The following is a 72,089-nucleotide window of genomic DNA, read 5'->3' as shown; positions in this document are numbered from 1 at the left end:
ATGCATAGAAACCGCGATTTCGAGGCGTGTATCGTATTAGACGAGAGATCACTGACGCACTCTCTCAGCCCGATCTACATCCTCCATCTCTCCAGCATCATCATTTCCTCTGGATTCTTCATTAAACCCCCCCCCCCCCTCCTTCTCTCTTAAATTGATGCATATGAACAACCGCAAAGAGGATGTAAGGGGCATAGGAACCTCTCCTTAAATATTGAAGGAAAAGGAAATTTTTAAAAAAAAAACTCAAGTTTTTTTGCTCCCCTCCCCTCTCTCCCTGCCCCGAGGAAGGAGAGAGGGAGTGGGAGTGGTGGATTGGCAGGGAAGGCATGCACCCAACCCCCATCGCCTGGACTTCAGGCGTTCACCACCTCCCTGCATCCTTTCGAATGAGGTCTTTCCCCCCCTGTGACGGAGTGCAACATCAGCTCTGTGGCGGCCGCTCTGCCACCCAGTCCCCCCCCACGTGACATCCCTTCCCCCCGTCAGCTTCGCGCAGGCCATCTAGGGCCTTTGGTCCTAGTCAAACGCCCCACCTCCCTTTTGACTACAGACGCGGGACCCCCCCTGGGCCCTCCAGATAAACGGTCTCCCGCCGCTGTTCCCCCCCCCCCCCCCCCAGTTGCTTTTTGCCGTGGGGAGAAAAGGAAGAAGGAGAGGATAAGAAGGAGAGGGTGAGGGAAGAGAAAGAAGGAGGCAGAGAGAGAGAAGAGAAGGGAAGAGGGAGAGAGAAGGTGGAGTGAAAAGAAAGAGGGATTGGGAGAGAGAAGGGAGGAGAGAGAGAGAGAGAGAGAGAGAAGGAGAAGGAGAGGATAAGAAGAAGAGGGTGGGAGAAGAGGAAGAAGGTGAGAGAGAGAGAGAGAGAGAGAGAGAGAGAGAGAGAGAGAGAAGAGGAGGAAGAGAGAAAGAGAAGAAGGTGAGAAGGAGTGGAAGAAGAGTGAGAAAATAAGGAGGAGGTGGAAGAGCAAGAAGGAGGGAGAGGAAGAAGAGAAGGAGAAGGAGTGAAGGAGTAGAAGTGAAGGAGAAGAAGTAAAGAGAGAGAAGAAGGAGGAGAGGGTAAGAAGTAGAGGAAGGAGAGGATAAGAGGTAGAAGGAGGAGAGAAGTAGGAGGGAAGAAAAAAAAGGAGGGAGAGAAGAGGAAAGAAGAAGTGGGTAGAGAAGGAGAAGGAGGTAGAAGAGCAAGAAGGAGGAGAGGAGAAGAAGAAGGGAAAGGAGAGAGGAATAGGAGAAAGAAGGAGAGGTAGAGGAACAAGAAGAAGAGGTAGAGGAAGAGAGGTGAGAAGTGGTAGAGGAAGGAAAAGAGGAAGGAGCAGAATGAGCCACCCGAACCACTCTCTCGACAACGAACCCCATTCAGTGGGTTTTTCCCCAACCAAACATATCTACCCAAAACCCGCCAAGGACCGGGACTGCCCAATCTCCGCAAGGCGAATGGCTCCCAAGAAGAAAGTCGTGGGAAGCATAGGTGCCCAAGCCACTAGTAATGCTAAAGGGACGAGCAAAACGACCAACGCAGCACACACGAATCAAGCCCAAGTTCCAAGCATTAAAAAAGTTAATTTAGGACTTAGTTCTCATGGAAGGATTAATGTCGTGCATAAGGTTTTGTTTTTACTAAAAATTAAGTTGCATGCAATGGTAGGGTTGAACTCGCATAAGTTTTTACTCACCTAAAATGATAAGGTTATCACCTTACCTCACATGAAATGATAACTTCTACACACATAAAATGATAGGGTTATCGCCTTATTTCACATAAAATGATAGTTTTTTAACAGTTCAGTGCATGAATAGTCATTTAGAATTCACGTTGCGCAATTATGGTTAAAAGAAACACATGAAATGTTAATTTTTGTTCATAAGATACATTTGCTTCGTTAGGAACAAAACCCTAGGACTTTCATAGATGCAAGTCACATGTGATCCGGTGCATTAGAAGTAAGTACTCATTGCCAGGAATAAAGGGAGATAAAAATTGTTTAGGGGACAACTATACTAAATGCACAACGTGCATGGAGGTTGGGAAATCCTGCATAAAACCGCCCTAAGAGAATTGGAAGAATGTCATGCATCTAAACCGCATCTTGAAAGTTTAATCCGAGCAGACTCGGGAAGACCTAGATCACAAACCCTATGTCATTCCCTGCGAGCTCCAAGTGGAGCCATCTAGACCCTCCTCGTGATGGGCTGCTAAGACGTGTCCCGCAATCGGACAAACGAGCACGTTACAGTTGGTATCAAAGCGAACCAACGGAATCTAATATTTACAAAGGAACTTAATGGAGGAAAGTAAAGGGATTAAGGGGTTAGCCAGGGGAAGGTGAGGGGAATAGAGCAACGTTTGTTGTTGAGAACATTTCCTTACTTACTTATGGATGCTGGGCCACAGAGTCACGAAGCATGGAACAAATTCTTGGTGTTCCACGTTATGTTTATGACTACAATGCATGCTTCGGATTATCGACGGAGGCTAGGCATGATGAATATTCTAGACCGCATCTACAATCCTTCACCCCTGTACGTGGAACGGAGATGGACGGGAGAATCAGGAATATATTACATAGCAGCCCACCGACTTGCGTACCTTCACACCAACTTAAAGAGAATCAAGTGGATGGAGGATTTAAAGATTGTGAAGCTGTTCATCTTTGTTGAAGCTCACGCAAACACAACCCTGCATATTGGCAGTCGGCAAGTCAAGCAGAACAAGTATGTGTATGAAGAAGTGACTCGGGTGATCCCTACCAACAGAATAAAAGTGCTAGGGTGCTATGAGAAGAACGGGTATCAAAGGAAGGGATACCCCAAGCTTCCTATGACTTATCGATTCCTGAAAATCCATGAGCCCTCTCCATATTATTACTCAGACCCTGTAGCCGAATGTAACACAATTCTATTTTCCCTAAATTGATGTGCCAATCAGCTTGTTCTACTTTCCCAAAATAAATATACTCAAAAGGGCTATGCCCTCATGAATGAATAAGATTTTTATTACTGTCTATCATGGCTGTAAATGTTGGCAAAGGAGTTAAGTGATTAGGTCACTTGGCTAAAAGTTGTACTGGTCATATTAATGTAATGTGAGAAACGTTTGGTAAGTTTTTAACATGAAAAATCTTTTTGCCCAGGCACAACCCCAAGTGCAGGTTCCAAGTCCAACCCCTGTACTAAGTACAGCTGTGATTCAAGAGAAGAAGTTCCTTCTCAAACAAATCAAGCCATCGAAATTCGATGGTAAGGGAAGGACAGTTCAAACTGATATCGAGATCTGGATCTCGTCCATGAAGTACTATTTTGAGGCAACAGGAACTGCATTTGCTAACCAAGCTATGCTCACCAAACTTAAGCTTATAGGCAAAGCAAGACTTTGGTGGAAACTGAGGTGCAGAGACCAAGGGATCTCGAAAGGGACAGTCACTTGGAAGAAGCTTAAGGAAGCTGTGCGAGGGAGGTACCTGCCCCCTGCCTACCGCACACAAAAGATGAACGAATTCTATGAATTGAAGCAGCTTGGACTTGATGCATATAATTCAAAGTTCGTCTCTCTCTTAAAGTACACACCACAGATGGATATGACACAGCAGGTGTCAAAGTTTTGTGCTGGGTTAGATCCACCCATAAACACCCGCTTGGAATCAATGTGCCCAACGAACCTACAAGATGCACTCATTCGAGCTGCACCAATAATACAGGAGGTGCAGACCAAGCCAAGGAACAATAGGATTTGGCCTTACAGAGATCAGAAAAAGGGAATGTATAGGGCCCAGTCTAAGAGAGCGCAAAGTCAAAATCAGGGACAAAGGAAGAAAGCTAGGATCAACGCTGTCAACAACTTTGTTCCTACACAAGATAATGGCCGCAATCTCCGTTGCTTCCATTGCAACGAGCCTGGACACTTCAAGAGGCAATGTCCCAAGCTTAGAAGAGGACAAGGCCAACGGCCATTCCAAGGAGCCACCCATGGCCAAGGAGCCACCGACATGGCCAAAGGGAGAACCTCCAGTGTTGCCAATAAGAAGCTGGGCGATGAAGAAGATCCATCCATGGATGCTGACATTGAGAGGGCAACGGTTCATGCCGCTCTTCACAAGAAGGGTCCGAATCGCCAATTCTCGGTGATCCAAACTCCATCGGATTATGAAGGTAAAAGCTTCAAAACCTTAATCAATTGTGGCAGTACACATTCCTTCATTTCACTGATTTGAGCAAAAAGACTAAGAATAGCCACAATAGTCGCACCTACTTTACTTGTGGAATTGGCAAATGGTCGTGAGGTCTCCTATACCAGGCAAACTGCTAAGGTGAAATTCCTATTGGATGGAAAGCTGACTTCGGTGAGATTCAGGGTAATGAACCTAGGTGTCCACGAATGTTTGCTCGGAATGGATTGGCTAATACCCAATGATGCCCACATCCATTGTGGAAAGGGCCAAGTCTCCTTTTGAAGTTTTGAAGGGGAACTAGTTACAACTCAAGGGGAGGCTGGTAAGCCAAAAATTCAGCTGGCAAAAGCAACACGAATAATAAAAGGAGTTAGAAAGGGTCTACATGTCTATCTGATTAAACTAAATAAGCTAGATCAGAATCAGGGATTTGGGGAAAAACCTTCATGGTTAAAGGAATACGCAGACGTATTTCCTGAAGAGCTGACAGAACTTCCTCCTCAAAGGGAAGTCAATCATGAAATCAAGCTGGCGCCAAGAGCTGCACCAGTGGCAAAGAGACTGTATAGGATGTCCATCCTGGAAGCAATTGAACTGAAAGAGCAACTCAAACAACTGTTAGACCAAGGCTACATCCATCCTAGTAGTTCGCCATGGGGAGCTCCAATGCTGTTCCAGAAGAAGAAAGATGAAACACTTCAACTATGCATTGACTACAAAGGGTTGAATCAATTGATCATTAAAAACAAATACCCCATTGCAAGAATAGATGAACTTCTTGACCGTCTTCAAGGTGCGAAGATCTTCTCTAAGATAGATCTCAGGTCTGGATATTATCAGATAAGGATCAAGGAAGAAGATATCCCGAAGACTGCATTCAACACAAGGTATGGACACTTTGAATTCCTAGTGATGTCATTCGGGCTGACAAATGCTCCTACTACCTTCAACAGGTTAATGCAGGATATCTTTAGGCCCTATCTTGATGACTTCGTACTCGTCTTCTTTGATGATACCCTAGTCTAATCTAAGCAGGAAAAAGATCATGAACCCCAGCTTCGCATTGTTCTTGAAACAATGAGAGCACACAAGCTTTATGCCAAGAAGAAGAAGTGTGCATTTTTCAAGCAACAGATTGAATATCTGGGATTCATTGTATCAACGAAAGGAATTTCAGTGGATCTGGCCAAGGTCAGAGACGTTTTGGAATGGCCAACACCAACTTCTGTCAAAGAAATACGTAGTTTTCTTGGATTGACAGGATAGTACAGGATCTTTATAAAAAACTATACTTTGATTGCAGTGCCTCTGACTGATCTACTAAAGAAGCAAGTAGCAATTGTATGGTCACCTGTTGAACAGACCAGCTTTGACAAACTAAAGCAAAGCTTGGTATCAACACCCATCCTGAAACTTCCTGATCTTAGTGAGGAGTTTGAAGTGGTAACTAATGCTAGCGCACTTGCCTTAGGATGTGTGCTTATACAAGAAGGTCATCCTGTAGCATACTCTTCAAGAAAACTGAAGAGCCATGAAAGGAATTATGCTACCCACGATCTGGAGTTGTTGACCGTCATCCATGCTCTCAAACTTTGGAGACATTACTTGCTGGGTAACAAATTTGCCTTAGTGACGGACCACAAGAGTCTTAAATGGATTTTCACCTAGAATGAGCTCAATATGAGACAACGTCGATGGATTGAAGTGCTGGAAGAATATGATTTTAAAATCAAATACCGGCCTGGAAAGGAGAATGTAGTTGCCGATGCACTCAGTCGCGCAAGGCATTTCTGAATTCTCTGATTTTGCAAGATCCATCAACAGCAAGATCTCTAGCCACAACGGTATCAATGCCAAACAACTCAATTCTTGAGCTAGCTAGAGAAGAGGCATGCCATAACCCAGTCTATCAGAAATTGCTAAGGGAGATCCCCATCAAAGATCAAGACCCGAAGCTAAAGATGAAGTATCAAGAATTCTCTATCAGTAGTGGACTTGTCTACTTTAGGACGAGATTATGTATCCCTGCAAGCCAATCTCTCAAGCAGAAGATACTTTGGGAAGCCCATGACTCCCCTTTCTCAGGACATCTTGGCTATGCCAAGACCCTTAATGCGGTTAGGAAGAGCTATTATTGGGATAGGCTCAAGGGTGACGTTCTCAAATATGTCACGGAATGTTTGTCTTGTCAACGCATTAAGGCAGAACATGTCAAAATGCCAGGGAAATTGCAACCACTTAACATTCCCCAAATGGAATGGGAATTCACTAGTATGGACTTTGTGATTGGCCTACCCCAAGTTCAGGGAGGATACAACTCTATTATGGTTGTAGTAGATATGCTCACCAAGGTTGCACATCTTATCCCTATCAAGACAAACTATAAAGCCTCAGACATTGCAAGATTATTCATCAAGGAGATATTCAAACTGCATGGGTTACCCAAAAGAATCATTAGTGATCGTGACTCTCTCTTCACATCACACTTCTGGAGGGCTATCTTCGAGGCCATTGAGACTCAACTCTGTTTCAATACAACTTACCATCCCCAAACTGATGGTCAAACGGAATGAGTCAACCAAGTCATTGAAGATATGCTTAGGTCACACTGCTGTCACGAACCCAAAAAGTGGATTCAATATTTGCCACTGGTTGAGTTTGCCTACAATGCTTCTTACCAACAAAGTATTCAGATGACCCCTTTCCAAGCATTGTATGGGCAATTGTCGTACTCCTGTGAGCTTCTCAGATCCAACCTTGAGGGTTGAAGCTTCAAAGCAGATGCTGGAAGACATGGATGACCAAATCAAATCAATAAGACAAGACATCCAAGCCGCCAAGGATAGACAGAAGGCTTACACAAACTTGAAACAGCAAGACAAATCCTTCGTTGAAGGTGATATGGTCTTCATCCGCGTACGCCCTAAAAAGAGTTCACTATCCTTGGGAGAGTACAAGAAGTTGAGTCCAAGGTATTACGAACCTTATAAGATCATTAAGTGCCTATGACCTAATGCTTATAGACTACAACTGCCCGCAACCCTAAAAGTTCATAATGTATTCTACGTTAGCCTATTGAAGAAGTATTTACCTAATCCAAATCATGTACTTGATGATCAACAAGTTGTAATGCATAGCCAAGGAGTCCTTGAGCTACGGCCTGATAGAGTCCTAGATGTTAGGGAGAGGCATTTAAGGTCAAGGACCTTGAGAGAATACCCGGTCCAGTGGAAAGATTATCCCAAAGAGGATGCCACCTGGATGGACAAAGATACTCTCGAAGATACTCTCAACCAACAATACCCCCAGGTCCCCTCGAGATGAGGACATCTCGATTCCTCTAAGGGGGAGAGAATGTAAGGGGCATATGAACCTCCCCATAAATATTAAAGAAAAATGATTTTTTTTAACTCAAATTTTTTTACTCCCCTCCCCTCTCTCCCCGCCGCGACAGCAGTCGGGGAAGGAGAGAGGGTGGGAGTGGTGGATTGGCAAGGGAGGCATGCACCCTCCACGTGGAGGGTGGCCATGCCAACCATCCCCTCTCCTCCCTTATATAAGGGGAGGGCTTCTCCCCTCCCTAGAAGGAAGGCTACACCCATCTCACGTCGGCCGCCATCCTATTGCACAACCCCCCTACGGTTGATTGCGCCAACCCCCCCTGGGGCCTCGTTCACAGCCAACCCCCATCGCCTGGACTGCAGGCATTCGCCACCTCCCTGTGTCCTTTTGAACAGGGTCTTTCCCCCCTGTGATGGACTGCAACAGTAACTCTGTGGCGGCCACTCCGCCACCCAGTCCCCCCCCTCACGTGACATTCCCCCCCCCCCCCCCTCGTAAGCTTTGCACAGGCCATCTAGGGCCTTTGGTCCTAGTCAACCCCCCCCCCCCCCCTTTTGACTACAGACACGAGACTCCCCCACCCTGGGCTCTCCAGATAAATGGCCTCCCGCCGCTGGGCCCAAACAAGCTGCTTTTTTTCCCCCCTGGTTGCTTTTTTCCGTGGGGAGAAAAGGAAGAAGGAGAGAGTGAGGGAAGAGAAAGAAGGAGGGAGGGAGAGAGAAGAGAAGGTGGAGTGAAAAGAAAGAAGGATTGGGAGAGAGAAGGGAGGAGGGAGAGAGAAGGGAGGAGGGAGAGAGGAGGAGGTGAAAAGGAGTAAGAAAAGGGAGGAGAGAGAGAGAAGGAGAAGGAGAGGATAAGAAGAAGAGGGTGGGAGAAGAGAAAGAAGGTGAGAAAGAGAGAGAGAAGAGGAGGAAGAGAGAAAGAGAAGAAGGTGAGAAGGAGTGGAAGAAGAGTGAGAAAAGAAGGAGAAGGTGGAAGAGCAAGAAGGAGGGAGAGGAAGAAGAGAAGGAGAAGGAGTAAAGGAGTAGGAGTGAAGGAGAAGAAATAAAGAGAGAGAAGAAGGAGGAGAGGGTAAGAAGTAGAGGAAGGAGAGGATAAGAGGTAGAAGGAGGAGAGAAGTAGAAGGAGGGAAGAAAAAGAAGGAGGGAGAGAAGAGGAAAGAAGAAGTGGGTAGAGAAGGAGAAGGAGGTAGAAGAGCAAGAAGGAGGAGAGGAGAAGAAGAAGGGAAAGGAGAGAGGAACAGGATGAAGAAGGAGAGGTAGAGGAACAAGAAGAAGAGGTAGAGGAAGAGAGGTGAGAAGTGGTAGAGGAAGGAAAAGAGGAAGGAGCAGAACGAGCCACCCGAACCACTCTCTCGACAACGAACCCCATTCAGTGGGTTTTTCCCCGACCAAACATATCTACCCAAAACCCGCCAAGGACCGAACTACCCAATCTCCACAAGGCAAATGGCTCCCAAGAAGAAAGTAGTGGGAAGCATAGGTGCCCAAGCCACCGGTAATGCTAAAGGGACGAGCAGAACGACCAACGCAGCACACACGAATCAATCTCAGGTTCCAAGCATTAAAAAAGTTAATTTAGGACTTAGTTCTCATGGAAGGATTAATGTCGTGCATAAGGTTTTGTTTATACTAAAAACTAAGTTGCATGCAATGGTAAGGTTGAACTCGCATAAGTTTTTACTCGCCTAAAATGATAAGGTTATCACCTTACCTCACATGAAATGATAACTTCTACACACATAAAATGATAGGGTCATCACCTTATTTCACATAAAATGATAGCTTTTTAACCAGTTTAGTGCATGAATAGTCATTTAGAATTCACGTTGCACAATTATGGTTAAAAGAAACACATGAAATGTTAATTTCTATTCATAAGATACATTTGCTTCATTAGGAACAAAACCCTAGGACTTTCATATACGCAAGTCACATGTGATCCGATGCATTAGAAATAAGTACTCATTGCCAGGAATAAAGGGAGATAAAAGTTGTTTAGGGGACAACTATACTAAACGCACAACGTGCATGGAGGTTGGGAAATCCTGCATAAAACTGCCCTAAGAGAATTGGAAGAATCGCATGCATCTAAACCGCATCTTGAAAGTTTAAATGAGGAATCATGTGTTGCCATGTGTGTTAACTGAGCTTGGTGGGAATTAGAGATTATAAGACCCTTGGTTGGGTTGCGAATAAGGCATGTCCATTGCATTGACTAACCGCTAGTGTTTCAGTTAGAGACTAGGATACCCTAAGAAAGTATAAGTCAACTTACCAAGACCATTTGCTCTTGTTGAAATTATTGGGATTTCTCCAAGTTGCGGAAAGACCCAAGATCAGGTGCTGGGCATCTGGGAAAAAGGAGTCACACCTTAGTAGTCGGTCGCACAAACTACCTCCGAAATGTTCGTGTTAATACTTAGATACATTATTTGATTTCTTCACTCAATGAACTAATTCAAGGAAAACACTTAATGCTTCAGGTTGAATGCCTGGAGGGAGAGGCAGAAACAGTTACCTCCAACTGTCTGGCTGGCCCTATCCAAGGGGGTTGTTAGCTGCGCCGAGTATATGGACCTAACCTACCGCGAGAGGTCTCTCCGTGAGGACGCTTGAGTGCTAAGGGAGGCTCTGGTTGTAAATCCCTTGCCTCCGGATCCCGTACAAGAGGCCAACGTGACTCGAGATGGGATCTCAAGGCCTGTGTACTAGTCTAGGGGTGGAACTTGGAACAACAATCTTGTAGATTGCTGGGATGGCCTTCGGGCATGATGTTGGATGTAATCCGGAATTTTTATAAATAAAGAACAAATGCTTGAGAAAAAGGAACTTGCTTGACATTGTTTTTGTGTCAGTGCCTAAGTTACATGAAGGAGCCCGTGATTAAATTGTTTAATTAAGGGAGCTGATTTTGCATGTCAAAACGTAATGTGTTAGGTAATTAGATAACTAAAACGATATGAGGAAAGAGCGGTGGACGTGACTTAGGTTCGTCCTACGGAAGGGTGGTCTCGGTTAGCTGGGAACTTTTCTCAAATGATGAGATGATAAGACAACGAGGACCTAGAGACTTGCCGGTAGGAAAGGAACCCTGACCTCAGGTCGAGATCCCAAGTGGGAACAGTTGGACTCTTCCGCTCAAGGTAGACTCGGGAAGACCTAGATCACAAACCCTGTGTCATTCCCTACGAGTGCTAGGTGGAGCCTTCTAGACCCTCCTCCCGATGGGCTGCTAAGACGTGTCCTGCAATCGGACAAACGGGCACGTTACAGAAGAGAGAGGAGACAGGAGAGAGAAAGACTAAAAAATCAGATTTCTTAATCCTCCATGAAAACGGGTGAGATTACAGCCATCTCCTTCCTCTCTCTGCCTTGATCGAGAATCTCTCTCTCTCTCTCTCTCTCTCTCTCTCTCTCTCTCTCTCTCTCCCTCTCTCTCCCTCTCTCTCTCTCTCTCTCTCTCTCTCTCTCTCTCTCTCTCTCTCTCTCTCTCTCTCTCTCTCTCTCTCTCTCTCTCTCTCTCTCTCTCTCTCTCTCTCTCTCTCTAAACGGATGTGAATCGAAGAGGCATCGATTTGATTTTGAGAGGGTGCAAAAATTTTTGCGCCCCCCTGTTTGTCAGTTTTTTCATTAGTTTTAAGGCTTTTATTAAGCCTAAGATTAAAACTTTAAGATAACTGGTTCATCTTTTTGTGTTCACATTGTCCCACGTGGATATTTTAGTTTTAGGTGGGCAAATGGACTCTAATTCGAAATCCGTATGGACAATGGCTCAATGGCATTGAAATCTATCAACTTCGTCTTCGCGCGCACTTTTCGGCTCGCGGATCTAGTAGCTGTTTTATAATGCCAAACCTTCTCGGGATTAAATGTGGGGTCCAGATCGACGAATCGAGACTTGCGTTGGATTCTTGACATCGAAAAGCATCTAGGAAAACTCCAGCTCGGCCATCCACCATCGTTTGATTTTTCATGAAAGTTTGGTCTTTTGCTCTTCTTGGGCACTTCTTGCTCCAAAAAACTGCCTTAAATGCTTCAAGCATGGCTCAGAAACAGCTCCTAAAATCCAACTCTCAATGCTAGATGATAGAGAGATCAAATAGTTAGAAAGTGTATTATCCAAGTGTAAGGAAGAATGGCCTACTTCCTTTGTTCTCAAGAGGATCAATTTGCTAAGGTGCTACTCTACACAAAAAAGGACAACTTTAGATGATGCATAGATGATATGTGATTTTATAAAGAGGGATGGAAGGTTCATCCTCAAAGTGCATGATCATTGGAAGATAAACTACTCAAGAACCAAGATCAAATCTTGGAAAAGGAGGATAATGAGTGTGGAGGAGCACCCCTTTAAGGAGGCTCAACCTAATCCTTTAGAGGACAATCATGGACAAGTGGGTAACAAGGGAGAGGCTCACAAAGACTAGAATATCTTCCCTCCTCTATGTTGTATGCAATAGAGATGAATCATTGCAACATCTATTTTGGGAGTGCCAAGAAGCAAGGTTCTTGTGATGTAAGCTCATGAAATGGGTGCATAATGCAGGATTTTCTGGAAAATTTGGCTACACTTTGGTGACTATGGCAAGCTGAATGAATCAGGCCTAAACTCAGGGATGTAATTAGGGCAATTACAATTTGCAAAATTTGGAAATTAAGGAAATCTAATATTTTTAGAGGTGTAGGAAGGGGGAACACTGCTTGTATGAGTGAGATCTTGATGGCCCTTAAAGAGCGTGGCCAAAAAGAATCCAACTACCGAATCTTTATAAGTTTTTGAAAAGTTTGAACTGAACTTTAGTTGACGTGTCGCCATAATTGCGGCTAATGTAAATATTTTACTTTAATATACACTACATTATTAGAAAAAAAAATTGGTTGTGCATTTTAGAAAAAGAGCAAAAGGTCACAATGCATAGTCATTTCCATAGTTGTTGATCATTTCAACAAACGATGTTTTCTCGTTCCATGCAAAACAATTTGTGATGCTAACAATGTTGCTTAGCTCTTTCTCCAGTATGTATACAAATTATGTGTATTGTCTAGGAAAGCATATCCATTAGCATAGCCATTGATTGCTTGAACAAGCAATGTTTGATCATTCCATGCACAATAAAGCTTGATGCTCCAAATATTGCTTAGCTCTTCATCATACTTGGAGCATTTTTCTACAAAAAGTAGCATCTTGTTATTTAGTCTTCCTTCTTACCTTAACAAGCTCATTTGTAAAGATGTCTCATAGCACTACCCATTGCTTGAACCATATTATCTTTGATCCCCAACAATAGATAGACTCCAAATCCAAAATCTAAATTAATTATGAAACAAATGCAATCAAATACATCTAACCAAACAATCAAACTATGTTTGCATGTGGAAAACTAAACACAACGCTAACTATTCTCTATTTCACAAAAAATGAAAAAAACAACATGCACACCAAACAAACCCACGTTTATTCATGGAGACTTCAATATCAAAAGCTACAACCAACCAATAAAATTAGAGAGACCTTCACATATCAAACCTAATAATCAAAATTTAGAATATTAATTAAAATAATGACCAAAATTACAACACAACTCTTTGCTTGATCATATATAAACGAATGACAATGCAAAAATAACATCATTATCAATAGTCCCCTTATAATGGTGGTTAGATCATAAAACAATATTCATTGATTATGAACTAAAAAGTACTTGAGATACATAATAAGCATCTATAAGTAAGCAAAATCAAGTTACTTCAAACAATTTTCAAGACAAAAAAAGAAGAGTAATATTATTGCACCCAATAGTGTGTCCTTAAGATATAAAACAAGCATCTACAAGTAAGCAAAACAAGGATGCACTATTGCATATAAAAGCATTGCCCTTTTTTTCTACACACGAGAGAGAGAGAGAGAGAGAGAGAGAGAGAGAGAGAGAGAGAGAGAGAGAGAGAGAGAGAGAGAGAGAGAGAGAGAGAGAGAGAGAGAGAGAGAGAGATTATTTAAATTTCTAAAATAAAATCTTCTTTCTCAAAAAGTAAGATATCTAGACATTTCAAGACTAAGTATATCACTTAATTGAAGTTAACAAACAATGAGTAATTTTTTCGGGGCCGGTACCACCTTGTCACTACACCATTGTATAAGCATATGCCCAAAAAGCTAATAAATGAGCAAAATCAAGTTGTTGCAACCACTAGCATCTTGCTATTTAGTCTTCCCTCCTACCTTGACTAAGCTTATTTATTGCAAAGGTGTCTCATAGTACTACTCATTGCTTGAACCATATTGTCTCTCATCCCCAACAATAAATAGACTCCAAATCTAGAATCTAGATTGATTTATGAAATAAATGCAATTGAATATATCTAACCAAACAATCAAACTATACATATAATGTTTGCATATGGAAAACTAAACACAAAACTAACTATTTCTATTTCACAAAAACGGAAAAACAACAACATGCATGGCAAACAAACCCCCATTTATATATTAAAACTAATAATTAAAATTCAAAATATTAAATAAAACAACAACCAACAATACAACACAACTCTTTGCTTGATCATATATATAGAAAAATTATAATGCCAAAATAACAACATTTTCAATAGTACCCTTATAGGGGTTAGATCATAAATTAATATTCATTGAATATGGACTAAAAAGTACTTGAGATACATAATAAGCATTTACAAGTAAGCAAAATCAAGCTACTCGAAATGCTTTTTCAAGGAAAAAAGAAGAAAAATGGTAATATGTGATAGTGTGTGCTTGAGATACAAAACAAGCATTTGCAAGCAAGCAAAACAAGGGTACACTATGGTGTGCATGAGCATGACCTTTTTTTTACATGAGAGAGATAGAGAATACTATTTTTTTATTTTTATTTTTTTGAAAAGTAAGATATCTACACACTTCAAACGTAAATGGACCACTTTAACTAAAGTTAACAATGAGTAAAAATTTTAAGGACATGTACCACCTTGTCACCACACCATTGTACAAGCATGTGCCCTAAAAGCTAATAAACAAGCAAAATCAAGCTACTCCAATCGCTCTTTGAGGAAAAAGTGATACTATTTATGGTAGATTATTAAATACCCTCGTAGCGCCCTATATAGGTAGAGCAAATCCACTAGTCCATCCATGGGAATTGAACCTGGCTTCTTACACTACACACACAAATGCCTTAAGGACTACTCTAAAAGGTGCTAGGTTACTCCAACCACTCTTTCAAAATCCCCCCCCCCTCCCTATAAGAGGGTATGGGCTTTGTAGCTATACCATGGCATTGGAGCCAAAAACACGTATATAGGAAATAGTAGTGACTCTAAGCTTTGCTTGGTTTCCACTATACATGTGATTCCTTATATTCACTGGTGAACCCTCACATGTGCGGTGCCACGAGGGTGTAGTCCTGAGATGTGCCTTAATGTTGTATCTTTCGGTATCATGAATACAAAGATTCCTTATTGATATATCTTGTGTGCCATTCTGCTATGCTTTTTTATGCCTCATGATAGGTTATGACTTGAAGTCCCATGAAGGTCCATAACACTTAGTATATCAGAGCAACTCTAGCACATAGCATACTAGCTCGAGAGGGGAGCAAGCTCACGAACACAAAGGAGATCCTACCATAACACATCGCACAATGCATTGCGACGACCCCAACATGACATGACATGACACAATGTGATGCGACACGACATGACACAACATGACACCCCCCCTCTAGCATGTTCCTTGCTTTTGAAAATTGAAAGAGAACCTGATGTGCCAAAAAAGTTGAGGGAGTTGTGGCGTGATAGGGACACGTGGTATACCATTCAAAAAATGACTTGGAGAGAGCTAAGGTTGTGGGAGGACACTTTCTTTGAAGAGGAAAATGAGCTTTGTCAATGGATCAAAATCACATACAAGAAGAAAGAGTTGCAGCTCAAACTGATCGAGCAAATGAAGAAGACCATCAAAGCACTAAGGAAGACCCACAATAGAACAGATGTGCTGCGCAATCTTGAAGAGAAGGTTGAAGAGCTTGATGATGACCTGGAGGATATTGACTACTAGTTGATCATGGTGCGAGAGAGAGAGCCGCCATGCTATGGCAAGTGAAGATGGCCCAAGACCTCGACACGGAACTGCAAGAGAAAATCATGCTGAGGTGGGAATGGGAGACTATCTTTGGATCCAAAGGAGCCAAAGAAAGGGCCAAACCATACTTGAAGCAGATGCGGGCCAAAAGAGTCTAAGAGCTGAAAAATGGAGTGAAGCCAACCAAAGAAGGACCAAGGAGTCAAGAAAAGAAGAAACATGTGAAAGAAGACGAAGAATTATGGCCAAATAAAGATGAAGATGAAGACTAGAGAGAGGATGAGCTCAACCTAGATCTTGGAACACCTCGTCCCCAACAAGGAGTCAACGGCTACTACCATGACTACTACCCAAAAGACTACTACCAAGAAGGCTACCTTGAAGACCAATACCTCTACAATGAATTCCCTCATGAAGGAGATGGATACTACTACCTTGAAGATGTTCCCATCGACTACCACCTAGAAGGAGAATACCTCAACACCAACTACCCCTATCTTGGAAAATGCTAACTCGAAGGAGTTTAAGGATAAGAAGAAATGATGGAATATTATATCAAGGAAGAAGGATGGAAAATTGATATGTGTTCAAAGATAGAAAATATTATGATGGAGTTAGGATACAGAAAAGAAGAGGAAGCAAGGTGGATATGTTAAAAGGATGAACCACTACACCCACAGGTTGTGGCCTAGTTGAAAGAAGAACTAGTGTTAGAAGAAGAGAAGGGGAAGGATGAGCTTGATCATGATCTTGGAACACCTTTACCCATTGAGATTGAGGGTGAGACCAGGTTGACACCCACTTGTGAGGTAGGAGATGCCTTTAATGAAGAAGAAGATGAAGAAGTAGATGAAGAGATAGAATGAGAGGATGAGAATGGAAGGGGGAAAGCATCTAGAGCAGGGTGTCTGCTACATGGAGCCAACACTTCTACTTTAGATGATGATATAGGTGAAGGAAAAGAAAGAAGAGAGGAATTAGAAGAGAAGAAAGAAGAAAAGGGGAAGGATGAGCTCACCCCAAATCTTGCAACACCTCTATCCCAACAACCCAAAGAAGAAGTGAAGGGAGAGGAGGAGCTTAGCCTAGACCTTGAAACACCTCAATCTCAACAACCCCAACCCCAGTAACCAACCAAACCTCCTCACAGTTCAATGATGATAGTTTAGGAAAAGAGTTGAAGGAGAGAATCATGCAAATATGGGACGAGATAGAAGAAGATGATAGGAATGAATATGAAAAATACTTATTAGATGGAGCCATAGAGAAGATCAAGGAAAAAATGAGACAAGAAAATAGAAGAAAAGAGATAGAAGAGCAAGTAGAGTTAGCTAGGAAGAAGTTAGAAGAGAAAGAAAAGCGAGAGCAAGATAGGAGGACTCAAATAGAAGAAAACAAGAAGAAAAAAGTTAGGAAAAAGATTGAGCAAGTAGAGAGAGGTGGAGGAACCAAGTTGGAAGAACAAGTATGGAGAGCTCGGAAGCCAGAGGAAGAAGATAGCCTAGAACAAGGAGAGAAAGAAAAGATACACCTAGGCAAAGTAGGCCGAAAATAAGAAGGAAAGCTAGAGAATGAGGAGAATGAGAATGAGATGAAGAAGAAGGTGAAACCAAACACCAAGAAATGGAGGCAAGCTGCTAGAGCCAAGATGGGAGATGAGAATGAAGATGCCTCCAAAATGCCCCAAACTCAACTGGTGGCTAAGGATGAAGCAAACCGAGCTTTTGATCCAAGTCCACATCCTAGCCCACCTAACTCTGATCAAAGTAGAAACCAAGTGCACTTCAGCAATGGAGTCATTGGGCTGCATCTTTGAAGAGGCAAACCCTTATGAGCTTGGACAAAATGAGTCAGAGGATAAAGCCTCAAAGAATGGAGAGCATGAGGGAGTGCTCGCAATATGATCCAATCAAGGTAACTTAGTGCCATGGAAGGGAACCTTGCTAGTTGAGCCTTGGAGAACTCTCCAACTCACTCTCAAGGTGAATGTCTTTGGACTATGGAACCCATTGGGACCATACTCAATGCTGGTAAATATTGAGATCTTGGCATTTAGGCCACAAGTAGTGCAAGGAGTTGTCATCCAGATCATATGGATCCGTGATACACCACGCACTACACATATGGGCGTCACCTCAATAACTTCAAGATATCTCTACTTCTACAAACCATAATCCGGTCTGAGCATGACGACTTAGTTCATTCTCCTCTAAGAACTTCAACTCCAAATGACTCTAAGAAGAGCCAAAGAGGTGCCATGCACCAAGACTGCACCTTCCATGCCAGAGGAATTAGAAGAGAATAAAGAAGAAGAGGGGGAGGATGAGCTCAGCCTAAATCTTGGAACACCTCGACCTTGACCCCGACAACCCCAACCCCAACAAGAATCAACAAAACCCTCACAGCTCAATGATGATAGGCTAGGAAAAGAGTCGAAGGAGAGAATCATGAAAATATGGGATGAGATAGAAGAAGATGATAGAAAAGAAGAAGAAAGAGATTTATTAGATGGAGCCATAGAGAAGATCAAGGAAAAGATGAGATAAGAAAATAGAAGAAAAGAGATAGAAGAACAAGTAAAGTTAGTTAGGTAAAAAGCTAGAAGAAGAAGAAGAGAAGCTAGACCATGATAGGAGAAGACAAGTAGAAGAAAGTTAGAAAAAAGATTGAGCAAGAAGGAAAAGACAAAGAAAACAAGTTAAAAGAACAAGTATGGAGAGCTAGAAAGCCGAAGGAAGAAGATAGGCTAGAGCAAGGAGAGCAAGAAAAGATAGATCAAGGCAGGAAGACCAAAGAAGAAAGGATAGAAAACAAGAAGGAAGAAGAAGAAAAGCGAAAGATAGAGAAGAAAGAGAAAGAGAATGAGACGAAGAAGAAGGCGAAACCAAATGCCAAGAAACGAAGGTAGGCCATTAGATCCAAGATGAGAGATAACAATGAAGATGCTTCCAAAACCCCCCAAACTCAACTCGTGGCTAAGGATGAAGCAACCCTAGCTTTTGATCCAAGGCCACATCCCATCCTAGCCAAATCGGATCAAAGTAGGAACCAAGTGCACTTTAACAATGGAATCATTGGCTATGCCTTTGAGCCTGAAGAGGCAAACCTTTATGAGCTCAGACAGAAGGAGTCAAATGACAAAGCCTCAAAGAAGGGAGAGCATGAGGGAGTGCTCACAATATGGTCCAATCAAGGTAACTTAGCATTATGGAAGGGAACCTTGCTAGTTGAGCCTTGGAGAACTCTCCAACTCACTCTTAAGGTGAATGTCTTTGGACTATGGAACCTATTGGGACCATACTCAAGGCTAACAAAGATTGAGATCTCGGCATTCAGGCCGTAAGTAGTACAAGGACTCGTCATCCTGATCCTATGGAATCATGACACACTAAGCACCACGCATATGGGCGTCACCCCAAGAACTTCAAGGATACCTCTACTTCCGCAAACCAAAATCTGGTCTAAGTATGATGACTTAGTCCATTCCCCCATTGCCAAGAACCTCAAATCCTAATGAGGCTAAGAAGAGCCAAAGAGGTGCCATGCACCAAGACCGCACCTTTCGTGCGAGAAGACAAGCTGAACCAACCGGTTTGTCTAAGTACAAAGCAAGCAAGAAAGTTCCGGTAAAAAGGCCAAGGAAAACAATCCAAGTTCTTGACTTGGCAATGCAAAACATCTTGGCAAATGAACTAAGAGACCCAAATCCCCAAGACCCAAGGCAACGACACAAAGAAAGGGAGGATTAGTGCAAGGAGTAACCCAATTGATGCCTCCCTTAAGGCATGGCACAACATGGCGACACCCGCACCACCACGCCTTAACCCTAATAGCGCAACAACTTGGGATCGCATCTACAAAGCTTGGCATGCAAAGCCATAAGTGCCAAGCTAACCTCAAGTTAGGACTATGAAGCCTCCACTCTTCAAATGAAATTGAGTCAAGGGTGGACTAGAATGCAAAAACAATAAAAGAACTAAGTCTAGATGGGTAGACCCTGGCCAGCTTGGTAGCATAAGCTGTGTTAAGACCCCCAAGTCATAGTGCGACAGACACTGACCAGCTTGATAGAAAAAGCTGCGTTAAGACCCCGCCAATAAGCCAATCCTAGATCGGTAGACATTAACCATCTTGATAGCATAAGTTGTGTTAAGACCGCAAAATGAGTTAAGAAACCACCCTTAAATTGTTGATGACAACAATTCATTAAGTAGAGCGAGTGTAAGGGTATGAGTTTTGTAGCTATACCATGGTGTAAGAGCCAGAAACACCTATGTAAGGAATAGTAGTGACTCTAAGCTTAGCTTGGTTTCCACTGTGTAATTCTCTATACTTAGTGGTGAACCCTCACATCTAAAGAACAAAAAGGCAAAAACAACGTCTAACCGCCCTTTTAAGGTGCCGAAGCTCCACCAAGCCCGGGCCCCAAGAAGAAAAGGAGGAAGGGGAAGGCTATTGTGCGTGATAGTGCCCTGAGTCCTCTTGCCGAATTGTCTGTCTTTGGTAAGCGAGAGGGTGAGAAACAGGGAGCAGCATCAAAGGACGAGAACGCTTGTTGAAGCGTGTTGGAGAGGAGAAGAGAAGCGTGACATTGAGATCATTATCATCAGGCTCGCCTTAGACGATCATCACCGTTGCCTACATCTCATCATCGACTTCAAAATCCTAGGTACCATGAACCCCATGCTCGTTGCTTTTAGAATGGATAGATGCGAGATACGCCTGCACACACTTTTAGCTTGGTTGAGGAGCTTAGTTGTTGTGAATAGGATGGAGGGTGAGAAGGTATAGCCTAAGGCTACAAGAGGAGAAGTATACTGTGATTCCCCCTTGGGCAATGGATAGTATTTGGTTTGAACCCACCCAAGGGACTATACATGTTAATTATGTTGTTTGGAAGGACGAGTGTCCACTTCTGGGGGTGCCACATTTTGCTATCCACAGTAAATTCTCTCAAAGAGCCCCCTTAACAACAAGCTATCTCGTACAGCAGTCATCTACATTTACAGCTTTGCATTTCGCTGCTCAAGGTCATCCACCAACTGAGACAGGTGTGTTTTACTGCCCAGCAGGCTGCTGTTTTCATTGTCGACAGCTGACCATATCATTTAGATCAGCAACATCTGTGTTTTGTTGCTCCTAGATTGTGTACATTGCTGCTGGCATCTTTTCTCATCATTGACATTGTTGCTGCGGTGTTTTGGGATCCATTCGAGTACGACACACTCACCTCTGGCCCGATTGTAGGGATGCAGAGGTTCAAGGCCCTATTAATTGTATTATCATTCTTTTACACATTTATTAACATTCAGCATACTTCAAATTGTGTTCTCTATGTTCTCATACACTTTGCACTCTATGTTTGCCATACCATTTCTTTTCACTCCTAGGCTCACGGGTGAGTCCGCCTGGCTCTATTGCTGGGAGGTGAGTTTAATGTCCATTCCTTGTATGTTCTTTACCATGGAGGCTTCTATCATGCCTCATGTGAAGGTTGGATCCTAGGGGGATGTTTCAAAGAGTGAGTTTGCATTCTATTTGTGGGCTATGTACTAGTCATGAGGTGGGTGGCATATTATTTGTGCTAGTTTATGGCCAATTGTTGTTTCTTGTGCTGGCCGACTTTATTTTCATGGTGCCAAATTGTTGGCTGAGTTGGGTGTTCTCCCCTCTAGATCACTTGAGCATCACCTCTACATGCAAGTCTTGGAGATAGGGGGCAGATACCAGTGCCCGCATAGCCAATGACTCACTATTGAGTTTGTACTCTCTTTTCTTGGTATATGGATTTCATTTCTTGAGACATATATTCTTCTTGAGTTCTCTTCGTGTTTTGAGTTTGTGCAATCTCTTACAGTGGTTTCTCACACTTCAATTGCCGCCTCCACTTTTAACATAGGTCCAAATGCATGGTGGCCTGCCTTGTCGCGGCCACCCGGCTTATGGGCCTAACAAGCCCAAACTAAGGGGCCATCAATGTGAGACACTCCTTCGAGAAACAAGCAAGTTGGAATGACAATGCGACTCCATCTGGTCACTTTTGAGGCGAGCGAGGAAGCATGTGGTGTCGTGTAGCTGAGGTCTTGCGTCCTAATGCTAGTCGCGCAAGGGATCCCTCTTGCCGCAGAAAGTGTTTGGTGAGCCATGAGGTTGCTCTTTCCTTCCAGTTTCGTCTCAACTCGTGGAAATTACGAGGTGGGTTCAAAATACGGCAGTGCCATGATGCACTCCTTCAAGAAATTGGGTAGCGCGTGTGGTGACATGTTTGATGACCACACCTGCTCGATCGCAGGGAGTATACAGTGATGCGTCTGGTACCCATATACGCTTGCCGCAGAGGAGTGTATTGTGAACGTTGTGCGTATTTTAGCCTTGAAGTAGCATAGTATCTACAAGACCGCCAAGGGAAATTACTCGAGACACTCCTTAGGGAGGCAAGGAATAAGCTTGAAGAACGATGGAGACTCCATCCGGTCACTTTTGAGGCGAGCGAGGAAGCAGGTGGTGACGTGCAGCCAAGGTCTCACGCCCTAATGCAAGTCGTGCAAGGGAAATCCCTTGCCGCATGAAAGAGTCCAATGAGCCATGAACTCGTGCCTTCCTTTGAACTTGGTCTCAACTTGTGCTATGCATGAGGTGGGTTCAAAATACGACAAGTGCCATGATGCATTTCTTCAAGAAATGGGGTAGTGCGTGTGGTGACATGTTTGATGCCCACACTTGCCTTATTGCAAGGCATGTGCACCGGGTTTGTATACACTTGCCGTAGGGAAGTGGATTATGGATATTTGGGCATATTTTACTCAAAAAATTGGAAAATAAGCAGGGTTTTTGCCTTCTCCAAGGGAAACTTAGGCTAACTCCGAGCACCATGACAAGTTGAATAGACCGTTGGGAACTTGAGGAAGTTGAAGCTGGAGACTTGCGGCGGGGCGAGCACATCTATGCCAAATACTTCGAAGACAGGTTCAAGTGACTTGGAATGCCCTTGTGGGGGTATCTCGTCATGGAAGCCATGGATTTGAGAAGTGATGAGTTACGATAGGTGAAGGAGTTGTGCAACCAACTTGGATGGCCCAAAGAGTATGTAGGACCCTCACCCTCTCAATGATACCAAAAGAGAGTCGACATTTGGGAGCGATAAGAATGGATCCTAGCGTGCCATCTACCTCTTAGTGAAGATAGAATTTGTGCAGCTTGTTACGAATACGGAAGGAACGTAAACTATGAATTGTGGCCTCAAGGCCGAAGGGTTAGAAAACCCATGGCGGGAGGGGAGGACCCGTAAAAATGTTCCATGGCAAGACAATGAGACGCAATCGAGTGGAAAACCCTGCACTGGCACACCACGAAACTCCTGCTGAGGCTCCTTGGGGGAGAGTATGATACCCAGCAAGTGGAACGTTGCCAGTGTGTTGCGTGTAGGATAAATAAGCTTGGTCGTCTTGAGTGCAGTGCCCCACAACCTTGAAAAGTGATGAGACAGGAATCGGGTGGTTGAAGCGTGAGACGCTCCCTTGGGTCTCGTCATGAAAGGGGTGAGGGGTGACATGAAGTCCCATGGTCCGTTCAAGAGCTCGAGGGGGATGGCAACCCTCGGGATTGTGGGAAACTGAGTTAGATCCCCAAAGAAAAGGGTGAGGACTAAGTCCCTAGAATTGCCTCTAGTGACAAACAGGCTAGATCTTCGGGAAACCAAGGCTAATCCTCAAGGAGGGGATTGATGTCACGAGATCCCAACGTGCGCCATAGCACTTGCCCTAGGTGACCGGATTGTGACAGGGGGTGATCCAAACTGCCTAATGCACAAGTCCATTTCGGGGTTGATTGACGATTCTTAAGTAAATGGACTCGAGCACACATGGTCCCGTGGAGCTATGAGGCACAAGTGAGGGTGAGAACTTGACCTCATACCCTCCAAATGCTTCATAGGGATGCTGCTCGCTTGCCTCCTGGACCCGAACTTTACTTGCGTGTCTGTACAGATTTAAGCATATGAGCGGGTGGGTGTTGGTTCTTGTAATGAGTTCAAGGTCCCGGGCGTGGCCTTGTCGAAACCCGAGATGTATCGGCCTGATTTGGGGTCCGGTCAAGGGCAATAGACATTCAACGCGTCGGGGAACACAAGGCCCTGGTTCCGGCTACGAGGGGGTGCTGATCCCTAAGGGGTGATGATGCTCCAGGGTGGTGGACTGGACATCGCCTACTCACCAGTCCCTAAACTAAAAAGAGAAAACCTGGAGCCGGGCGAGGTAAATGGCCTAGGGGTGGGTTGGCCTAACACAACGACCCCCCTAAACGAGAAGTGTTCCTAACCCTTACGAGATAGTCATGCCAGCCGGGACTTTAAACCGGGGCAACAAAGAGGGTGGAAAGCCTAATCCCCAGGCATACCAGGATCGGAATGGAAGTCTTGTGTACCCAACCAGTGTTGTTACCCTAGCGACCTCACGTGATGGAAGAGATGCGGTCCCAGCTGGGTCCGTGTTTATACCATTACCAAATGAGATAAGTGAGACAAGTGCAGTAGCCCACAATCAAGGGTACTATTGCGGGAGAAGAAAGAGAACAACGATGTATGCCTCGATCGTCGCGCGGCAAACCACCCAAGTGACTAGACACAGTGGGAGTGAGAGAATCAGGGAGGGACCCTGTAATAGGACGGTCGATAACGCCTCAATCGCGCATAGTTCAACTTGTGTCGGTAATGGCGACATGATTGCCTATGCCATAGTGGGATCCTCGACGCCTCGTAGTGAGACCCATAGTTCTCACGGGGAGGGACAAAGACATGGCTATAGCGTGAAGGTCAATGAGTTTGTGTACGTACCCAAGAATTGTGATATGGGGTGTTGGAAGCCTCACAGAACGGTCTATGTGGGGCACTGTGAGACGGATGCTCCGGTTGGATTTGTATCGGAAGGTTAAGAAGTGCGATTGAATTAGGTGCTTGCGAAATCGGACTGTGTGGTTTGACATCACAATCAAGTCCCGTGAAGCATCCTTGAGCATTTTGACTCGTATTAAGGAGGAACGTACGTTTTGTCGGTGGCACGCTCGCCTGTCGATTCCCTTCAATGAGCGCAAGATTGCAGCCTTGTCACAACCAAACCAAGGCCTTGATAAGAGACCTATCTTTGCGAGTCTTAATATCAACTCTCTCTGTTCCAAGCAGGGTGAGCTTGATATGTTGGCTCGGAAAGAACATTGGTGTGTGATTGGGCTGCAAGAGACACGGATTTTTCAAGGCGGATGGCCCCTACGGTTATACGGCTACGACTCATTCCAATCATGGGCTTGAACATTCCCGGCAAGAGAGGATTGGTCACCATAATCTCTCGGGAGTATAGAGCATTTGAGCTATGCCAGTCGACTCCCAACTGCCTGTTAGTGCAGTTTTTTCCTTGCGGCACAGGGAAGCAAGGGCCGTGGATCCATGGGAATGTGTATATTCCTCAGAAGCAGTTATGCGCAACGAGAAGAGAAGTGCTGAAAGACGTGTGCCAAAGAATGAGGACCCTACATCGGAAAGGAATTCCAATCACAATCGGGGGTGATTGGAATTGCAAGCAAAGAATATTAAGTCGGTATTTGGAGGCACATTTCCCTGAATTCTCTGTGTTGCGCACCGCTGGTTCTGAGCTTACATACCATTCCAAGATAGGCCATGGAAAGTTGGATCTCAACTTCTTTGTCGGAATGATGCCACGATCTCCAGACTCACAGCAGCGCATGTCTTTAGAGTGATCGACATCTTCGACCACTGGCCTGTCACCTGTAAGATGCAAGCAGTGGACGATATGGGAACATGCCCAAACCCTTCCGCCCCATGTGTGCCTTGTATCGATGCGAGCAGGGTAGACACGGCGGCGAGTGATTTCCTGTCTAGCAATAGGTAGGCAGCACTGTTCGACCTCAACGAGGAGGTAGAGGGAGAGGACCCGCTCCCAGATTGCTTGGCAAGAGCCTTCATGGAAACGGTGAAGGCTATTGCGCAAGAAAACAGAGTCATGACGGTTAGGCCCCCACCACCACCCAGGAACTGTTTTAGGCTTAACCCCAAGGCACGCCGTGCTATCAACTTGAAAAGGAAGGCTTGGAAGTGACTCAGATCTCACCTTGAGACCTTCGAAGAGTACGCTGAGATTCGGAAACGAGTCGAACAAGCCTATTGTGATAGCAAGAACCAGAGTTTCTCTCGCATAATTGCCAAGGGGAAAGGTTTGCACCGAGCTAGATTGGCTTATAAATGGTGGAAGCTCCAAAAAGGCATTGCAGGAGTTAGGAATCGGGGCGGGCAAAAGGCTCAACCCCTCAAGGACGCTTCGGAAACTCTGCAGACGGAACACCTTGAACTCATGAAGTTATGGGAGAGCCACTACTCTAAGGTGTATGACGACCCCCTAGGAACAAGTAACAACACTGACCTTTAGAAACAAATGGACACAGGCTTGCGCCTAAGGCCATATATTAAGGCCCTAGACGTTCCTATTGCGTGGTACGAAGTCCGATATGTGCTTAGGGAACTTAAAAGACACAAAGCCGCAGGCATAGACGGCATCTCCCAAGAGGTTTTCAAGATTGCATACAAAGATAATGGATGCCGTGGACAGAGGGAAATCCCAAAGTCCCCCTATGGGCTAGCGATGTTGAAGGTATTGAACATGATCTTTGAGGCTGGTAGGATTCCAGAGGCATTGGAGTCATTGAAACCAGCCTTCCTTCTTGGATAGGGTGGTTTAACCTGATTAAGCACTTAATTACAGCAATCAGCCAATGAACATAAAGTGAAATGCTCACTTTACCTTCATAAACTTGGACAGTGGAACCCTATTGGCCCCAAAACTGGCGCCCCTCTCGGTATTTCTTTAATTTCAATTGCTGATGGATAAATTACAAGCCGAGATTTCACGATCTCCTTGGCTGATTCAAAAGCCCCTTGCTGTTCCAATAATCAGCAAAGCATTCGGGCAAATTGCCCCTTGATTTTCACATAGGACTTGCTCTAACGGAACCCCAACTGGTCAAATGCTGCCCCAAACTCACAATAGATGGGCTGGCATTCGAAATCCTCACAATTCCACAAATTTCTAGTGCTGATTTCAATGTACAATGCCTTTGATTGATGGCACGGGTCCCAAGGTGGCTGCTAAACCCTAATTACTACTGTAATTTAGGGTTTACAGCAGTAAACTCTTTGTTGTCCACCAAATTTGGCTGTACTCTGCTACCAATGGCTGAGAATTGCTGAGAATGCTTGAGCATAGACCGGAGGAGATGAGAGAATGCTGTAGAAAGAGAGAAAATCAGCTGAAATGTATCTTTTGATTCGTATCTCTGATGACAAATCTGATGGCACCAATAGCTTCAAAAGGGGGTTAAAACATTCAGCTTGGTTGCTTGGCTGGCAGGCCCTCCTCTTCTACCGCCGCCTCTCTTGAGGCGGAAGAGAAATCCTGTTGCTCCCTGTCCTGTTGCGGTGTGCGATCAATCGCCATCGCCTCTCAGAGCCAAATCTGATCACCTCCTCTCCCTCTACCAAGCTCCGAATGGCTGCAATTCAGCTTCCACCACCCTCCAACAACCTTCTCCCTAGTTGCATGGGAAAGTTTTGCCAAGTGGCGGCCTTTCTAATGCATTTTCAGCCATTAAATTAATTTTTCAGAATTAATTAATTCTGAAAGTTAATTTCGACCCTGCCCAAAATTAAACATGCCCATCTGTAATGAAATTGGCCAGGCCATTTGCAACTTGGAGTGGTTCCCAACCTCTATTGACCCTTAAACTAGCATTAATTAATTAATTAATGCTAGTCCCTAGTGTCACCATTGACACTTAATGGCCAAACAATTGTCCTAGGGTCCAACCTGGCACCAACTGACCACCAAAACCCAGTTGGCATAACTTAACACAACTTTTGTCTTTAACACCCACTGCATCCTCGGGGTCCTTGGCCCGTTCCCATGAAATAACTGCCATGTGCATCACATGTTCTAAACAACCTTGCACATTTGACTAATAACTTAATCAAATGTTACTAGCAAGATTAAAGCATCTCAAAATTTCACGTCCCCGTGACAGTCATCCATTGTGGTGTCCATCCCGAAGAAGGGTGATCTTACCGACCCCTCGTGGCATATCTCTAATATCGCTGTTGCTCAAGGTGCTAACGTCGATTGTGGTATCTAGGATCTATAAGGCCCTAGAGAGCTGCAAGTTCTTCCTCAAAGCACAAGCCGGATTTCGGGAGCATGAGGAGTGAATAGGACAAGTTGCATGCCACGAAGAGATTGTGAAGCAGCGTCAAGTGGAGGCAAATCCACCTACGTCATCTTCATCGATTTCAAAAAGGCATACAACACAGTGCCGCACCAAGCCTTGTTTTGCAAGTTGTGAGTTTGCGGAGTGGAAGGACATTGCATATGGTTCATAGAGGGGTTGTACCAAGCTTCTAAGATAAGGGTGAGGGTATTCTGTTCGAAGCCATATCAGTGAAGCGAGGAGTACGTCAAGGATGCTTCGGGTCCCCCACCCTCTTTAACATATTTATCAACGATATCATAAACGAGGGTGACGGATTTGGAGTCAACGTTCCCGGTCTTCGAGAGAGAATTCAGGGGTTACTTTTTGCAGATGATTTGATTCTTCTTGCAGAGTTTGCCGAGGAGCTGCAAGAAGCATTAAACCAGTTGAATGAGTGGGCAACCAAGTGGGGAATGAGCTTTGGCCTATCAAAATGTAACGCCATGGTTTTCTTTGGGAACTTGCAAGCTCTGAAGGATCGACTACTATTGCTCTTCTTCTAATGTTTGTTGTGACTGATTTTCCAGCTTGGGTGATCCTTCTTGATGCTGAAATGGCCTGTACTGAGCACAATCCAGCCTGCATTTTCAGTACAGGACCTTGTGTTTTTTTGCCTTGCCCCTGTGTTTTGTGTTTTTTGCCCTTTTATAGGCTAGGCAACAATTCTCTTAGGCTATATAACTGCTTCGTGGGCCGACAACTCTGGGTTTCATGCTTTGTTGGCTGTGCCTCGTCTCTTGTGTGCACTTTTTTCTTTTTGTAGTCATCATTGCCTACATTGTGTGAACTCTTTGCAAAATACTTATTAGGCTGTCTTGGCCATGCTATCTCTCTCGACATCCCTTCTTTATTTCATATTCTCTTTCTATCCTCTACTATGACAACTCCCTATTTCATATTCTTACTTGGGAGATAGATGATGCCCATGCTTATTCTACTCTTCTTGAGTGCATTTCTAAAGCGGCCCTTAAAGTAGTTATCTCCTATAGGATAGCTTTAGACGTGTGGGAGAAGTTAAATGATGTACAAGGCTTCATCGATCATGGGAGTTGTGATTCTTTATGATCAAGTCCAAACTATGCAGTTAGAGTCTAAGGATATGATTTGATCCTTTTTGCTTGGGGTTACACGTGTATAGGATTAGCTTCGGCCCATGTAGTCCATCCTTCCAAAGGCTTATCTTGTGGAGACTGTGTTTTATAAGCTCCCTTCATAGTTTGATGGAGTAGCCAATGCTTTATAGGTCTAGACATCATTGACTCTGTGAAGTGATGGTAGGGTTTGCATGGAGAAAATACAGAATGTACAAATACAACTAAACACTGGAACTAAGATAGTAATATAATAAATGCAAAAACACAAAACATAAACAAAGAAGGAAAGCACTACGTGCAATAACAAGATTTCCATGGGTAATCTTCCATGAGGAATCACCAAAAGAGACAACATAACTTACATCATCCAAGGTGCCAACAGAGATTAAGGCTCTTTGTGAGAATCGGTACATGACATATATCATGAAGAGTGAAAATGCTATCTGAACCTGCTTAGCGAGTGATAAAATGATTGTGGACTTGCATAGCTCATCCAGTTTATCCCAATCCTCAACCATAATGTTTTCAGGTTTGACGCCCCTATTTTTGGAGTGGTCTGACCTACAATTTCTACACTAAAACCTACCATATCTGGGTCTTCCAATAGCTGTAATTGGTCCCATCCAGTTTCTCAATATTGAAGATAGCACTGTCGCGAGAACCACTAGCTATAATGAGACCAAGCAAATACAAAGAAGGGCACAGGCTGCTGTAATACCTTGCAAATCAGCCCCAAAACCATTGCTAAATCAAGCAAGAGACTGGAGATACTACCAAAGTAATAAGTTGTCCACAATTTGTAAGTAAAAGACTGTTAAGTCTAGGTGACTACGCTCAAATAGAATGCATAAAAATGAAATTATAGGTTGCTGTAATAAGCTGCAGCAATATGCCAACAACCAACTATGAGCAACTAAGAAGGAAGAAGCCAAGAACAACCAGCACTGAAGACTGTCACAATTATAATGTGTGAGAAACTATATGTGCAATAGGTATAGATGACATAAACAGGTATAATGTGTGAGCAACTATATATGCAACAGGTGTAGATGTTATAAACAGGGTAGATCTCAAGGGTAAATGAAGAGAATTACCTTGCATAATCCATTGAGAAAAAGATCAAGACATAACCCAAACGTATATAAATACCACTGGTGACTGACAACACCTTGATAGATATAAGTACCAAGTCCAAGCCAAGGGATCAAATCAGCCCATAGTAGGGAAACTGCATCCAATAAATATCAAGAGAGCGAGCATGTATATGTCACAGTGAGTTCAACTATCTCACTGTGATAAGCTCAAGCTCAAGCTCAACTGCATAAACCAAATGCTTTGCAGTACATCCAAGTGCCAATGTGGCTTAATACACAAAGTCGAGTAGCTCCCATTGAAGCAAAAGTCGAATGCCAAATGAGCAAACAAAGCTCAAAACATCATGTGAATGATATCCACATATCCAAGATCCATAGCGCAAACATCTGGAAGCATAAACCCAATATATTCTTCAAGCCTATAATTGCATAAGCTATTGAAGTAAGCAAGGCATGTAACCACAACCAATATTAATGTAACGGAGCTCAAATCTCAGCTTAAAAGCATGATGTGGTATATGAGGAAGTATACATAACAAAAATGCATTCTATGTTGATTAGCCACTTAAACAGCCCAAAACAAGTATAATTTAATAAAAACCCTAAAACAGGGAGTGGTTCGAGAGAGTTCAATGAAACCCTAATTTGGTAGGGTCTATCCTTTTCTATAAATAGACAGGCTGCCCCCAATCAGTCTCAATCCCATATGTGTTGGTTTCTCACATTTGAGTGTAGGTTTCAGCTATCAGTCTGTTCAACCCTAGCCACTATTGCCACACCTTCCTCTGCATCTAGCGCTCCTCCGTTAGCATCGGCGATAGTTTTTTGACCCTCCTCTACATGCGATTGGAGTTGCATGACATTGGTGATTGCATCTATAGCTTGCGTTTGGTGTTTTCACACTAGGCAACAGTTCTTACATCAAGTGACAACTTCGTCCACATCAGGCGACAACTACCAGCCTTTTTTCACACCTGTCTAGCTTGCCTTTGGTGCTCCAAGCCCTCTTGACACTTGCATTTGCTGCATCCTCTTCATCAGACACTCCGACTAGTGTTCACAGACTTGGAATCAGTCTTCGGTGGATGCCACTCTCCCATACATTGTTCTGCCCTTGGGCACACTGTATACTCTTACATTCATTTATAGAACTTATTCACTTCAAAGTTGTGTTATTTCTATCCCTTCTTCTGTTTGTGTTTGAGTTTTGTGTTTTGTGTTTAGGTTTTGAGTTTTGCTTTCTGTGTTTGTGTTTGTCTTGTTGTGCTTCTGTCGTGGTCATACAGTTTGTGTTTCCCTCAGTGCAAACCCTAGTGGTGCCTCCACACTCTTTTTCACATGGTATCAGAGATGATGCTCTTATAAAGAGTATCTTGCGGATCTTGTGGAGTGCTAGTCTTTGCAAGAGTCACACAATATGACTCGTAACTGAAGCACAATGTCACAGGCACCTTCTTCTCGTAACCCTATGATGTCTTATCAAGCTTCTCCATCACTGGAGGCCGTGAGGAGGCATTATGGACTCGGTGAGGAAGACAACACTTCACATTCACCCTCACCATTACCCTCTATGTTTCCACCTATGCCAGATATTCCAGATTTCATTAATCTCATAGAGGAGAAGTACCTATGCAACAAATACGGACCAAAAGACATCCCTTCTTCTAGTTTTGTTGCTTCTTTTGGACGGTTGGTGAGGTTGGCCACCTTTTTGATCATGGAGGATATATGAGATTTGGAACGACTGGCGATCCATCTTCATCATATTGGCTAGGCCTTGTGTTAGGTTTGTATGACCCTATTGAGTCGTTTGAATCAAAACCCTTTTCTGTTTTGCCTTTTGGTATGTAGGATGCGGATGGTTAAATGTATGTAAATCTCAATACAGAGGGCTTAAGAAGCAGACATTCATAATCAGGTATACCTACATCTTCTATTTCATTTGACCACATTCATTTTAAAATCTTGACTTACATTCCGCATACGCCTCTCACACTGAGAGTTGGACCTTCTGTCTCTACTCCTAGTTCATTCTCATTCTCTATTCCATATTCACACTTCCCTACCACTTCACATCACTATGCCTCATTGGGAGGCATCCCACCTCTTAACATTGTCACCTACCCTTTTCCACAAGGCATTCCGCACTATAGGACTTTGTTACAAGGAATGACACTCTCTAAAACAATTCCCTTTACCTTTCTCATGTGGGTACATCTTTTTCCACTAGGACGATTGTGATGGGCATCCTCCTGACTACCCCTAGCTACACACATACCATGATCTCAGATGTAGGGATTTCCATCCTTTGCTTATGGTGCGTCATCACACGTTGGATGGATCACTCCTTCAGAGGGATTTCCATCGTTTGCTCCATGTGTCCCTATCCATTCACCATGGGATCCTCATGTGGTGCAATGCCTATGCCTAGTCATCCCATGTACACATTTGGATCCACCGTGTATACTTCTTGTATGCTTTGTGGGCACTCTGGGATCCATTTCCAAGTGAACTCCTTTCTCCCATAGTACCCACCCTATCTACCTTATCTAAGTACTACCGCTTGTGTTGCATCGGCCAAAAATGCCTTTATGGATAAGACTTGTTTCAATGGGTCGAATTTCACCACTTTGTTGAGCTATATGCAACAAGTGCTCGAGTCTTAGGGTCTTTGGAACCTCGTTGTTGGTCTCGAGTCTATGCTTGACTCTCACCTAGCCCACCCTAATTACAGCCATCAATGGAAAGCTCGCAATGCCACAAGCAATGTCGAGTTGATGCAGGGTTTGCTTCCTAAGTTTCACTCTCGATTACAGCACTTCCCTCTTGCATCAATACATTGGAGTCATCTCATCGACCGCTATGCGGCCAAAGATCGTACTCGGCATATAAACATCGATTTTGAGCTTCAGGAGTTTTCTATTACAGAAGGGGATGATCTGAAAGTCAAATTGATCGAATATCAGCAGTTACTAGCCGAGTTTGCTACTACTGGCTCTCCTAAGTCCGATGATAATCAGGTCACGTTCTTCTCGAACAAGTTGCCCGACAAATACTTCCATTTTATCCAGTACATTATCTCATTGCCTAGATTGCTGACCTTCTACGAGTTTGAGGGGGAGTTCTTGCGTTATGCGAGGCTACATGATTAAGTCCACAAAAAGTCCTCCATCTCCATCTATTCAAAGGGACGAGGGTTGGTTGCCTCTTCTTTGGGAGCGAAAACCACCAGTGGCAAAAATTCACAAGATGTGCAAGCAAGCCAAAAGAAGGGTGACACCACTTTCTCCAACGGAACCAAAGAAACACGATTCCTTTGGTAGTAAATTCCTAAGAAAAATAGATTTTGCTCACATTGCCAAAGGTCGGGCCATGTGGACGAGGAGTGTTGTACCAAGGTCCAAGGTTTACTATCTAGAAAACCACAACAGACTACTACGACTACACAGTCTATTGGGGCTATGCCTCCTGCTTCTGCTCCATCTGCTCCCTCAATCCCAACAGTTGTTGGACATCTGGCACACGAATAGCCTGAGTGGCCATTCTACTCTACTCTTGAGGGGTTTACTGATCGGTTTGCTAGCGACTCCCCTATTGTACTTTTCGCATCCATTCCTAGGACCTCCATTGCATCTTCTCAGATTTTTTTTCCCACCTTGCCATATGCATTGGTAGCCACACACTGAGCCTTTCATTTTTAAGTCTTCCGCTGCATTTATACGCACACACATTTGCATTATTATACTTGTTTATTCAATTCATTTTTCAATTTCAGCTTTTTTTTTTTCAAGAGCATCTCACTACTGACCTTTGTGATTGCAAATCTTGATATTTTTTGTAGCCCTTGTTTTCAGTGCAGGGCTAACATACATGTTTGTCTAGTCCTATCTGGGCTAGAGACATGAGATGCACATCGTTCCCTTCACGGTTTCATCTTCCTAGGAGATTCACTTTTCTACTAGTATGGAGGCTTTTCTCCTACGGCGGATTATAGAGCATCTCTTTTAATGCTATTGTGGGAGCTTCTTGCTCGTCCGCCAAGACCCACGGACTGCTTATTGTTTCAAGCGTTTCAAGCCAAGTGCAATGGCTAGCTCTCACATAGCCGTACGTGGTCTCACACCTACAAGTGTAGTAAGCTTACCTCCATGCTTGATCGAGTTGCCTCCTCCCTCAAGCACTCCGGTAGCTCCACGATCCAAGGTGCAAGCTCAAGCAAGTTCGATTCTCAAGCTCCAAGCTCCATGCTCCATTGCCGTACGCGAGATAAGAGAAGAGAAGAGAAGAGAAGAAAGAGAGAGGAGAAGATGGAGAGCTTCTCCACCACGGTCCCTCATTTTTACACACTCACTCCCTTACTCCCTCATACACTCTCTCTCAAGCACAAGCTCATGCAAGCAATGAGAAGAAGAAGAAGAAGAAGAAGAAGAAGAAGAAGAGGAGAGTTAGTTTTGGCCACACACAAGAATGAGCTTTTTCATTCACTTTTTGCATTTTTATACAAAAACCTAATCTCCTTTGGGTACCCATCCCCCTTTTTACATGCCTGGCCATTTTAGCCTAGGTCCTCTTTTCCTATTACCTTCTTATTTGCATTGTGCCTTCACCTATGCCCATCTACATTTACAAATTGCACAGGAGGTAGCCTAGTGCTCTTTTACAAGGATTTAGAGCGCGCTTGTATATTTAAAATGCACCTTTTCTCTTTTGTGTTTGTCCTAAACTTCTAAGGTTGCCCTTGTGCTTTTGGCATTTTTTCCTTCTATTTCTTTAGTCAGGCCGCCCTTTTCCACATTGCCGTGCATCTTTTTAATTTTCTTTTTACTTTCTTGCATTGGGGTTAACATTACTCCCCTCCTAGTCGAGTGCTAGTCCCATGGCACTTACAGATACTTGTTGATGAGGGCTCGGGTGGTTGAAGGGTTGCCATGTGGGTCGGTGATGGGGCTTTGTGGAGATTGGACGGGGAGAAGAAACATCACAAAATTGGATGAGAGATTGCGGAGGTCGAGGATAGATTTGAGTGGGTAATGGGGGTCTCCGATATCGGTGTTTGATCGTAGTTGTTGAATGTACTTGAAAAAGACAAAGGAAGTGCACTACTTGGGGAGTATGCCTACCTCACCGTGCAGTGCATGGTGTCCATGCTAGTGAAACTAGGAGTTGGGTCTCAGGGAAGTCTATGGTATTGTCCCACACTTGAGAATCCAGTTTGTGTACAAGGGAGGTATTGTGGGTGTGACTTAGGGAGACAAGTCCAACCATAGGTGAGCACAAACTCCCTAGGTGCGTCTTGCCCTTGATGTGTCCTAAGTGTGAAGTGGGGGAACAGGAAGGGTTGGGGGGTTAGAGCCGACCGAGACTATCGGACGTACCTAACTTAAGAACCCCTAGGTGCAGTTTTTGTGGCACTTTGATATTACATGAGAACTCCATTTTGTCATTTTCTTATGCTTCTTCTCTGTCTTTTCTTGTCATTTTCTCCTTTTTTTTTCCTATTTTCTTTTCACTCATTTTTTTTGACACTTAATACATGGTGAGAAAGTACACTAGGTATCATTCCTATTCTCTTCAGGGGCTACGTTATGAGGGGGCCCAAGGGACTTGGTAAAGAAGGATCTACTTTGCAAGTAGCCTTTTATGTTAATGCGCACATTTAGAGGTGTCGTTGATAGGAAGGGGTGGTTGCACCTCGTGAAGCAGCTATCATTCATATCTTCCAGGATGGCCACGCAAAAAGAAGGCAGAAGCGCGACTCTCATCATTAGACGGATCATCGCGCAACTATCAATGCCTGCATTTAGATAAAAAAAGAGTGGCGGGAGTCGGGCCTTTTCTGCCGTGGGCTTTTGTTTGAGCAAAATCCTAAGTATCGTAAGATGATTACATGTGGTAATAAAGGCAGGATCAGGGCAGGATGAGAACTGGTCGAGGAAGTGCATGATGGATGGGCGCATGTCTCGCTAAGTGAAGATTAGGCACTCCTCTGGGCTTTTTGCATTCACATTGTAGATCTCCCAAACCTTGTCTTGCCAATAATTTGCGGGTTCTCTTTGCCACCTTGTGGGGTGTCTTCTTCTCTCCTCTATCCACCTATTCCCCAGCCATTGTGTGAGCCTGATCACCTGCTCCACCACCCTTAGTGATAGAACTTGGTCTAAAGAACGAGGATAGTGGAAAGAGAACTTGAAGGATCGGCTTTGATTTTCCCATTGCTCCCAAACAGCTAGTTTTTGGGCCCAGTTTACAGGGTGGCATTCCTCTCTTTGTGGAACCTGGACCTCACGAACTTGCTGTGGCCTTGCTTGGAGTCTCCTTCATGCTAGCTCTACCTGCTCTCTCTGCCTACGCTTTGTTTCCACAACCTTCTCAGGGGATGCTTCCTCACCATGCTCTTCCGTGTGTGCTTGCACGTGTTGTGTTGGGCTCGACACTTGTGGTTGTTCTTCATCATCTTGGCCTTGTTCGAAGTCTAGCCCTTCTTCTCTTGGTGGTTCTATTGGACTTGTAGTAGGTGGTTGGTGGTTGAGTTGGTTGTTCTGGCTTTCTAAACCCAGCTTCGTCAACTTCTTCGTCGAGAGTCTAGCTTGCCCCAAGTATTGTCATTGTTGCTCCGTGCTTAGGCTGGTGCTTTCTTTCAGTACTCTTTCATGAAGGCGATATCTCAGAGCTCATCTTGTAAGTTTTAGCTTCCTTTGTATCCCTTCCATGGTATCTTCGCCCTTAGCTTGAGTCACATGCAGGACTGCTCAAAAAGGCCCACTGTTGGGCCTCAAGACCTTTGTCTCCACCGCTTCCGCCCTAGCTAGTGCTATGATTTGTTCACTTTCTGCGAAGGTGAGGCATTCGGCGAGATCTTTGAGTCTTCCAATGGTCTGTTCCTCCCACGCCGTGAACTTTTCACTCATCCTCTCCTTGCCTTGATTCTAGTATTGAGACAGCATCATGTCCATCTGTTCTTGCTCCTTCCAGACTCTGAGCATTTCCTCTTTCTGGTGCTGTTTGAAGCGGTCTAGGTGCTCTACCGGTTATTCTCGTTCTAAGAGGGTCATTCGAAGTCAGTTTTCCATCTCTGTTAGTTGGTTTGGCCTTACAGCGTTCCTTGAACAGCTCTTCCTTTTGTTGTTTCTCCTTTCTGCACTCTATGTAGGCTTGGGTCCCAACCCTTTCTAGCTCCTCAGTGAGCTCGTCTCCAATTCTCTTTAGCTAGTCAAGGTACTCTTGCATCAGCTCGTTTTGTTGCAGGACCAAAAAGTCATTCTCCAACATCACCTGTTCTCCGCTTCCCTCGTCATGGGGCTCTTTTGCGACTTTCTCCTCGTTTGCCCTTCTATTGCTTGTTTGGCTTCCAACTCTTCTCTCAAGTCACTTATCTACCTTTGCTGGATGGCTATTTGGTGCATTTTTTCGAGTTGATAGGTTGAGAATGTTTCCTTTTTAGTTTTTAACTCCTCCAATGCTGTCTTCATCTCCTCTTTTTTTTTTCCAGCTGGCCTAGTAGTTCCTGGAGGTACTCATTGTACTGCACCGAAATGAGTACTGCACCGACCTTGGCATGGCCGAGGGTATGGACATGGTTGATGCTTCCACCTTGGCCTTCTTTGGGTCCTTCTTGGACTTAGCATCCACAGCGGTATGCCTCTTTGTTCTTGGTATGGGGGCTCCTCCACTAGGCTCTAGTCCAAGATGCTGCATTGCGTTGACTAGATATTGCACCCAAGCCATCACGTTGCTTTGGTCCACTGTGGCATCCATTGTTTCTTGGATGGTAGTAGCTGTGGTGACCATGACGGGCGGAGCGGTTCCAATGGGGCCTTCCCTTTGCTTTCCACCACGGGTCCTCCAGCCACTTCTGTTGCTGCGGAGTTGGCTCTAGGCGCATCATCTAGGCTCCTTTTGGCCAGCTCTTTGGTGCAGGAGGGTTGCTCGACTGACAGCCTGATGGCGAGAGCCATTTGCTCACCCTCTTCTCTCCTTAGTCTTTTCTCGTTCTCTATTTGCTTTCTTCTTCATTCCTCTTCCTCCCTTCTTGACTCCTCTTCCAATTTTCTCACTCATTCCTCTTCCTCTTTCTTCCTCTTTTTGCTTGTTTCTCCGTTCATTTTCTAATTCCCTCGATTCCTTTTGTGCGGCTTCTACTTCCTGGTCTTCTTCTACCATGGTTTTCTTTCTCTTCCTTGGGATGCTCATCTTGATTTTTCTTTTGTGCCTTGGCTCGATGGGATTGAGCCAATGGGATTGTGACTCGGCTCGATGGAATTGAGCCCTCCTTCCCTTCCTCATTGATGGTTCTCTCGCTTGAGGCCTCTTGTTGTTGGTGGGCTTGGGATGGAGCCTCCCTCTTTCTGAGTGATGGCACTAGCGATCTGTGGGCTGGTGAGTGCTTGGGGGTTTCTCCCACTACTTCTTGTCTTTCCAAGTCCCCAATGGCCTTCTGGATGATGGTGGCGAGTACACCTCCAAAGCCTATGTTGGAGGCCTTAGTTGTTGGCTTTTTCCTTGCTGTCTCTGCTGTGGAAGTCAAAGACTCCCCACGTATTGCTTTGGCTTTTATAGCTAGCGCTTTCGCTGAGGATTCCACGGTCTTACGCACATAGACATTCCAATTGATATCATCTAGAGACTTAGCCATGAGGCTCTCGAGCAGTGGTACTCCAATCTTACTCATCAAGGCATTGTACCTTTGACTGGAGAATAGAGTATGAACTGTCTTTGCTTGCAATCTGATGTTAGGGTTGGGGATGTCAGTTAAGCTAACTCCATCATTTGTATACACTTGGGCCTTGTCCATCCTTAGTATACTGTAAACATCTCTTTTAGGCCACCTCTTGGGCTTGTTGACCAGCCCTAGAGCTCGTTCTACCATTTCGGGGCTCTTCTACTTTGCGAATCTCTCCTCCCTGTCTCACTATCACGGTGCCATATTTCCTGTTTGCATTGAAAGTTCGCAGGAATTTGGCTCACTTGCCATAGTCGATGACTTGGCCGACCTTCTCCATATATTTACCAAGGTTACCTTGGTCGACCATTTGTTTCATTACTTGCTCTTTCATCACTACACTTTTTAAGTTCTGAATGCTTCTGAATTTAAGTTGTTTAAAGGCCCTTGTTTTCGTTTTTAGGCCGTATTTGTTTTATTGTTCTTCCATAAATGGGAGCTTGTTGCCTTTCTTGTGCCCGACCATCTCCGGTTCCTGTCATGATACGACAACTCACTATTAGCTTACTTGAAACGGCTTTTTGCGAAAAGATGAGGGGGTTATGAATATATGCTATGGAAAGATGAAGTGCTTAAGTATAGAATGAAAATTTTTGCTTCAATCAATACATATAGTTCCGCTCAGCATTTCATGAAAGTTTTTCTTAAGTACAAATTGACTTTTATTAATCATTTTTTCTTTTTTAAAGTTCGGTTCAAGATTCAAGTCGTGTCTTCTTTTCCGCCTTACCCCCTCCCCCTCCCCTTTGGGAGTGATGAAACTCCTTCCTAGGATTAGAGGTTGAAGGGTGAAAGGCATGAAGCGTATGCGTGTTGTGCTTTACTTTGTCATGAGTCAATTGTAGAAGTTTGGGCTATACTCCAAGTGGGCGTGACGGTCCATGTCATGAGGTCTAATGCCTACTTGTGTAATGTAGGTGAGAACATTAGCGAGGAAGTCACCGGAGTTCATCCTGCTAGCAATATGCAATTCTTCCTCGGTCAGGATTCGATCGAAATGGGGGTGGGCGATGGCATATTCCTCTAAAGGTTGTTTTTGCGCGTGATGGCCAAGACTCTGAACGAGGTAGGAGCCACATAGGTAGGGTCGTATTTAGCGGTTTTGATTGTGTGTCTTTGCTCGGTGTTGATCATGATTTGGCAGTCCTCTTGTTCCCATTGGAGACGTAGAGCATACCATTTTCATAGAAAGGAAGAGTTAGAGTCGGCTAGCTTTATTAGCTCTTCTAGCTCCTGGCTTGTTGTAGAGACTTTTCTCCTGCAATGATCAAATTGTTGTATGTGAGCTTGCTCTCGAGAGATCTCTCTGTCAATCAAGGCTTCGGCCATTTCGGGAATCTTGACGAACACGAACTCATATTCCTCCTAAGTGCATGGCGAGGAGTGTACTTTCATTGCTAATGTCTCGTTGAGGAGGCCTAAGTCTAGCCGTTTATAGCTCCTGGCTAGCATGGTGAATGTGGTATCCAAGCGTTTGATACAGGTGACAAGGTCATCCCTCGTATTCGCGGCTATGTCTGAGGCAAACGCAAGGATGGATTTTTGCTTATAGGAGGGTCTAAGCCCTGCGGGAGGTTGGGGTTTGGTCGAGTTGGATAACTCCACTATTGATGCATGCCTTTTGGGCTATTCCGTGTGGTGCTTGTGGGCCACTTGTGCGATGGGTTGGTGTTGCGGCTTTGTGGATGTACTGCTCGCTACTTGTGGAGCAGTGGAAACATTGGAAGTATTAGGTTGAGTTGGTCTAGGGATAGTTGATTGTGGTTTTGGTCGATAGACTTGTTGGGGCTTGATGGCTTTGGTTCCTTTTGGATCAATTGGTTTCTGAGTCCTCATTGGCTTACCGTTTTGTGGAGAGGGGCTAGAGGGCTTGGATTGAGGGGCCTGTAGCTCAAATTAAAGACATGCAATGTCAGTTGGCTGAGCTATAGACTCCCCACTTTCCATTTGTGCTTGCAACCATAAGGACGTTGCCTCTTCAATTCTAGCTTGATCTTTTTAAAAAGGAGAAGAAGGAATGCGGTTAGATCAACATTGACTCGTGGTTGGCCAAATGGATGGATTATTTTGAGTTACATTAGTTTGATGACACTCAAGTTTCAACATTGTGGACAAATATAGATTATGTTGCAAGAAAAGGCATATGCTTGTTGCTGGGTGGGGCTACACCTCTAAGTTGGAGATGTGGGTAGATTTTCATTCAGTTGGACATTGGAAAGAAGACCATGGACATTTTACAAGAATTTAAGGACCTTTTGCATAAAATGAACGCCCTAAAGGAGGCATCACTCTACATGTGCTATCTCTTTGGTTATTGTTGCTGGACTACAGAATGAAGTGCTTTGCAACCCTCTTTATTCCTTATAGGCTGTCTACAGCTATGCTAAGAATTTTGAAAACACTTTGGCTGTGAGTAGGGGCAGCAGTAGATGGGTGGATCCCATCAAGCTATTGTTAGCAGTCCAGACAGCTCATGTGTGTGTTTGACCTATGTTGGGCATGGCTAGGTTATTTAGGTATTTTATTATGGTCATTGTATGCTTATTTGGGGCATTTTATGCTGGCTGACCAGCATTAAATGCTGGCCAACTTGCCCCTTATTTTGGCATTGTTTTCTTCTTTATATGTCCGGATCTCTCCTCGTTCAGATTATCATCATCTACAAGTTCTGTGGAGAGAGGGAGCCGGTGCTAGTGCCTAGGAGCGAGAGACTCATTGTTGTATGCATCATTCTTGTGTTTGGTATATGGATTCCATTTTGTGAGCATATCTTTGAGTTCTCTTCCTTTGTAGTGTTCTTTTATTTTCTTTCTTTTCTGTCTTGTGTTCATTAGTCTATTTTAGTACTTGTCTATGATTCCATTGCTGCACCACTTCTGGTTCCTGGAAAGTTTGTTGCAGTTGCTGAAGTACAGTCACACGTGGAGTTATGGCACAAGCGTCTTGGACACACGAGCCAAAAGGGTTTGCAGGCACTCTCTTTACTTGGAAGAGTTCATGTGAAAAACTCAAAGCTTGACTTTTGTGATGATTGTGTTCTTGGTAAATATGTAAAGAGCCCATACTCTCATGGAGCTTCTAGGAATGCATGTATCTTAGATTTAGTCCATTTTGATGTTTGCACCATGCCAATAAAAACTCATAGTGGTTTTTGTTATTTTGTTTCTTTTATTGATGACCATTTTAGGAAGCTATGGGTCTACTTGCTTAAGTAGAAAAGTGAGGCATTGGATGCTTTTAAAAGGTTTTATGAATTGGTTAATACTCAAAAGGGTTTAAAGTTAAAATGCATAAGAACAGATAATGAGGGAGAGTATATATCTAAAAAATTCAATAAGTTTTGTGATGAAAATGGGATTAAACAAGAGCTTACAGCTCCTTACAATCCATTATCTAATGGTGTGGCTGAGCGAATGAATCACACGTTATGTGAGAAGATTTGATGCATGCTATTCACAGCTAATCTCTCGCAATCGTTTTGGGGGGAGGCACTTAAAACCGCGGTGCATATTTGCAACCGATCTCCACATCGTGCACTTGACAGTGGCATCCCTGAAGAGGTTTGGTCTGGCAAACCTGCTTCATATGACCACTTAAGAGTCTTTGGCTGCAAATGCTATGTACACGTACCTGTTGATAGCAGAACTAAACTTGACATGAAATCTCATTTGGGTTCCAAGTATGAAAAAGGTGCTACATAGCCGGGATGTGGTATTTAATGAGTCAAAGTTGCTGAAAAATGTCACATCTAATGTCTTAGACACAAAGAAAGTTAAATTTTAGCATGATCAGTTACTTAAGCAGCCATCAGCCATTGAAAATTCAGCTCCTTTTGATGCTGATTTTGACAATTAGCGTATCATTATTGAGCCATATGAAAATGGGCAACAAGGGGATGCTGAACATTAGCTTGAGCACCAAAATCAGCATGCTGAAAATGAATTACAGCAGCCTGAAATTGTATTACAGCAACCTGAATATGCAGTTTAGCAGCCAAACAATGAGGCCATTGACATTCCCTTGGATGTGGATCCATTACTTGATAACATAGATCATTGGGTAAGAAGGTCTACACGTATCAGAAGACCTATAGAAAGATTTGGTCCTTCTTTGGACTGCATTTTACTCACAGATGAAGGTGAGTCTCTTATGTATAAAGAGGCCTTATCATGTGAGTTAAAGAAAAAGTGGGAGCTAGCTATGCAGGAAGAAATGAAGTCATTGTATCAGAATGATACTTGGGATTTGGTTACATTGCCCAAGGATAGAAAAGCCATTCCTAACGAATGGGTCTATAAAATCAAATGTGTGGATGGCGAGCCTATATACAAAGCCATACTTGTGGCTAAGGGCTATACACAAAAGGAGGGCATTGATTTTCAAGAAGTGTTTTCTCCTGTTGTCAAAATGACCACTCTTCGAGTATTATTTGCCATTGTAGCATCTATGGACCTTGAACTTGATTAGATGGACGCTAGAACTGCATTTCTGCATGGTGATCTGGAAGAAGAATTGTACATGAAACAGCCCGAAGGCTTTGTTATACAAGGAAAGGAGCATTTGGTATGTAAGCTTATGAGAAGCTTGTATGGTTTTAAACATTCTCCTAGACAATGGTATGAAAAGTTTGATTCCTTGATGCTCTCACATGGATTTAAAAGGAGTAGTACATATCAGTGCTTATATATTAAGAAGGCTGATGATGGAAGCCTTATTATACTTGTGTTTTATGTGGATGATATGCTTATTGCTGGTAAGCATAAAAGCCAAATTAATGCATTGAAAAGACGGCTGAATTTAGCCTTTTCCATGAAGGATTTGGGTGTAACTAAACATATTTTGGGCATGCGTGTAACACGAGATAGAGAGCAACAACTCTTATTTCTCTCACAAGAAAAGTACATCAGCAAAGTACTTAATCGTTTTTCTATGGCTGATGCCAAGCCTCTTGGTGTACTTTTTTCACCTTATCTTAAGCTTAGCAAAGTAGATTGCCCAAAAGATGATAAGGCAGCCAGTACTATGAAGGGTAATCCTTATGCTTCAGCTTGTGGTTCACTCATGTATGCTATGGTTGCTACTAGACTTGACATTGCTTATGCAATGGGAGTTGTAAGCAGGTTTATGTTAAATCCTGGCAAAGCACATTGGGAAGTAGTGAAATGTATCTTATGGTACCTTAAGGGCACACAAAGAAAATGTATTTGCTATGGCAAGGGTATGTTAGATCTGCAGGGGTATTGTGATGCAGACATGGTAGGTGACTTGGATACTTGCAAGTCTACTAGCGGGTATATCTTTACCTTGACTGGTGGGGCAGTTTCTTAGTGCTCTAGATTGCAAAAAATAGAAGTACTCTCTACCACTGAGGTTGAATATATTTCAGCCAGTGAAGCTTCAAAAGAAGCAATTTGGCTTGGTCGTTTGGTCAAGGATTTTGGGCTGCCCACCAAAACACTTGTACTTAGATGTGATAGCTAGAGAGCTGTATGTCTGGCCAAGAATGCCATGTTTCATGCACGTACCAAACATATTGATGTTCGGTATCATTTTATCAGACAGGTTCTGGATGATGGTCTAGTCACCCTGACTAAGATCAAATCACAAGATAACCTTGCAGACGTTCTCACTAAAAGTCTTGCAAAGGCTCCACATGAGCATTGCATTAGACTTGTGGAGTTGGTTAAAGGTTCGCTTTGGACCTTTAAGAGGGAGGTTGTTGGATGTAAAGGCCCTTTACGCGCTCTCCCGTGTATATATTACTTCATACATGTGAACTCAGCCTGGTGATACCAAGTGTGATGGTCCAACCCTCAGAGACCCTTCCGGGACCCTTTCGGGACCCCGTCTAGGCCCCGGGGCGGCACTAGACCCTTTCTGGAAACTTTGCATTTTGACCCCGGAACGCGTCACAGGGCACCTCAATACGTCACGGAACACGTCACGGAACGCGACACGGAATCGAACACGACGCGAGGTTTACCAAAGGGCCCATCTTGGGGGCTTCAACTCATATTCATAGATAGAAAGCATTTACAAGCTTGCACGGGCTCAGCAAGGGACCATGTCACGGAGGGTGGGTGGAGCTATCAACGCGCATCAACACGATGCCCAAACCGTGGGTGAGGGAGCTACAAGGCGGATGTAAGCGTATCGTATCCCAAGTATAAATATATTCTTTTATTCTTTGTGTGTATCACACTGGTACACACCTATCCGTCGACTCACTCTCACTCTCTCTCTCTGTTCAACACTTTAGTTTTGGGTCATTGAGCTCCTCGATTAATGTGCCTGCTCTTCGCTCTCTTTCTCTATCTGCTTCTGTTTCGACTCTACACTACTTTTATTGTCTACACATGAAGAGTTTGTTTAAGTCTCACATGCGTGAGTATCCACAATGTCAACTAAATAAAGTTGAACAACATAAACAAGCGAGAATGTTACATTATTTATAAATTCTTGATAAGAAGTGGAGTAGCATTTCTATGCATTTTGTAGTAGGATTGCCTTGTATGAATGGAGGTCGTGATGCAATCAGGATTGTGGTTGACCAAATGACAAAAATGGCTCGATTCATTCCCACAAAGATGATTGTCAAAAGCCACGAGTTGACTGGTCTCTTTGTCGAATATCTTTATAGACTTTATGGTTTGCCCTATTAGTGAGTGATTGAGGTTCTAAGTTCATTGGCCATTTCTAGTAGACGGTTTTTGAGAAATTGGAAACCGTTGGATAAACTGAGAGGGCAAATCAAACTATGGAGGATATGCTACGCATATATGTCTCTTGCAAACAATGTGATTGGGAGTGTTACCTCTCTTAGATTGAGTTTGCTCTTAACAATGCTAAGCATTTGGCTATTGGCTATAGCACGTATGTTCTTATGTATGGTTATGAGCCAAAAGTTAAAACCACCGATTTGCCGTTGAGCTCAAGAGGGTTAGAATACAGTTTGTGGTCGGCTTTTTGCACTATATGCAAGAGATGTTGATGATTGCAAGGAAATGCATTAAAATAACTCATGATTGTGCCATGTTTTATTCTAACCAATATCATACTCGTCCAAAGCTCTAAGATGCTGAGAAACCCTTCCCATAGTTCATTTTTGTCCTTGGGTTTTAGGGTTTCACTCAGTGGATAGCCCCAAAAAGGGGTTGGGTGCCCACAATTTGGCCCCACCCTAGATAGCTGGCACCTCATGCTAGTGCCCATCTAAATAGTATTTTGCCTATTTATAGCCTTCTTCAGTCATTCAACCCACCTCACTGACTCATTCCGTCAGTCACCCATCATCTCTCTCCTCATCATCTCTTTCTTTCTCTCTCCTCTCCTTCCACCATCATCATCTCCTATTGCTAGGTGCTAACATCCATCATTTGGGCTGCGTTTTAGGAGAGGAGAGAGATAATGAAGAGAGAGATGATGCCACCATTGTCATCTCTTGCTACTAGGTGTCAACCTCCACCATTTGGGCTGCATTTTTGGTGGCAGCCTCCCTCCTCCTCAACTAGCACTTTCCTTCCATCATTGGCGACAGCTCGTGTGCTCCCACACCTTGCATTTAGAGTCCACACCCAATTGGCATTAGCTTCTACTTGCCTAGCATCGTCTTCCATCCTTTAGGCGTCACTCTTGCAACATGTGTTTGGCTTCTTGGAGATGTTCTCTCCACCTGGTGTCTTCCTCCATCATCTTAGTGTCAGATTTGCAGCCCTTGCATCTTGCATTTGGCAATTAGGAGGCTCCACCCATTTGTGCTTGCTACTTCTAGGATCTCCACTTTAGTTGATGACCTTCTCCTCCACCAGGTGCAAGCATCAGAGGTTGTGGACACTTGTATTTTCAGCTTCTGGTTCATCTTCACCACTTGGCATCACATCCAGCTGTTGGCGTCAGCTCATAAGGCTTGCATTTGTAGACTTAGAGGCTTCTTTGGTAGTATTCTTGCTCTAGGTGAGATCAGTCTTCATCCTTGCATTGCAGACTCAAAAGCTTCTTCGGCAATCTCCCTGCTCCAGGGCATCTTTTGTGCTATGGCACCCTTGTATAAGATTCATTTCATTATTCAGTCCTCCATCATCTTATTCATTTGAGTTTCTCTTTTCTTCTCAGTGTTTTCCATACACACTTTGTGTTTCTTCCCACAAACCCTATTGTCTCTTTGGTTGCTCAGCCATTTCTTGACACAAGAGGGCATGTGGATTTACCTTAAAAGTCCCAAAGGACTCTAATTCAATGATTGCTGGCAAGTGCTATAAGTTATTTTTGAGGTATTGTGGCACTTTCCAAATTACCAAGAAGATAAGCTCGTAACCTACGAGCTTGACTTACCATCAAAGATCTGTTTACCGTGTTCCACATGAGTTGTTTAAAAGAACAAGTGGTGCATAGTTGCCAAGAAATTTGTATCCTATGTGTAGGAAAAATAGAAAATATGTAGACATTTCAGAAATATAGAAAACGCCATAATTGATCTTCATATTTACTAATTTTTAGTTGGCCTGTTTTTAAGTCTGATAATATACCCTTGGCAACCATGGACTAGTGCAAGGTCAATTGATAGTTTCGATTGAAGGAGTCTTGTGGCTTGAGAATGCTTCTCGATATGTTTCACTTGAACTCCAATTGAGTCTTGACCATAGGACTAAATAATCGTGTCTTTATCTTGAACATTTGATCAAGCAGAATTGCTTAGAGGTGGAGGCTACTTGGGAGTCAGTACATTCATTGAAGAGTCATTTTTTCCACTTTGTTCCTAAGGATATTGTTGAGGACAAGTAGAAGAACCTCTCAAAGGTGGAGGCTACTCGAAAGTCGGTACATTCATTGAAGAGTTTTTTTTTTCCACTTCGTTCCTAAGGATATTACTATGGACAACAATCATTCATAAGGGAGAAACTATTACATCCTTGGACATCTAGATGGGCGTTAGTAGCGTTGGTCATGAAGGGACTTAGTGCAAATGGACTAAGGGCACTTTTGGGTTAGGGCAATTTTGTCCTATTTACAGGTCTTAAGGTCTTATTTTGCACATCATTGTGTGATCACCACTCTTGGACTCTTGGCCCGTGGGCTGACACGTGTGTGCATGGTGATGGTGTGGGCGGGTGGTATGGGACGCCATCTCTTGGAATGTGGTCGTGACCCAGAGTGTTGCCAGCTCCCAAGCTCGGGGGCGAGCCCGCTTGGCTCTATGGCTGGGAGGTGAGTTAGATGTCCAATCTATGCATATCCGTGGATTTAGCTTGTGTCGTGTAGGATCCTAGGTGGACATTTTACAATTGATGACCTGCCCACCTCCTACAGTATTGCTCAGCCTGTGACATGCCACTTTCATCTTGTTTGTTGACCACTTATCGCTTGTCCAACTTAGATTGTTGATGCTGCCCTGCCATGTAGTCAATTTTGTTGTTGCTTCTTCGAAAGGAGTTGTGTGTCTGCCCGCATATTGCCAAACTTGCCGTCTACCTTGGCTTCAGTGTGCTGGTGCATATCAAAGCCCTACTGGTCATTAGTCTTCAGCCAAGTATGTCCCTTGCTATGATTCTTGACCTACCCAACGACCTAACTGTTGTTGTTTGTTGCCTGCCTGATCTACTGCACCACTCAGTTTGCCTTGTGTCACTTGCCAACTGCCCTGTGCCATGTCTTCAGCTTGCTCAGTCACCATCGTCACCACTTCTGGGCACTGATAGCTCCTGCTCCCCTCTTTGCAAGATCCATTCCAGTATGGATCCTAGGTGGATATTTCACAATTGATGACCTGACCACCTCCTATAGTATTGCTCAGCCTGTGAAATGCTACTTTATCTTGTTTGTTGACCACTTATTGCTTGTCCAACTTGGATTGTTGATGCTGCCCTGCCATGTCTGTCAATTTTGTTGTCGCTTCTTCCAATGGAGTTGTGTGCCTGCCTGCATATTGCCAAACTTGCCATTGTCTGGCATTTTTGCGAAAATCAAATCTACCTCAAACATGTTGGAAATGTTATCTTGTGACTTGTGAGATGGAGCAAGCACACGCGAGTTAGCAAAAAGGATGCAATAAGTTTCGATTTTGAGTGATTGAAAAGGCAGAGGGCAAACTCGAGATTGTTTAGGACAAAGATTGCTTTGGAAGTCACAAAGTTTCTTGAGTATGTCAGATGTGGAGAATGCTCAAAGCCTTAGAGAAAATAGAAGGCTGCTAGTGGGCAGTTAAAGGTATAATGTTTTGTTTGTAAAAGGGACAGCATGAAGCTTTAAGAAAAGCTTTAAAAGCTTTAGAAAATGTAGAAGGAGAAGAAAAAGCGAAAAACGCGGCCAACAGGAGGATTATAAATTGGGAGGTTGCTGATCGTTACAGAGGGGGTGCCGATGAGAAGATTTTTTCAAAGGGTGGCAGCCATACTTTTGGGGAGAGAACGAAGGATGAAAACTAATGTTATTTATCTTTGAATCGGAGCAGCTGTTTGAAAAAGGGTGTCATCATCGAATACGAAGGAGTGAGGAGTGGAGTGTGGATTCTAGATTTGGAGACGAGCGTCCAGGGTGGCCATTGATTAGGTTGAGGGTGGTAGTGTTGAATGGTTTTGATTTATATTGTGAGACGGAGACTTTGAATGTTAGGGGAGAACAACCTAGTGAGTAATATTCGACGGAATCCAGCGGCATCACTAAAAGTGATTGCTGAGAAGTTGGGAGACAGAGAAGAGGTGACGAGGTTTTGTCAAAAAACCAGATGCGTAGTTCAGATGAACAACCTTGAACATTATTTGACTTGTATGTGGAGATTATATCAAAGCCCTACTGGTCATTAGATGAACAACCTCGGCTTCAGTGTGCTGGTGTATATCAAAGCCCTACTGGTCATTAGTCTTCAGTCATGTGTCCCTTGCCCTGATGCTTCACCTGCGCAATGACCTAACAGTTGTTGTTTGTTGCCTGCCTGATCTGCTACACCACTCAGTTTGCCTTGGGTCACTTGCCAGCTGCCCTGTGCCACGTCTTCAGCTTGCTCAGTCACCATCATCACCACTGCTGGGCACTGATAGCTCCTGCTCCCCTCTTTGCAAGATCCATTCCAGTATGCAAGCCTTCAATTCTTCTCCGGTGCTGCCTTGTAGTCGGTTCTTCATCATTGGTACCTTGAGAATTCATTGTGCTTTACTTGTGCATTCATTTCCATCATCCATTGTTATTATTGAGCATGCATCAGTTACTTGTTTTGTTTGTACTTTTGTATTCCATCTGTTAGTCCTCTTGTCTTCAGAAGCTCTCTCTTTTTGATTGGTAAGATTATGCTCTTGGTGATTTTCCTCACAACAATGTTGGGTGGAAGTTGGAACAATGCAGTCATAATCCCAGTTTAGGTGAATCTCCTTATTGAGGTTTGATGTTCTGTGTTGGCATTGTCTTAATTAGTTTTCTGTGAAAATATCATCTCGTTAATGAAAATGTGAAGGGTATTTGTGCTAAATATCAACAAACATAAGGGCAATGATAATTTTTCATATTCTTTATTTTGACAGCTGAAAATCAACATGTTAAATCACTGAATCAATGCACTATAGTGCGGTTGGGACTTCCAAAATGTTTGTACAATGGCTTTATTTAGGATCATATTTTTTCACTATGTTAGTAAAAATGGCTTAACCAAGGCCAAACATATTCAACTACTTAAGTGTCTTTATTGCATCTAATCACCTACGAGTTCTTAAATTAATGTTTTGAAGTGTTCTCTAACCCATATCTATTATAGCACTAGAAATTGCATCAAAAATTTATGTTATCAGGCCATGTAAGGGTCAAGGAATATATTGTGTGCTTTTTGTGTTTCATGCAGAATTGGCATATACTGATTTCTTAAATGTCGATGACAATGCAGCAAATGGCTACCATGATGGAGCTTGGATCAGAAGATGATCCACGTTCATCCACTTTCTCACTCATGGATGAAGACCATACTCTTGGAAATTCTCTTCGATATGTTTTGAATCAAGAGTAAGCAATTGCTCTCTCTTGATTGTGCCTTCTTCCTTGACACATTGGCTTTAGATAATTTGACTAGCTTAAGCATATAATAAACCGTGACTACTTTTTGGGTATTGAGTTTTAACATCTAACTTTTGCTGCAGGGATATATCTAATGAGATCCTTTGTTTTTGGCTTTAAGATTGAGTGGAGGTGTATAAAATTTACAAGACAGCAACGGGTGGATATGCCACATGCATGGTGCCATCTTTTGGCTTATGCACAAACACCAGTTTGAGGATTTTGTCCGTTGATTTGCTTTTGTCCTTGCAATTTACAGGTCTGGCAGAATATCTGCCTTGTTGATCAGTAGGTTAGACCATATTTGGTTGGACTTGTTTGCCTTTTCCCTATTCATATGAGCACATCTGTACAAACAGTTTCAGTAGGAGTTCTGACTTTCCCCTCTTGTTCTGTTTTGTAAACAATTTTCTCTTTCCAAAATTTTTGGCTGTCTGCATCATTGTAATTGTCTGATCATAGACCCTATCCTTGCCATTAAAGCTCACAGGAAAATTGCTGTTTGTGGAGTGTTCTGGTCTGGACTTAGGTTTCTTGCAACAAAAGTCTTCGGAATTGATTGTGTTTGTTGGTGCAGTAACTTTTCAGCACCCCTAGCCTTGTACAACAGATTTGTGGCAGTCAACTAATGGCAGCTGTTGAGATGGCAAGCTCAACATGTGCGGACATTGATGATGGACCGCCTGGCTAGATGGGTCCGCACGGCTACACTTAGCACATTGGTGGTCATTATGATACTCACACGGCCATTGACTTATCACTTATGATAGTTAGTTTATTACACCTACCTATAGCTGGCAAAGATATAGCGCCAGTCGATTAGTGTAATTTGTTATGCACTGTTTGACTTAGTAGATCACTTTTCTTTATGTTGTATCTTATCTATACTTTGTGTACATTGTATAGTGTGTGGAAGAAGAAGAAATCAGTAAGAAAACGTTTTAGTCTCCATCTCTCTTCTTGCGTTCTTGAATGAGCTTCCTCTTGTGTATACAGTGTGTTTGGCACAGCAGCTCAAGCAAGTTCTCCCACCACACGATTCTTGACATGGTATCAGAGCCGCGCCACTGAGAGAGGCTGATTTTGAAGGTTGAAGTGAAGGAAAAAAGCAAGGTTCGAGTAAGCAAGCAATGGGTAAGAAGCTCTCCCATTTTTCCACTCTTTCTCTTGGATAGTGTCTGTGGAGGCACTCGAATCAGGATAGAGTGAAAATCTCAAATTGCTGTGAGATTTGGTGTGGGAGCAGAGTACTGTAAATTTTGCAAATAAGCTTTTTAGGGCTTAACCGCAGTTTTTTTGGGCATCTGAGGCCGTTTCAGGCCCCGTTTTAGATTCACAAGGTTGCAAAAAACACTTTCAAGGTACATTGTGATTTCGGCTGTATTGACCGAAAGTACGTGCACATGTTACAGATTTCGAATCTGTAAATTTTGAGGTGTTTGCTAGGAAGCAAACATAAAGTTTACCTGCAAATAGGTTGCAGATTACATGTACTATTGAGCAATCAGTGTAAAAGATTACTTGGTGTATTGCTGTGTACTTATTGTGAAAGATTGCAAAAGACTAGCTTACTGCATTGAATCATTTTTTGTGATAATGACAAAGAACAGTGGAAATCCTATCATTGAGAAACTCGACAAGAACAACTACCATTCATGGAAGTTTTGTATGACGAACTTCCTCATTGGAAAGGGCCTTTATGAGTTTGTTTCAGGTGAAGAAAAGGAGCTAGAGTTGGGTATTCCTCGACTGCAGATGAGTTAAAAGCATGGAAAGAATAGAATGTAAAAGACAAAAGTGTGATGTATTGGCTATCTGCAATCATTGATAATACGATGTTGGGATATATTAAGAATGCAGAAACTTCACATGCAGCTTTGACAATTTTTGAGAATATGTTTTTAATAGATACAAAGGTACGGAAGATTCAACTCAAGCAAGAGTTGAATATCTTGAAGAAAGGGGAAATGTTTATCAATGAGTATGTTTTGAAGGTGAGAAGCATTGCAGATGCTTTAGCTGCAATTGATGCAATGCTTGATAATGATGATTTGGTTTCATTTACTTTAAGTGGCCTTAATAATGAGAAGGTATGGAAATCATTTGTTACTTCAGTGTACGTACAAAAGCCATTTTCAAATTTTGATGAGCTGATCTCTCTTATGATTATCGAAGAGATCAATATGCAAGGTAACTCATTTGAAAGAAATCGTGAATAGGTCAAAGCATTTTACTCAAGTTCAGGAAGGGAACATGGTAGATCCTCTTCGATAGGCCGTGGCATGGAACGTGCTGGCGATAACTAGCAAAACAGGTTCAATCAGCAATTTGGTAAAATGCAGGTTTCAAGAGGCCGAGGAAACTTTAGAGGCAAGGGGAGATCTAGAGGAAGAGATAGATGACAAAACAGAGGTTTTAAAAATTTTACTATTGTTTGTTATTATTGTGGTAAGATTGGTTATATTGTAGCCCATTGTTATGCTAAGAAGGATGATATTCGCAATGGTAAATTGCAGTAAGGAAACTATGCATTATCTTCATGACAGAATGAAGACAAAAATGAGCATCTATTTGTTATGCAGCATATGATGAATGCAATTACAGGAAATGGAACACATGATATATGGTATGTCGATTAAAGTGCATCTAATTATATGACCAGTCGTGTTGAACGGTTTGGAGAGATGTAAGACTTACAAAATTCAGGTTATGTGCAGACGGGTGATAATTCATGCCACCCGATTTCACACATTGAAAAGGTTTCCTTGTTCTTGTATGATGGCCAGACAAAGAGTCTGACAGATATATTACTACATGTGCTATCAATTATAAAGAATTTAATGTTTGTTGGCCAAATGGTAGAGCAAGGGTTGCAGGTTCGATTCAATGCAAAAGGTTGTTTTGTAGAAGACTTTAATGATAAGTGTAGGTTGGTCGTAAAAGGAAGTAGAGTTGGCCGCATGTTCACTTTAGATGTTGGAATTCTTGCAATGGATGTTGCTATGTATATTAAAGAAAAAGGAGTGGTTGCAGAGATTAAAATATGACATAAACGTATTGGACATGCAAATGTGCAAAGGTTGATATTAATGCAGTCCAGAGAATTGGTTATAGGGTTGTCTTCTTTTAGAGTTGCAGACATTCATAAAGTTTGTGAAGTATGTCAGTTTGGTAAGCAGGCGAGACAACCCTTCTCGCATGACAGAGAAGTGAGCAGAAATATACTTAATGTAGTGCATATAGATGTTTGGGAGCCTACACAAAATGTATCTCTTGGTGGCAGCAAATACTTTGTTACATTTATTGATAACTGTTCAAAGAAGCTATAGATATATTTCATGAAGGAAAAGAGTGATGTATTTGAGCACTTCAAATCTTTCAAGGCAGTTGTTGAAATAGAAACATACTTGAAAGTAAAATGCTTGAGATTAGATGGAGGGGGAGAGTACCTCTCTAATGAGTTTAGTGACTTTTTGAGGACTCATGGGATAAAGAGGCAATTTATTTGTATGTATACCCCATAACAAAATGGAGTTGCAGAAAGAAAAAATAGGCATATTACAGAAGTTTCACGGGCATTAATGACTGAAAAGAATATATCAAAATATTTTTTATCTGAAGCTGTCCATATTGCTGTCTATATTATGAACAGAACCCCCATAGTTGCAGTTCATGGGATAACTCCCGAAGAATGCTTTACTGGCAAGAAGCTTGATGTATCACACTTGAAGGTATTTGGTTGCGTTGCATATGTTCATGTGTCAGATGAGCTACGAAAGAAGCTTAATCCAAAGGCTGAAAAATGTATTTTTATTGGATACTCTTTAGAGCAGAAATAATATCGTTGTTATAACCCTGTCACAGGTGAGTTCAGAGTGAGCAGGGATATTATTTTTGATGAGATGAGCAGTTGGTATATACCTGTTGGTGATATATTAGATGATGATAATGATAATGATAGCTATGTGCATAAAGAAAAGCAAGAATTACGGAGTCTTAGTGGACTAGAAATATCATATGGTACTACACCTATAGTGATTCCTTGGTTTGGAAGACTGAGGAGTAGCCCCATATCTTCTGGTGTATCTATAAGTGTTAAAGGCAAAGACAAAGGAAAGAAGAAAGTGCTGGATGGTAATGATGTATCTACTAGTCATTTGGAATTTGATGGAGATTCTAGTGGTTTAGTGAGTTTGGATGATGAGCTTGGTATCCCTTCAGTTAGGACACTAGGTGTACAGAGAGCTCATAGTAATGTAAAGGCTCCATTGAGTGATCCAGTGGTATGCAAGTCTAGTAGGGTCAGATACCTTGTTAAAAGATCTGGCTTTGAAGGTTATGCAGCTCACCATTATGTTTATATGGTGAAACTAGTTGAGGATGTTGAGCCCACTTGTTTTGAGGACGCTGTTGGTCATGCTCATTGGGATGTAGTAATGTATTAGGAGATGGCTACAATAAGACTTGGGATTTGGTACCCTTGCCTAAGGGTAATAAAGCTATTGGCTGTAAGTGGGTTGCAGATGGTTCAGTTAGCAAGCATAAGGCTAGGCTGGTTGCAAAAGACTATACTCAAACATATGGCATAGATAATGAAGAGACATTCAGTCTAGTTGCTAGGATGGCAACTGTTAGATGTGTAATTGCCTTGGCAGCAGCTAAAGGTTGGAGTTTGCAGCAAATGGATGTTAAGAATACCTTTTTGCATGGTGAATTGCAAGAAGAAGTATATATGGAGCAGCCAATAGGTTATAAGGATTTAGAGCATTTTACATATATGTGCAGGTTAAAGAAGATGCTCTATAGACTGAAGCCAGCACCTAGAGCATAGTCTGATAAGATTTGAGAGTATCTTGTTAATATTGGATTTTGTATTTCCGATGTTGATCACTCACTTTATGTGAGAAGGGGAGATACATGTTTGATCATCATAGTCATTTATGTGGATGACTTGATTATTACAGGTGACAGTAACAATGGGATTGCTGAAGTTAAGGACTTTCTGAAAAAGAAGTTTGAGATCAAGAATTTGGGTGAGCTGAGATACTTTCTTGGTATTGAGGTTATGAGATGTGATGATGGTATATGGCTATCCCAAAGGCAGTATGGCTTGGATATGTTATTCAAGTATGGTATGACAGCATGTAAGTCTCTTTCAATACCATTGGAACAAAATGTGAAGTTGAGTGTTGATGTTGGGGATGAGATAGAAAACCCTACTATGTTTAGGAGGATAGTAAGGAGTTTGATTTACATGACTATCACAAGGCTAGACTTGAGCTATAGTGTTGGCTTTGTTTGTCAGTTTATGTAGATGCCTAGAAAGCCTCATTTGGATGCTCTTAGACGTATATTGAGATATATGAAGTCCACTTTATATTATAGACTTTTTTATGAGGCAAGTAAGGATGTATAGGTCTTTGGATATACAGATGCAGATTAGGCTAGTAGCATGTCAAACAAAAGATCTACTAGTAGATTCATGTTTTCCCTTGGTAGTGCAGCAATTGCATGGAGCAGCAAAAAGCAACCTACAGTTGCTTTATTGAGTACGGAGGTTGAGTATAGAGATGCTGCTATGGCAGCATGTAAGGTGGTATGGTTGCAAAAGTTATTAGGTGATTTGGATGTGCAGGAAGATGGTCCAGTTGTCATTCATTGTGACAACACGAGCAACACACAGTTAGCTAGGAATCTAGTGTTCCATGCTAGGACAAAATACATTGAGGTGCACTACCACTTTGTGAGAGAGAAGGTACTTACAGGAGAGATTGACTTGGTATATGTCAGCACACAGGATCAGATAACTAACATTTTGACAAAGGCATTGGATGCAAAGAAGCTTTGAAAGTTCCGAAGTTACTTGGAGTTGCAGAGATAGAGTTGAGCTTGAGGGGGAGTGTTGAGATGGCAAACTCAACATGTGCAGACATTGATGATGGACCGCCTAGCTAGACGGATTCGCACGTCTACACTTAGCACGTTGGTGGTCATTATGATACTTACATGGCCATTGACTTATTACTTATGATATTCAATTTGTTACACCTACCTATAGTTGGCAAAGATATAGCGCCAGTCGATTAGTATAGTCTGTTATGCACTGTTTGACTTAGTAGGCCACTTTTCTTTATATTGTATCTTATCTATACTTTGTGTACATTGTATAGTGTGTGGAAGAAGAAGAAAAAATCAGCAAGAAAACGTTTTGGCCTCCATCTCTCTTCTTGTATTCTTGAGTGAGCTTCCTCTTGTGTATACAGTGTGTGTTTGGGGCAGCAGCTCAAGCAAGTCCCCCCACCACACGATTCTTGACAGCATCATTAGATTTACTGATTGAGGTGTGTACAACCATTTCAAGTTTGTTTGTCGAGGTTAGCCATACACATCTGAGACAGAAGATTGTTGTGTTTTTACGATAGACAACAAGTGAGGTCCCTATCTGGGCTATCCTCTAGTATTTCCATTGAGACTCCCTCTTTGAGTTCATTTGCCTTCAGAAACAATTGTGTTATCATTTGCAAAGTCAATACAACCATTTTTGTTGCTTTCAGTTAGAGGAACAATTTCAGAATTTAAAATTTGATGGAAGTAACATTCTTGAACAAGCCAATGGATTAGATCAAGGAAGTTGGCAAAGGGAGGTTTTTTATGATACTCATGTCATGCACCCAATGCAAAAGCTTTTGGAAATTGGAATCCTTTAGCATCTTCAACAATGCTATCAATGCTTAGAAGAAGTCACCTAACTTCTCAAAGTTTTAAAATTCCTCCCATTATATCTCTTCATGCTCCAAGGTGTGATAAGAGCAACATTAGAAATAATCCCAATAATGGCAAATAGGTGATCCCTGCTATAGCTAGTGCAAAGGACTGTCTACTTGTGGGTTATCATGGTTGCGGAGGTCATCTCTAGAGATTACTAAAATTGTAGTTCATGGATAATGAGGCAGCTAGACTTGAGGGGGGGGGTCCTCTTTGTAGACATGGAGGTTGAGGTAGATGAATGTGTAGGCGAGATTATTCCTACCAAGTTTTCCAATCAAATACCCTACTTTAGTACATGCTTTTGTTTGTAGCACTAAGAGATGAGTTATTCAATGATTTTTGTAACTTGTCAAGAGTGAGTCAGTGAGTGACAGTGTGTATAAAGTACCAATTTATATGCTGGACATGTAAGTGACCAAACTTAAGTGTTAGAGAGCATCACTTGTGTGTGAGGACTTATTTTGAGTGGTACAAGTCTTCCAAGCCGAAAAATATAAAAACGTGACATGTTTATTAAAAAAAAGTGCTTTTAGGCTATTCTAAGAGGATTTTCACAATTTTGCTTGCATTGGCTTGTCGACTAGGTCTATTTGCTTCGATTTGAGTACTTGGATGACCCTATTCTTAGTACGTATGTAGTTATGGTCAAAACAAGTTATAGCCAGACATGGAAGAAAAACAAATTCAAGAAAAGCACTAATGCAAACAACAAGAGTTTGCAAAATGCATGAAAGGCAACAGTGAAAGCAAGTATGAACTGCTGTAAATGGTTGTAAATTAGAGATCTGAGCCATTGTTATAGGTATGGGCAAACAAACAAGTGATCTACTGCTGTGATTAATAGGGCTGAAGTAAAAGACAAATGATTCTACCTCTATGGGTGTCTTTAGCTTTAGAAAAGCCTGCCTATAAGAGGTTGCTTTTGGGACAGATCTAAAGATATCTTTACCTATTGTTGTAGGTGAGAAGTGAAAGTGTTTGTGTGGCTGTAATTGAAGAGATCTCACAAGATTTTACTAGAGAAAGAGAGCTGAAGTGGTTTCGGGTTGTTTGGGCTATTTGATAGGGTATCTTACAGTATTTCCAAGTCCTTTCTTTGTATTTGCTGTTGTAATTTCTTCCGGGCTGAAAGAGTGGTGCTAAGCTATCGTCTTAGATAGAGTTTGCCTAAGCTATTGTCTTAGGCGCAGTGTATTCAGCTTGAAGGAATTTATTGCAATTGTACAGAAGAGTAATATAATTGCTTATTGGGTTTGTCTGTTTCTTGTGTTCTAGAGTATATTCAAGAGTTCTTGTTCTAGCATCTCTTTCTTCCGTTTGCCTTCTCTTTCCCTTGATCCCTAGTGGATTTAGGTGTAGACCTTTCCAACCCCTAACAATGGAGAATGCATTGGATGATGGAAAATAGCCATCAGACAATGGAGATGTTGAAGATATGTAAGAAGACTGATAACTTGCTAAGTGTGGGGGTTGTCTTAAATAGGCAGCCTAGTCAAAAACTGACCAAACTATTGCATAAACTTCGACTTGTTCGATTGGACCAACTATATGGTCCAACTATTTGATTATTTCAACCGTTTGACTGGTCCAACCACTGAAACATTGGAATGCTAGTTGCATAGTATGAACGTAGGCATGACCAACCTAAAATTTGAAATTCATTGGTTTAAATAATATGCAGCTAGTGCGAACACATATGTAAGCAATATAAAACTGAAGTGCAACGGTATTACCTCTGTCAAACACATTAAATGATAGTCATATAAAATACTAGAGCTCCTAAGGTCCTTGTTTAACTTTTACTAAGGCTCATAGGTAGAAGATGTGTGTACATGACACAAATATTTACTAAGATCCCCTCTCAAATCTTGGATGTGGCTAAGGCCAAAGAAGATGGAATGGATCCAATGGTAGCAAGAGAGCAATAGTCTAACAATGTAGGCTGTTGATGTAGAAAGCTCGAAAGAATTCCATCACGATCTTGAAAAGCTTCCTTTCTAACAGAAGGGCCAAGGAATCTACAACTGCATCATCTAAATTGTCCCCTTTTGAAATGAATGGGGCATACGAGGGAACCATTAGAGGAGATGATTGGGGATAGGATGGAACTTGTGGGATAGATGGAGCACAGTTGGAAATGGGTGTGGCAATAGAAATGTGCCTCAGAGGGCCCTTCTCAATGGAAGGGTAATCGAGCCTATATAGCCTTTGCTCTTGCCATCTTGTCCCAAGAATGGCTCTTGTAGTAGAATCCTCAACACAGATAGCATGGTTGGTGAAGACAACCTGGGTATTGAGTCTAGTAAGGCTTGAGAGGAGATGGAAGCCCAAGTTTGGAGCATGTAGGACTTTTGAGATGGAGCTTCATGGATGGTCAACCAATAGCAACAACACCCCAAACATGCACTGAAGAAATGTTAGCAACAATGACTATAACCTTTGATAGATAGAGATCTTTGAGCCAAGCTCCTGGAGGAGTCATATGACTAGATGCACCACTGTCGATAAGCCAAGGCCTCTCTAATGATGGGACAAGCATAGAAGAAAGCTCCATCTTATGGATGTGAAGGAACACTATCTCATGAGTAATAGTTGGGGTAGAAGTGGAGGGAGGCTTTGATGGTATAGCTACATCCTTTGCTCTTGGACAAAGATGAGGGTATTTCTTCAAACTCTTGTCCTTAGGGTGCGAGGCCTTTCCACAGGTGGACACTTGGAATAATCTTTTCACTTTCCTTCTGAATTTGTATCAAAGTCCAAAGAAGACTTCAAGTGCTTAACTTGCTTCTTCTTCTTGTTCTTGACCTTGTAATGAAAGCTTTTGTGGATATAGATTCATCTATTCCAATCTCTTTGAATCACACATCTTATTCCCAAAACAAGTGGGGCATGCTCCTTCCAAATAATATTGACCTGAACTATGGAGGTGAGTAAACTAATAAGACATCATACTTACAGAAATGGGAGACGAGTAACAAGAATCATTGCCATATCTTTGGATGCTATTATCCTATCAAGGGATACAAGCTCATCCTGTAACTCCCCTTCTTGTTGATGTGATCCTTCATGAAAGGAGAGTCATTAACTGATAACATTCAAAGCTTCTTCTTTGTGGTAATTCAATGGGCAAAGATCTTGATTTGATAGAGAGAAGACAACTTTATCCAAACCTTTGTTGCGGTTTGGATCTTGGGAACACAAACAAGAATTGAATCTTGGAGGCTCATGAAGAGAAATGATAAGGCTCGAGAGTTGAGGTGATTCCAAAGAGCCGCATGGTTAATAGTAGAACCAGTATGAAGATCATCCATTGGTCAGGGAATGGGATAGTCACAAGAGGCATCCAATCTACGGTTGGACTTTGCAAGACCAAAGGGAGTAGTTGGTGCCATCCAACGTGTGGTTTGACAAAGCTGTCTTTGGTACATCCTATTGCCTTACACATATTTTATGGTATCCACTTTTCAAATCAGTAAGGCTGAAAATGGCTGACCCTTGCAATTATTCATGATATCATCGATCCTAGCAATGGAAAATTAATTCTTGATCATGATCTCCATGTACCAAATCTCCAACAATATGCACAGCAGTCCTGTGCCAAGGATAGGGGCACACATAGCCATCATGGAAATAGAGGATGTTGATGTCAAGGACGAGCTGTAGAGGAATACTTGGGGTCCAACTTGTCAAGTACCCCCATTGGGACAAGCTGTAGAGGGAAAATGCTAGATGTCCAGTTTGTTATGAAGGGGATAAGAAACATAATTGTGCATGACCATGACACACCTGGGCAGAAAAATGCAGGTCTCTCTTGCTGGGCAGCATGAAAACACAGGTCTGTTATGCATGTTACCCTTTAAACTGCCATGGAAAATCCGTTGAGAGTCCAAGACTTCTCCCAATGCCAAAAATGCAGGCCTGTGCTGCTGGGCAGCATCAAACAGAGGGCTTCCTTGCATTTGTGCAAACACAGCTCCTCTCATTGTGAAGGTACCTCTTGTACATCCCCCAACTGATGAAAGACACTGCCAAAAGACCTCGGTTAGGGTGTAGCTGTATCTTATGTTGACCCAGTATAAACTGCTGTTGATACTCATCAGCACCTCCTCCAGGGCAATAGATACTCTACCAAATCAAACACGAATTTTCGTGATGATACCTTGTTAAGAGAGTGGAACGGAGAAATGAATGAAGACATGAATGCATCAAGCCATGCCATCGAATAGATGGCAAAAATAGAGATACAAGATGGCATCCCCATAGCAACATGGAATGGATGGATTGGATGCTAGGAATTACGAATGCCGTGAAATGGGGAAAATGTTCTTAAATGTTAGAGCATTTCTACAACTGTTCTCAACAGCTGTTTCTTGTCAGGAATGTTCCCATCCCATTCCCCTTGCACAGCTAATGGGCAAGACAAACGGACCCAAACAATGGAAACTTTTTGCCCTTTTTTGGGAGAATCAACTCTGCGTTGTCTTCTACCACTCTTTTTATCAGTTTTTGCAGCTAAGATTGAGTTGTTCCAGCCTTAGATCTCAAAAATGAAATCAGGGGAGTGCATCTTCCCAAGTAGACATATCAGCTAAGTTGTAGATTCAAGCTTGAAAAATGGCAGGTGCCACATGGCAAATTTATGAATGTCTGGGTGTAATTTTGGCATGTTTCTGTGTCCATTCTAGGCAACTTTTGATCCTGATCACTCTATTGTTTCGGGAGGTTTAGAAACTCATTTTCTGTGAAAGATGTGCTTGGTGGGTGAAAAGAGCCAGTTGCTTAGTCATGCTTTTTGTACGACATGCAGCCCACAACTTGCTTTACATGTCATGTACCACTAGTTGGGGTTTCAGCCTGTAGATGGGCTGTTTCCCCTCGTCCATTATTCATGTAAGCTCTCTTAATCTGAAACATTGGAGACACTTTTGGCATTTAGCTCTTTATGGTGCTCGGGTCATGGTTCATAGTTCAAGGAATTCTTCTATGCTGTTATAGCAGATTACAGAAGTTTACAACCATTTTCTTTTGGTATCTCTTGCATTCTAGTGGTTTCTTTTTGCTGTAAGCACTTTTAGCATTTGGTCCCAATGCATCAATCCCATTTTGATTATAACTGAAGCCTTGTGTGCATAGATGTTCAATCAGGAATATATTATTACCACTCTTGAAGATTGTAATTTTCTTTTCGATATAATTCAAGTGTGATTGCTTCTTCTCACATTTTAGTGTTTCATTGTAAATTTGTGTTTGACTAACACTTAGTATATTGATACTTTCAAGTAGTTGAGAGTATAATGACAACCTTTTCTCTAGAGATTCGTCAAACAAATGGCTTCCATCTTGCATAAGAGGGAAGATGTAAAATAAATGTTCCATGTTAAACTGTCCTTGACAGCCGTATTATTAAAAGCAGGGCATCTTTTTGTTCACATGAAGAGAAGCTTTGGAACAAGAAAATTTGGCTATTTAGTAAACACATGTTTCTTTGTGTGTTAAGTCAAACATTTCTGAAACATGCTTTTGTTGCAGTCCACGAGTTGAGTTCTGTGGCTATAGTGTTCCTCATCCATCAGAAAATCGCGTAAATATCAGAATTCAAACTACAGGTTCTCTCTCTCTCTCTCTCACACACACACACACACACACACACACACATCTCCTACATTTGCATACATCATGATCGATCCCAAGGTATACGAGCAGCAGTATCTGGTGGCAATAACATCTTGGTGCGGTTCCAGGTGATCCAGCAAAAGATGTACTCAAAGACGCCCTACAAAATCTTCTTGTGATGTGTCAGCATGTCAGAAAAACTTTTGACAATGCAGTTGATCAGCATAAAGTTTCCAAGGGATTGAAGGAAGTAAGCATGAAGTCTGGCATCACCGATGCTCCAAGCAGCAAAAGTGCTCCCTCGCAGCGGAGGTCAATCAAGCATGGTTCATCATGAAAAATGCATCCAAGCAATTTAGGATGTGTTTGAAACCTGCTGTTTTATGGTTTACCTATTTCTGCGAGTAAAGTGCTTATGTCTTTACAGAAGACTAAGCTGAGTTTGGATATGTGGATATTTACACTACCTTCTCCACATGTAAAACTATAAGCTATTTTGATTTTTGTTATATGAAACACCTTCTATTACTAGTAGTATTGAGCATCAACATAGAAGTCATTACTTCTTGCTGTCTTTGTTTATCCCCTTGTTGATTGTATGTGCATTTTTATAACTTTCGCATAACTGTAGTTCATCCTTTGATTTTTTGTTTTCCAAATATATCTAGAGTGGTGTGCAAGATTTGAACTCAAGACCTTTTGGTCACTATGTACGTTGATATTGAAAGTGATGTGGAGAGAGCTAAAAAAGGTGTGCCCTCATTTTATGTTTGCTAGAAAGATTTCTTAGGAGAACAAGATACACTAAAAGGAACATGTGAAATCTTGGGAGATGACCCCACATCGACTTAGCCAGCTCATATGAGGAAATGCAACTCAAATTAAGGCTACCGGGGAAGAGGTTAAGTTGGCTTTTTGTGTTGAGAAGTATGTATGTGAACTCTCCTTGTATTGGAGAGGATAAGGGTAGCTAGGTGTAAATGAATTGGAGGACAGGGGAGCAAGGGAAAACCCTAACTCTAACTTCTCCAGGGCCTATATAAATTGCCTAGTACACCCTCACAGTTGAGGAGAGTGTACTAGTTGTACCTTTGAACAACTTACTAAGCAAGATCTTTTTGTACTTGAGCTTTCTCTCTTTCTCTTGTGCACACTCTCATACTTTCACTCTGATTTTCCACATGGTATCAGAGCCATCTCTGATCCTTCAGCTTCCGTTAGCTTCCTTACATCATTAAGTGCACATGAGCTTTCAACTTCTACCTCTTGTCTCTTGACCACCATAGCCACAACTTGACCCACCTTTGTTGGAGGACTTGGGGAGTGCATTTCAGCTTGAGGTTTCTTCTAAAGAACTCCTCCCTAGCTCAAGGCGCAGCAGCGTGGCATGAGAGACCCCAACGTCGTGGGCACAGAAGGGTGATATTACTGAGAAAGCAGGAAAAGGCGTAGTTTGGGTAGCTTGGCATCTCTGCGTGTAGCGTGGTCTGCAGGTGGCGCATTCTTCTTGGCCACCATAGGGATTTCATAGCCCCCCTAGTGGGTCATCTTCCTCTAAGAGGGTTTGGAGAAATTCCTCCTCTGCTAGCTGCTATGAGTAAAATCCAAACTGTGGGTTTTTGGCAGCTATAGCTAAGGAGCTTCAAGCTTCCCATTTTTTCAAATTTTTCAATCTGTAATCATTAACTGAAGTATATGCTCTGAAGTGTGTTTCTGGTCTGTGAGTAGCTCTAACACTCGGGGGATATCATAAGTTCACCGAGAAGCATGACTTCAATACCGATAATAAGTCGAGTGTCTCACCAAGTTTGATAAGGTAATACCTAAACATCTCAATCTTGAGATGAGTGCTTCTAAGCACTGAAAACGCATTTAGTGATATCAGTACTACTGCCCTATGAATATTGATGTGATTGAAATCTCCTAAGACTCTTTACCAAATGTCAAGGTCATTAATTGACCTTGCTCAACCAAATGCCTGTATACTAAACCTCATTGAAACCTAGGAAAATAGTAAAACTTAAATCATAGGTTGTTCGTAGAATAGGACCACCAAAATCTTATCTTGAGATATTATATATGTATGATTTCCAACCTTTTTCATCGTTACAGAGCTGGTTATTATTTGTAGGGCTATCAATTCTCCTATTTGGTTTGTACTTGGCCATCTGTGAAGGACTAGACACTGCCATTGCTTAAGGCAATAGGTAAGACCTTCTTATAATGGCCATGACCTATGCAAATGTAAGGCCTCAAATTTGGCAAGTTCAATGGAAAAAATTTCCATCCCTGGCAAGTTCTGGTAAAATATAAAATGATGGAACGAGGCTATTGGCCCTTCATAAAAGGGACCAAAGTTATTGACCCATCCAATCCCCTTGATGTAAAAGATGATGAAAGAGCTCAGGCCATCATCATGCTTCATTTGGATGAATCTTTAATTCATCATATTGACCAACTCTCGAATGCCAAGGAGAAGTAGGATGAGCTTGAAAGGCTCTATGGTGCTACAGGGAAAAACTCCAAGATCTTTCTAAAGATTGAGTTTTTTAGCTTGGAGTATAAACAGGGAGAAGATCTAAACAAGTTTATTTCACATATGAAGGGGCTCATGACACAACTGGCCTATGTTTAAGCACCAATTCATGATGAAGATGCCATTGCCATCCTTTTGAAGTTTGTGAAGAAGGTCTTTTCAACCCTTGTTACTACCCTTACTAATATCTAGAACCCAACCTTGGCAAGTACCATCCAGTCATGCCTGGATGAAGAGAAGAAGAATCAAAATGAAGGGATTTCAGCATTTACTTCTCATGAGCAAGTGCTAGTCCATACAACTTCTACAAAGTGTCCCTTTTGTCATAAAAAATGACATATTGTAAGTAATTGATGGAAGAAATATCATGACAAAATGAAATGCAATAAATGCAAAAAGACTGGGCATATCACCAATAAGTGTCCTAGTATTCCCGAAGTACCTAAGGAATTGGAGGCTAACTTTGCCTCCTAATCTATAAACGATCGACTCTTTTGAGTCTTGTAACACTCTCTACCTATAACCATCTTTTGTAGCTTGATTTATAAAGGCATCTCATTATGGATTAAGGGGGGGCATCCTATCATGCTTTATCCAATGCCACCTGGCATTGAGGGGGGATGTTGAGAAGTAAGCATGTGAACTCTCCTTATACTGGAGAGGATAAGGGTAGCTAGGTGTAAATAAACTAGAGGTTAGGGAAGCAAGGGGAAACCCTAATCTTAACTTCTCCAAAGGCTATATAAATTGCCTAAAGTACACCTTCATAGTTGAGGAGGGTGTACTAGTTGTACCTTTGAACAATTTACCAAGCAAGATCTTTTTCTTGTACTTGAGCTCTCTCTCTCTCTTCCTCTTGTGCACACTCTCTTATGCTTCCACTCCGATTTTGCACATTTTGCAGAGGAGGGAGAGTAGTGATCTTGGAGAAATGTGTGAAGTGGTGGTGCAAGATCTATGGGGCTAGCCTTACCATGGTAGTTTGGAACTATTATGGAGCATACGGGTTATCAGTGCATTCGAGAAGACATTGAGAGGGAAAGAGATTATATTTTACTTAAAGACACTTCAAGGTCAACACAACATGTTTTCACAATTGATTGGATACATAGTGGATTGAGTATACAAGATGGAGACATGTACCAATCATAGTAGCTAAATTCAAGTGGGATGGTGGTTATTTTTAGAACCATACCTGATTTATATTGTTGGTTGAGATGAGAACGGGAGGTGGATGTGAGATGATGAGTTTCATATGTTTTTATATGCTATTTACTCTCTATAACACCATGATATGCCTCACTTAAGGGGTGGTGGTTGTTTTTCAAAGAGTTGTACTCCATGATTCATATCATTGGTTGAGATGAGCAGGCCATGTATATGTAGGTGAGTGTAAGGTGATGAGTGTACATTATATATTTTCATATGCTATTTTTTCCTTATGATATTGAATAAGGGTTCTTGAATCAGGGGAGAAGAAATTTGAGCGAATTGTCAGTGGATAATATAAAAATGGCAAAGTGAGACTGTAAAATTGGAGAGAGGGATAATTTTACTAATCTTCTCTCTACTTTTTCTTGTTTGGGGAGGGCTAAAAGGCCCAATTTGAGTTCATTTTTTCTATAATGGCCCTTGATGTACTAGTGCTTTATTTCCAAGAAGTCTCTTTGAGTTGCATATATCAAGGAAAAAGATGCTAAGACATTGTTAACCAATGACTCTTGATAGTTTAAATGGACAATGACAGCATCCTTGAATTTTATAATAGGCCAAACGATAGATGTACTTTTAGTCTCCGTCTCTACTTAAGAGATCTAGTATATATCCTCCTTAAAAAGGGTGGGTGTGTATATTTGTTATTCTCAATCTCTAGCTCGCATGAAACTGTTGTAGTTGGCCTATATTAGATTTGATCTCATAGTGATCGCTTTTTCTATGAGAAAGCTAGAGAGGACTAGATTGCCATGAGGGTGTATAACATTGGTTGGTCTAGAGATGTGCTCACATGTAGTTTCAAGAGCCTTGCACAAATTTGTGGATGTTTGATATATTGGTCATATTCATCTTATTATATGGAGTACATGTATAAGAGGTCTAGTTGTGAATGTCGTAGTTGGTTGGATTGCACATATTATGTAGGGAGATAAATTAAGAGGCCTTTGGCATTCATGATTTCAAGAATGTTCAATAGAGGCTCGAATGCTACTCAACACAAAGGTTTTAGAATTGGTATGCATGTTATTGGTGTGGAAACATTGAATATGGAAACAAAAAATGTATATGAGGTTAAGCTTACAAAGCTCAACAATTGCTATATTTGGATCAATTCAATGCGCAATCAACAATGGTAATATATTATAATGTGTTTTTTGAAGAATGAAGTGTTAAGTTTTAGTTTGTCATGAAATTGGATGAAAGTTTGAGGCACTATAACTCTTCTTCACGTGTACAAGCATTCCAAACACCATTGATAATTGAGAACATGGCGAGATGCTTTCAATCAAAGGGTATGATGAATACTTGGTTAAATGGCACCTTGTAAGAGACTTGAAAACTTTGAAATGCATGTGTGAAATATCCAATGGTGCAAATGTAAAATATCCATACCTATATTGCTTGAGAGAGGTGGAACGAAAGAATGAGAAGAATTGGCAAAGAGTGGCACGTGTTGCACCAACATGTGATAAAGAAGATCCTACACGAAAACCCATTTTCAACATTCCATTGGATTATATTCACATTTGTTCGTTATATGTTATTGTTAGGATTACGAAGAAAATTGTGTATGAATATATTTGCTTTGCTTATAAAATGCAACTAGAAAAAGAAGCCATTGCAACATGTAAGAATATGGAGCGAGTGTTATCAGAGATTAGGTTGCACAAACAATAAGTAATGATTGAAAATGACGAGAAGAGATACATAAAATATAATAATTTACTAAAGAAGCATTTCTTTGAAGGAGCTAAGGCTAGGAATTTTCTTCCAATACCTATCAATGAGGAAGGAAATGCCGCAATTCATAGACTGTAAGACTATGATGGGTGGAAAAGACTATATATTATGGTTCATGATCGAAGTAATGGAGGAAAAACAAAGTTGACAAAAGCTAAGGTTTAGATTAGTCTCGATAAATTCACTTCCTTACTTCGAAAGATGGTAGTTAATGATGGAGATAATAAAGGGTTTAGTGATGATGTATATAGCTTATATGAAACATGGTGCAAGCATAAGATAAAAGATCTATTACATTACATGGTACATACAAAGTCAAGATCTTAGAAGTATATGAATTATAGAAGTTATTTTGGATATTTTTTCTTCATGTGTGATTTGTGTATTTGCAGCATATCCTCGAGGTGCATGGGCCATACTTTGTAGAAAAGGAAATCATCAGTGTTTGTTCCACACAAGGTATGGAAATTCACATTTGATAGTGTGTAGTGCATACGAAAGAAAAATAAATTGTAGTGAAGGGGTGAATGGCAGCAATCCAATTATCCAATTACTATCTTGGTGGTACAGGATCATAGTGGTAGATGAAGCTCAACTCTTGCATAAGAAAGCCAATGAGAGTGTTGATGAATTGATTGCAGAATTGATCAAATCACATAATTTCACTGAAAGAACGCGTTATGATGCATCAAGTGTTAAGGAAAGCCCTACTAAGTGGCTAGAAACAAGGCTTTAAGAAGGCAGTAAATAAGTTCAAAAAGAGTAAGATAGTAAAATAAAGAATGCGTTTAGTATGGATGCAATTTAGTGCTTAAGAGAAAAAGAGAGAGTGTGCATCTATGTGAATGAGTCTTAAACATTAGGGTTTCGCTCTCTATCTTATTCATTGAGTTTCCAAATCTCTTACTATGTAGGAAAGATGGCTAGGCCTACGGTAGCCACAAAGAAGCTTTTTCTTAGAACCCCATATCGTGTACAACTTAGTGGATCATCTATCGACTTAGATGTAGTCTTTAACAACTGCACTTCATAGCTTGCCAATAGACCATCTCCTTCTTAACTTAACCCAACTTCCTCAAGATGCCGTGAGAGGGATCCTCCTCATCATTCCCACTAAATGCGCAAGTGGAGGCTAGGTGCAATAGCCTTGAGAGAAATCAAGAAGTATCAATTCTCTCTTGATCTCATCATTGCAAAAGCTAGCTTCTCGAGACTTGTTCACGAGATTGTACAATGTCTCTACCAAATAGATAGTAGGAGGTGGTTTTTGGCACAGGATCAAATAGACCCAATCGCTTCACAAAAGAACATCTTTAAACTCTGTAGGCAACTGCATAGGCTTATTTAGTAGACTTAATGTGACTTATACTCAACGTCGTGCAATATATGTAAATTTCATTACTGTAACCCCCAATGACTTCCAAGTTGTAAGAAATCTCAAGTAGTAAAGGATATATTTCATTGGTCCACATGTTGAGACCCTTTATCTCGATGCAAAGTCATCTATATATAGTATAACTTGAACCATATGATCAAATCAACAATGATTACTAAATAATATGGAGTTATTAGAATGCGATGAGATGAGTGTAGGGTCCATCGGGTCCCTGTGAGTCCACAAGTGAAATCTTTGGTCAAGATGGGGCATGCAACATCCCTATCCAAAGACTTTAGACAGGGGTGTTCTAAGCCTCATTTTGACCCAAGATTTCATCGATGGACTCATGGCGGTCCCATGCACCCTAAGCTCAAGTTTCGTTGCATGAAAATGCATGGCAGTCAGAGATGCTACCTTTTTTAGCTCATCCTATATCTTCATCTTATGTTCAAACGAGGCACGCTTCTAGGCAAAGGATCCACAAATTCTCAAATAGTATGTTGCTATGATAGTACTCACTATATCTAAGCTTGTGCCATCTTGCCTTTCAACTTCTACGGTCATCCAATGCACATCCATGTAATCATAATCAATAACCTCATTCATTAAATATGTGATAAGGACTAAGAACAAATATTTTTCCTTCATTTTCAAATATTGTAGCATATCCGGTAGAACTAAGTATTGGGAGCATCTATTTCAATGGGCATCAAGAAAGTAAGTTTGGGTTTGTTGAGATGTGGCTTTTCTAAAGAGGATAGCACCATGAGAGCCAACCCTTGCTACATTACCATTCAATGTTTCTTTTGAACATTTATTGACTCTTCAATGAGCTCTTTTGCCCTGTATATGAGAGTAGCGACCTTTGGAGTTGTATCTTTATCGCTCATCTCCTCTACGGGCGTATCCAACATAAGGAAGTAAATCGCTAATGCACTATCACACTCTATAAGCTCCAAAGATGATGTATCTAGTGCATTGCCCATGGAAATAGTGCATACTCTATGTGAAGGATCCATATGGGCCAAACACTTGTTCACCACTTTTTGATAGTCCTCATCTTGAAGTGCCATGATTTGTTCCAGTCATGTTGGATCCCTTGACAGAGTATGTGCAAGTAGCGATGGCATTCACAAAGTCTTCCATAACTTGAAGGGGGGATCCAATTGTGAGAATACAAGTTCTAGGTTGAAACCTTTGAAAAAAACTCAAAGATCTCATCATCTTCGCTATTAAAGCGAGTGTCATGGATCCACTAAATCAAAGTGCACACAGAAGTCTCTATCACAACAAGTAGAAGAAGGGATGTGGTGGATGTGAAGAGATAAAGAGAGAATGTGCGAAATGAAATCATATAACAAAAACTTAAATAGTTTTATCTTAAAAATCCTATGTTTTAAACCATTAAAGGACTTCTTGCACACGACATTTAGTTATGCTTTTAACTAACGACTTTGTAAAGTTGACATGCATATTCAGTGTGGTACTTGCATACTATATCAACTAATATCTAGAAGAAGTCCTCTCTCTCTCTCTCTCTCCACATAGGTGTACATGTATTTATCATATCTCAAAAAAAAGATATCTACACATATTCAAACAACTCACTATAAATTGTAAGAATACACACATACTCTATCAACTATAATGTTGGAGGGGAGGCACCTTCCCTCTCATCACCAGGTGGATGTTTAGGCACATGCATCTTATCTTAATTTCAAAATGTGTGTATACATACTAAAAATAATCAAGGTTTAGGGAGGCATTTCTCTCTTGCGATGTTTAGTCGAGGGTGTATGCATCTTATCTCAAAAATTAAAGTATGCATATGTATGTTCAAATAGCTCCATAAAATTATATAAACATATGTTAAGTTGAAAAATAATAAAAAATTAGAATATTACAAGTGTAAGTTTTTTCAAAGAAGTTATATTTCATTAGCCAAACAATATGAAAGTTACAAATATTGGATTGCAACTTGTGAAGTGGGAACATTT

The 72,089-nt window shown here is 42.1% G+C and overlaps 1 protein-coding gene across 2 annotated transcripts; it reads left to right on the top strand.

The window, feature by feature from the left end:
* The first annotated feature begins 19,983 nt into the window (after window positions 1-19,983).
* RPC14 (RNApolymerase 14 kDa subunit) lies at window positions 19,984-63,778 on the top strand. 2 transcript variants are annotated; one of them, XM_087661963.1, is made up of 4 exons: window positions 19,984-20,268; window positions 50,676-50,791; window positions 63,140-63,216; window positions 63,352-63,778. In XM_087661963.1, exons 2-4 carry the CDS (start codon window positions 50,679-50,681, stop codon window positions 63,558-63,560), a joined length of 399 nt encoding a protein of 132 aa, XP_087518089.1. In that variant the 5' UTR covers window positions 19,984-20,268; window positions 50,676-50,678; the 3' UTR covers window positions 63,561-63,778. The 2 variants fall into 2 exon arrangements, with proteins under 2 accessions (XP_087518089.1, XP_087518090.1); XM_087661964.1 differs by lacking the exon at window positions 19,984-20,268 and adding an exon at window positions 20,300-20,650.
* Window positions 63,779-72,089: the final 8,311 nt, after the last annotated feature.

Source organism: Lygodium microphyllum, chromosome 21 (genome assembly GCF_053477565.2).
Source record: "Lygodium microphyllum isolate KBCC chromosome 21, Lygodium_microphyllum_v1.1.10, whole genome shotgun sequence".
In the NCBI taxonomy this organism is placed as follows: domain Eukaryota; kingdom Viridiplantae; phylum Streptophyta; class Polypodiopsida; order Schizaeales; family Lygodiaceae; genus Lygodium; species Lygodium microphyllum.
Note: the sequence above shows the minus strand (reverse complement) of the source record. Positions and strands in the feature narration are given on the sequence as shown.

What these genes read in the sequence shown, in the direction of transcription:
- RPC14 (XM_087661963.1), top strand. Translation starts at nt 50,679, where the DNA reads ATGGCTACCATGATGGAGCTTGGATCAGAAGATGATCCACGTTCATCC. An exon ending in CGATATGTTTTGAATCAAGA is followed by an intron (nt 50,792 to 63,139) that starts GTAAGCAATTGC and finishes CTTTTGTTGCAG; the next exon opens with TCCACGAGTTGAGTTCTGTG. An exon ending in TATCAGAATTCAAACTACAG is followed by an intron (nt 63,217 to 63,351) that starts GTTCTCTCTCTC and finishes GTGCGGTTCCAG; the next exon opens with GTGATCCAGCAAAAGATGTA.